At 36.8% G+C, this 72,089-nt stretch overlaps 3 protein-coding genes across 4 annotated transcripts; all 3 read left to right on the top strand.

Moving 5' to 3' along the window:
- The first annotated feature begins 17,022 nt into the window (after positions 1–17,022).
- LOC149945294 (solute carrier family 35 member G1-like) lies at positions 17,023–22,356 on the top strand. Its single transcript, XM_090176494.1, has 5 exons — positions 17,023–17,212; positions 17,365–17,610; positions 18,996–19,274; positions 19,341–19,511; positions 22,325–22,356. The coding sequence occupies exons 1-5, from the start codon at positions 17,023–17,025 to the stop codon at positions 22,354–22,356; spliced, it is 918 nt and encodes a 305-aa protein (XP_090032620.1).
- A 14,662-nt stretch (positions 22,357–37,018) lies between these two features.
- On the top strand, positions 37,019–37,378 carry LOC149945293 (uncharacterized). Its single transcript, XM_090176493.1, has one exon. The coding sequence runs from the start codon at positions 37,019–37,021 to the stop codon at positions 37,376–37,378; it is 360 nt and encodes a 119-aa protein (XP_090032619.1).
- An 11,281-nt stretch (positions 37,379–48,659) lies between these two features.
- On the top strand, positions 48,660–58,831 carry LOC149945292 (cuticlin-4-like). Of its 2 annotated transcripts, XM_090175698.1 has the most exons (5): positions 48,660–48,795; positions 51,034–51,093; positions 53,572–53,729; positions 55,771–56,026; positions 57,964–58,831. In XM_090175698.1, the coding sequence occupies exons 2-5, from the start codon at positions 51,049–51,051 to the stop codon at positions 58,780–58,782; spliced, it is 1,278 nt and encodes a 425-aa protein (XP_090031824.1). In that variant the 5' UTR covers positions 48,660–48,795; positions 51,034–51,048; the 3' UTR covers positions 58,783–58,831. The 2 variants fall into 2 exon arrangements, with proteins under 2 accessions (XP_090031824.1, XP_090031823.1); XM_090175697.1 differs by lacking the exon at positions 48,660–48,795 and having other exon boundaries at positions 51,019–51,093.
- The last annotated feature ends 13,258 nt before the right edge of the window (positions 58,832–72,089 follow it).

Here is a 72,089-nt window from a genome sequence, read left to right as displayed (position 1 = left end):
CGAAACGAAAAAACTACAGATTTAGGGTGGAAAATAGCCTCCATCAAACACCCCCGATTTTCGGTGGCAAATAAACTCGATCGCGCGGCGGGTGCTATATGTCACCGAAATTCCCGAGCCCCGATATTCGGTGGCAAATAGTCGTGGCCGCGCGATCGAGACTATTTACCCCCTTCTTTCGGTGGCAAATAGCAATGGCCGCGCGGTTGCGCTGTTAACCCCCGATTTTATCTATTTACCACCGAAAATCGGGGGTAAATAGCAAGGGCCATTTTTATAACATCTTTGTAACGCAAATGATCTGCCTTAAGTGCTTTTTAATTATCGCCGAATACACTTTAGAGGTTAACAAATTGCTTAAGCTTGAATTGTACACCACATTCAAGATTTGTCGAGCTAATATTTATTCATCGGTTTTTCAACATCTTAAAAAAAAACATTTGTTTAATAAAATTGAATATAATGTGGCAGGGTCTAGGTTAAAAGGTTATAGTCTAGGGTAGATTCTGGGTCTAAAGCTAGGCATCTTGAAAAAAAAAAGGTCCCAGGTTATTGTTGACACGCCACTGAGCGAGAGACGGACATATCATCGCAATACGAAAAACATCTTCTACCACGTCGCCACACAAGGGACACTCAGGATTTTCCCCGAATATATCTGGATGTTGAGAGTGCCCCTGTTCTCGCGAGGAAGAACAGGTGGCTTCGACGATCATTGCTGTAGAAGGGCTCGAGAGAAGGATGTGGTTTCATGGCGTACAACTCCAAGCTGTTGTGGCTGGCTTCATCCTTTTTCCAAAGTTCAGTGGACCTTTTGAGTATGGACGAATCAACCACTTTGATCCATCCCCGAAAATTCGTCACATCCGTTCTCGAGACCGCGAAGCCATAACGCGCGTCGAGGTTTGTGGTTCGAATCACCCATCTCGTTCGAAGTCCGGTTTTGCGAATATATTCGTAGACCATAAATGCAATCCGAGTTTTATCCATGTAACGAAGACGCCCCAGATACCGGAGTTTACTTTTTGCCTCTCGCTCTTGGAAGGTCAACCAAGCCATTTCGCCTTTTATTGCCGCATTGGCAGTTAGGAATTTTCCACCCAGAGCCAATTTGCCAACTGAATTTTGCGCCTGGTTACACGTTTTGAGGGTTTCTGGACTAAAGTTGAGAACCTCGTTACCATAAGTTAAGCTTGGTACAGCAATTGTCTTCCAAAGAGTACGCGTTACGGTGTAAGTGTTAAATGAGTGAGCGCGTTTGTGTTTTACGGCACCAACTAATTTCATGGCGTGCTTTCTCATGTTTTCTTCGTGGGCTTCTAGGTAGTCGGCTTGTCTTGAAATGGTGATTCCAAGGTAAGTAATTGCCTCCACTACCGGTACCCTACTACCATGGATGTTGAACGTGAGAGGATGGTTTCCTTCTAATTGGTTGAGAGCCATTATGCCACATTTCCCAGCATTGAATTCTAGTCCATTGTCCAGAGCGTATGAACCACAAATGTCCAATATTTTTTGTAGCTCCGTTTCAGAGTCCGCGGCGTTGAAGATATCATCCGCGAAGAAGAGACCTGGGATAGTGACATAAATCGCAGTGTAGGAAGGGTGACGAAGTCGAAAACCGAGACCAGAGTCACGAAGGTGGTTCTCGAGAGGCTGCAGGTTGATTGCGAACAAGATGGGAGAAAGCGGGCATCCTTGTTTTAGACCGACAGTGCTAGGAATGTAGTCGGTGGTGATATTCCCGAACCAGTAGCGATAGGATACGTTCTTATAGAGATCTTTAAGGCGGGAAACGAAAACTTCCGGAACGCCAAGCTCTAACATTGTTTGCCATAGCTTTTGACGGCACACCGAATCGTAAGCTTTACTTAAATCCAGGAAGGCCAAATAGAGTGTGCGCTTTTCCAGTTTCGCTATTTCAAGTAGCTGAGTAAGAACGTAGATATTATCGGCGCCTCTTCTGTCTTTACGGAAACCATTTTGAAGCTCACCTAGAATCGAATGTTCCGTAAGAAAGTTATCCAGTCTTGCCTTCAAGATTGACATGTATAATTTGCTTAAGCACTGCGAAAGTGCTATTTGTCGGTAAGCCACGATGTCTTCATCGTCCTTGATCCCGCCTTTAAAGATGAGTTTTATTTCACTCCAATTCCACGTCTCCGGAATATTATTTACTTTGAGGACTCGATTAAACAAGATACAAAGTGCTTCCAGGGCTGTCTCGCCGAGACTTTTGATCAACTCATTGGGGATCTCATCCTGTCCGGCTGCTTTTCCTTGTGGTAAGCGTTTTACCGCCGCGTGAAGTTCGATCAATGAAATATCGTCCATAAGAGCGTTCTGCGTTTCCTGTTCCAGTTGTATCGCTTCGGGGCGTTGAAAATCCAAAGTCATATGATGAGATTGAAAGTTAGCTTCATCTTGCGCGACATAGTCAGTGATCAAGTCACGGAAGGAAGTCGGATCGAAATTACTCTGACCTTCTGAATCTTTTAGCGCGCAAGTGGCTTAATCCGCTTGCGGTCGCGGAAAAGCGACCAAAACAACTTATTCGCACCGGAACCCGCGTCTCTTATTTTCGTTTCAATCTCCCGATTTATTTGCTTAATTTTGGAGGAAACCACACCACCTCGAGGGAAAGCGCTGGCGCTGGCGTCAACGTTTGTTCATTAAATACAGCCGACGACCTTTTTTTGGTTTCGACTTGGTAGACAGACGCTGAAAAAGCGAAACCCCATTACGGGCACGGTTAGCTCGCCCGCTGTTAATTTTCTCCGACTCGAAATCCAATCGTGTATTCGCCATCTTAGTCATACAAAATATTTTTCATTCATCTACCATTAATTATATCTGTGTGTTAATTCGTCGGAGCTGGATTTATCTGATTTCCACGCTATGGCAAAAGCCCAATGATCGCCCCACAACGTGCGGAACAAAAGGAAGGGGGTTGAAAATGAAAAAATATCATTTCAATTCGAAGTCATGGATTTGATACGGGAATAACCATATTTATTTTACGCCCCTTTACAGATGACGCCCGCGGGCAATTACCCCCATTGACCCCGTAATAATCAGGTTTGGGCTACAAGGGGCCCGATTCAACTGTAAGCGCACTCAGCGAAGGGAATTGAAGGGGTTTTGGAGCTCTGTTCTGAAGAAGCAGTTGAACTTTCAGGCAACGCGCTGGTCTTTAAATTGGACGTTATCCGAACCCCCTTTTTGGCATAAAACTGGTTTGTTACGTTAACTTAAGTTCGCTTAAGTGTATATGTGTTGTAACTGGTATTCAGTAAAATATTGCTGGTGAAAAAAGTGTCAAACTTATAATATATAATTAAGGTTAAACTTAATGTTTCTCTGACTCCAAAAACGCTTGGTCAACTTGGTGATCAACCGTTAAAAGTGCGCAAAATAAGGCTCTTTCGTCAGATAAAACTTAAACATCGGTAATGGACCACAGAATGAACCGTGGTTCACTGCTGCATGATGATTTTCGACACAAATGATTTAACAATCCTTTTATTTTTATATAACAACACTATTTTTTTAAACGTATAGAAAACGGTGAAAACTGATTCATGGAAGAGAAAGGGTGTGTGATAATTTTTTCACATTTTGCAAAATATATTTTTAGGCAGAAACAGGAACGGGTGCTTCTTTGCACCCTACGCTAACCAGGTAAGTCTTTGTTACTTTTTAACACAAATGCTCAATAAACTGTTTTCGGCTTACCCATTTTATTGTTGTTCCTTCACTCCTGTAGATACTCCACACGTCGGGCTTTCTGGGAGGAGTAATAATAATCAGCTAGGCTATTACACAAGGATCAACTTTAGGCCTAAGTCCTTAAGCGAATTTTAATGCCTTAAACAGGTGGCCAGGTAACAATGCGAACGAGGCAGGTGGCAAGCCCTTCATGCCTTGCGAGCCAACAGCTCCCTACACTAACTGTCACCGTTAACCTTAAAAAAGTTTTTATGGAAGGGGAATCCGAAGAATTCGGGAAAAACTCATTAAACCAGTGGAGAGAGAACTTGCGAACTCATCGCAATAGGAGTTGTTCCGAGTAATCACCACAGTGCTAAACACTTCACCACCCCATGAAGCTGAATCTGGTTAGGGCCGCAGTGGTTAGGTTAAGGTGTGTGCGGCTTATTAGGGTGCCATAATTATGAAGCACGTGCCCCAAAATTGCTTAAAGTTTAGATTATGTAATAGTTAATATTCAAGTTTTTTAAAAATTAACCAAGACTATTTTAAATAACAAAATTCTGTATTTGACCTTTGCCCGGAATAATATTTAAAACCTGCGATTTTTCCGGAAACAGAGAAAAGCCGGTTTAATGTGAGACGCAGGCGGTGATTGCCCTCTCGCTGTATGAGTCACCTTTGCTTGATCCTAATGGTTTCAAACTAAGCCTTACTTGTGCCTGCTTCTTAGACGCGTAAGAAAAACACCCATAAAAGTAGTAGGTTTTCTAAAAAATGTGGAAAAATATTGATTTTATATTTATGAAAAAAAAATATGTTCATATTTAGTTTTGAATATTTAAAAATGTGACTGATCCTACCTGTTCGGTAAAATATTTTTCCTTTAGATACGAAATCCAGGACTGAGAAAGGGAAAATGAGAACCGATTTTTAAGAGCACGTAAACTTCCAACCAAATACTTCGTTTTCCGTTTTCTCAAGTCACATTCGAGTTTGTTGCTAATAATTTGAATATATTGTTAATTATCTTTATTTATTTAATAAAAAAATAATGGAAATGGTTATTCTTAAACAGAATTTGTATCCTATTATAAATTATTCCCAAGAACGTTTAACTTATCAAAAAATAATTTAGTATCATAAAAAGATTATTAATAATAGCTTTTAATATTATTAAATCTTAATTAAAATATTTTATACCATGTTCATAATGTGTATATGCAATTCTGTGAACTTCTTATGATTTTAATTTTAATTGGTAACTCTTCGACTTTTCCCCTCGCTCCAAAACAAAAGGCGTATATCGTTTTTACCTCGCTCCGACGAAAAAATGCATTACTGCTTTTTATAATTAAATCTTTCACTGTGGTCCCCAAAAGCACAATTTCTAATACCGCAATTTGCTAATTACGGAATTACAGTTTTAGAGCTTATTATTTCCAACTTACAAATGTCTTGAATTAATAAAAGGTTTCTGGTATTGTAAAGGTAACATTTTAAATTGAATGTCATCTAAAATAGCACAAAAGGTTCTTCAAAGAAAAACAATATACTAGGCCTAACAATGAGGTTCTTGAAATGTTTTAAGATAGAAGTGGGCTCTGCACAACATTTTTGGACTTGGTTACCGAAGCTAAAATCCTAAGAAGTTAAATCATATATAACAAGTTGTCAAGCCAAAATATACCTCTCCTCGGAAGAGTTTCTAATTTTCAGTGAGGTGTACAATGTATCCGTGGTTCTGTGGTAGAATGCTCACCTGACGTGCAGGAGCGCTTGGGTTCGAATCCCGCCCGGTACTAACGCAACTTGAAAAATATTTATAATACACCCAATTACAACACAAAACGGGCCCTTTTGGAAAAAACTTTTCCCTAATTCTAAGAAACTGCGTACGCAGCGATTACCCTTTGCCCCAAAAATGCGAACGCGTTCGCAGGCCTGACAGACAGACCCACAGACAGACACGGTGGTTGTATAACCCCTCCTAGGGTACAAAGTCAATGTATATATCCACCCATAAATCTTTGGCAAAGGAGCCATATTTAAAACAATTTAGGACGTCAATATATTTTAAGCTTAAAAACTGGGGGATTTTGCAACATTTGACAGAAGTATCGGGTAAAGTTTGTTTCAACAATTTTCAGGCTTTTCAGCGCAAAGCGCTTGAACATTTTAGTTGGATCGCTGAATTGATCCGGAGCTGTTCAAATCGAAGTTTGCTTGCCACCCTTAAGCAGTTCTCCATAATTCCGGCGTAAAATAAAAATTAGTTTGAGTTTTCTTTTCGCACCGTCAACGGCTGCCAGTGAACGAAGTCCCTGTTCGTGGGCACGTTTCAATTTAACTTTTTAAGTTTATTATTCATTACTCTCACTGAACGGTTCACCTAAAGCTTTATTTTATACTGTGATATTTTATATAGTTAAATTGTAATTCCAAAAGTAAGATTTGTAGTGTATTCTCCGAAAGTTAAAGAAGGTTCGGTGTTTTTAAAGTTCATTTTGGACCTGTACATGTTTCAATTTAACTTTTTAAGTTTATTATTCATTACTCTCACTGAACGGTTCGCCTAAAGCTTTATTTTATACTGTGATATTTTATATAGTTAAATTGTAATTCCAAAAGTAAGATTTGGATAGATATTAAAATTAAGCTTCGAGAAACAGTAATTCCTAGAGTACATTTTTCATCCGATAGTCTTAATTTTTTTTAAGGAATAGTATTAAATGGCTTAGTTTTATTTTGCTTCTGATTTAAAAATTAATTTTATGTTTTTTTTTACATTTGTATAAGGAAGGTTATTAATTTTTTAATAGTTTAGTTCGAAATTTATTTTGTTATATAAAAATTAAAAAACTATATAAGTTTTGTAATTTATATGTTAACTGCTAATACTGTTCGTGTTATTACAATCAAATTGTACACTTGTTGCTGGATTTTTTCCATTATCTTGTATTTTAATATTTTGAATAAAAGTTTAATATCAAGTTTCGCTTTTTAAATTATTTGTTCAGAAAACGATATCCAATGAACGTCCTAGTTTCATCCCTATTGAGCCATGATTGAAACAAATTAAGGGCCTAAAGACATCTCTAGGTTTTATAGAAAGACATCCAGGGGACGACCGCCTTAATCGCCGTTGGACGTCCGAAAACTCGTCCCCGGGACGTACTACGGCTATAGACAAACCGGACATTTTGACGTCCTTTAACGTCTAACCGACGTCAACCCCGGATTTTAGGATGTCCTACGGACGAAGGCAAGATCCGAGTGTGACGTCTATCGGATGTCCAAAGGACGTTTTTGTGTTTGCTGGGTGCTGCCAGTAAACGAGATCATTTTTCATTCGCGCCGTCAACCGCTGCTTTTCGTTCGTTTTGCCAACCGCTGCCACTGAACGAGGGCCCTTTTCGTTCGCGCTGTCAACCGCTGCCACTGAACGAGGGCCCTTTTCGTTCGCGCTGTCAAACGCAGCCAGTGAAGGAGGACACTTATCGTTCGCGCCGTCAACCACTGCCAGTGAACGAGGGCCCTTTTCGTTCGCGCTGTCAACCGCTGCCACTGAACGAGGGCCCTTTTCGTTCGCGCTGTCAATCGCAGCCAGTGAAGGAGGACCCTTATCGTTGGCGCCGTCAACCGCTGCCAGTGAAAGAGGTCCCATTTCGTTGGCGCCGTAAACCACTGCCAGTGAACGAGGGTCCGTATCGTTCGCGCTGTAAACCGCTGCCAGTGAAGGAGGAACCTTATCGTTCGCGCCGTCAACCACTGTCAGTGAACGAGGTCCTTTTCGTTGGCGCTGTCAACCGCTGCCAGTGAACGAGGTACCTTTTCGTTGGCGGCGTTAACCGCTGCCAGTGACCGAGGTCCCTTTTCGTTCACATCGTCAACCGCTGCCAGTGAACGAGGTCCCTTTTCGATGGCGCTGTCAACCGCTGCCAGTGAACGAGGTACCTTTTCGTTGGCGGCGTTAACCGCTGCCAGTGAACGAGGACCCTTATCGTTCGTGCCGACAACCGCTGCCAGTGAAGGGGGTACCTTTTCGTTGGCGCCGTCAACCGCTGTTAGTGAACGAGGTCTTTTTCCTTAGCTTTACCAACCACTGCAAACGAATGAGGCCCCTTTTCGTTGGCACTATCAACTGCTGCCAGTGAACCCGGTCCCGTATCGTTGGCGCCGTCAACCGCAGCAAGTGAACCAGGTCCCTTATCGTTACTGCCGACAACCGCTGCCAGTGAAGGGGGTACCTTTTCGTTGGCGCCGTCAACCGCTTCTAGTGAACGTGTTCTTTTTCCCTCGATTTACCAACCACTGCAAATGAACGAGGTCCCTTTTCGTTCACACCGTCAACCGCTGCCATTGAACCTAGTCGCTTTTCGTTCGTTTAACCAACCGCTGACAGTGAACGAGGTCCCTTATGATACGCGCCGTCAACCGCTGCCAGTGAACGAGGTCCCTTATGATACGCGCCGTCAACCACTGCCAGTGAAGGAGGACCCTTATCGTTCGTACCGACAACCGCTGCCAGTGAAGGGGGTACATTTTCGTTGGCGCCGTCAACCGCTGCTAGTGAACGAGGTCTTTTTTCCTTAGCTTTACCAACCACTGCAAACGAATGAGGCCCCTTTTCGTTGGCACCATCAACTGCTGGCAGTGAACCCGGTCCCTAATCGTTTGTGCCGAAAACCCCTGTCAGTGAAGGGGGTACCTTTTCGTTCGTTTTACCAACCGCTGACAGTGAATGAGGTCCCTTATGATTCGCGCCGTCAACCACTGCCAGTGAACTAGGTCCCTTTTATTGGTGCTGTCAACAACTGCCATTGAACGAGGTCCCTTTACGTTGGTGCTTTCAACCGCTAGCAGTGAACCCGGTCCCTTATCGTTTGTGCCGACAACCCCTGCCAGTGAAGGAGGTACCTTTTCGTTCGTTTTACCAACCGCTGCCAGTGAACGAGGTCCCTTTTCCATGGCGCTGTCAACCGCTGCCAGTGAACGAGGTACTTTTTCGTTGGCGGCGTTAACTTCGAGCAGAAGTCTTCAAATCGTCTTCGAAAGCTTCTGGCGCAGCTCATGCGAACTACGAAGTCACCGGACGTCGACATGGCCACCCACATTGCCCAGATGTGTTCTCTCTGGACAGTTATCTTGTCAACGGCAAAGATAGAAAAGGACGTAACGTTCGACGATTGCATCCTTATTGCATGTATTTTCGAGTCCCTACCGCAGGACGAATACCGAGAATTTGGTATGCTTTGGGATACGATGCCTACAGAGAAACAGACTGTCGCAGAATTAGAACGTCTGTTAATCGGCCGTGCAACTCGAGAGGGCGACGTGTTTGGAGATTCTTCTGGTCTTATGGTAAAACGCAGTAACGGAAGTTACTCTGGCACCTCAAATGAGAAGAAAACCGTAAGACGTAAGCAAAAATGTACTAATTGCCGGAAGCTTGGTCACATTGCTGAAGACTGTCGGGGACAGCAACGAGCCTCTAGAAAGACGTGTAATGACGACAGCAACCACGCAAGCATTGGGGGTCTGATTGCAGCTGACGGTCTCGTGGCACGTTCTTCATCTGAAGAAGCCTGGTACTTTGATTCGGGTGCTACACAGCATATTACGAACGACGCCACGAAGTTCCTGAATTTCCGAAGGTTTGCTACACCAGCAACTCTCCAGATCGGAAACAAAATGCAGATGACAGCGGATGGTGAAGGAGACATCAAGTTTCAGTTCCGGATCGGAAAGAAACTATATCAAGATGTCGTCCACAATGTCTGGCACATTCCCGATTTCGTCTGCAACGTTTTCTCATTAAAAAGCGCCATGAAGAGAAACAAGAATCTGGATTTCAAAGTTACAGCAAATTCTTGTGGTCTCTATAAAGTCCTCGGGGGTAAGAGAAACATCTGTGTCCCTGGTAGGGTCGAGAACTTGTATCGTCTGGACGTCATGGTCAAGCAGCCATCCCAATCAGCTTACATCGCAGCAGATCCTCGAAATGACCGAAAAGCAGATTTACAAGTCTGGCACGAGCGGATGGGTCATCAGGATAAACGTCATGTAGCAGCAACCTTGAGAAGACTCGGATATGCAGTCCTCAACCAGAGCTCTGATAAGCTCTGTGAAGGGTGCATCTACGGCAAGATGACCAGGCACAGCTTCGGCACTCGGTTGGAAAAGGCAACGAAACCGGGTGAAAGGATTCACTCAGATCTCTGAGAACCATCACCGACCCCGTCCATGAAGGGGAAGAGATATTACGTCCTATCCAAAGACGAGTATTCCAGTATTCGAGCCGTATTCTTCATAACGAAGAAATCCGAAGTCATTGACTGTTTCAAAGAATTCCTGGCTTTCTGTCGAACCCGAAACCACACAGTACAAGAGCTGATCACTGACAATGGAACCGAATATGTCAATGAAGAGTTTCATCGTTGGACTTCCAAAGAAGGTCTGAACCATCGCAAGTCAATGCCATATACGCCAGAACAAAACGGGGTTGCTGAAAGAGAGAACAGGACAATTATGGAATCCGTACGAGCCATGTTGCACTCCAGATCAGACCTACCACCGAAACTCTGGGCTGAAGCGGTAAACACGACTGTCTATGTCCTGAATAGAACAGCTCCGACTTGCATTACTGGGAAGACCCCATACGAGTTATGGAAGGGGAAGTCAAATCCATCGATCCAGCATCTGCGTGTCTTTGGCACTGAGTGCTTTGTCCACATACCTAAAGAGAAGCGGAAGAAGCTGTCTCGGAAGGCGTATAAAGGTTTCCTTGTTGGCTATGAAGACAATGCAGACGGATATCGAGTTTATGTTATAGAGCTGGACAATGTACTAAGATCTCGAGATGTCAAATTCAATCCCGAGACGTGCGTTCCTGATTCCTGGATTCCTGTCTCTGGGGAGTCCTCCAGCCAGGGCGAGTAATTGACCGACGATTTCGTTTGCGAAAACCGGCCAACCAGAGCCACCAACTCATCAAAAGACAGACCAACCAGAGCCACTAATGCACCATCGGGCATGCCAACCAGAGCTGCCGACTACTCAAACGGCAAGACAACCAAATCCGTCGAAGCGTTGGAAGACGTGGCTACCGGACACAATGAGGCAACAGTCTCTGACGAAATGTCAGACAACCGCTCTGGGAAGAGTGGTCCGGTACTCAGAGATCGCTCAACTCTCAAGAAAGTTCAGTCGTGTCATACCTGTCATCCAACAAATAAAGCCTTCCTGATCTGCGACACATTACCACAGACTGCCAGCGAAGCACGTTCCAGTAACGAGTCCACAGAATGGCAGGAGGCAATGGCAGACGAGCTTACAGCGATGAAGAAACACGACGTCTACGAAACGGTCGATCCTTCACTTGGTCGAAAAATCATTGGAAACCGTTGGATTTTTCGTACGAAGCATGATGAAGATGGCACAGTTATCAAGTACAAAGCTAGACTAGTAGCTAAAGGCTTTACGCAACGAGAGGGTGTCGATTACGACGAGACTTTCGCTCCGGTCGCTCGATTCGAGACTCTACGAATATTCTTCAGCCTCGTCGCCCAGAAAAAAACTTCATCTACGGCAATTCGACGTGAAGACGGCTTTTCTGCATGGTAAGCTATCTGAAGAAATATACCTACTTCAACCCGAAGGTTTCAACGATGGCAGCGGACAAATGTGGAAGTTACGGATAAGTCTTTATGGTCTCAAGCAATCCCCACGGTGATGGAATGAACGAGTCGTAAAGTCCTTACGTGACCATGGTTTCAAAAACGCTGATGGAGACCGATGCCTGTACATGCTGTCCACCAACGCCATTTTCTTGGTTCTCGTCCTCTACGCCGATGATGGTCTTATAGCTAGAAATACTACAAAAGCTGTAGACGAGTTCCTTTCCAACTTCAGTGATGAATTTGAAATCATCACAGGAAGAGCGTCAACCTATCTTGGGCTGAAAATTGATACGTTGAAAGACGGGTCTATATTTCTACACCAGAGCGCCTATGTCGAAAAAATCCTGAAGAGGTTTAACATGTAGAACTGAAAACCAGTAAAAACTCCCACCAGCAGTCCAGACACTACCGATCAGAGCAGAGAGTTTTTCTAGTCAACGACCGTATATGCCTCAACCATCGGAAGTCTCAGATACGCAGCCACAGGAACACGACCTGATATAGAGTACGCTGTTAATCGAGCGTCACAAGCTATGGCCAACCCCACAGTCGCCGACTGGAACTGGGTGAAAAGGATCTTTCGATATCTTAGAGGGACCTCTACACTTGGTCCCCTATTCAAGGCAGGCGATTCTATGACAACAAATCCTTACAGCGACTCTGACTACGCCAGCTGTGAAAAAAAAGAGACGTTCAACATCTGGAATCGTATGCTTAATTGGTAACACTCCAGTCACATGGGCAAGTAGAAAGCAACAATCCACCGCCTTATCAACCCCAGAGGCTGAGCTGGTTGCTGCCACTGAAGCAGTCAAGGACGTCATCTGGATTGAACGAATCAAGTCATTCCTAGGTGTCAGAGACAATGTTGTACCGACACTTCGAGTTGACAACGTAGGAGCCATCAAACTCATTAGAAATCCTGAGTTCCATCGCCGAACGAAACATATCAGTATTCGTCAATACTACGTCCGTGAGCTAGTTGAAGAGGGCGTGATCAACGTTATGTATGTTCCAAGTGAAGAGCAACTGGCCGACATATTCACCAAGTCGCTGTCAGCAGAAATCTTCATTCGTCTGCGTCACAAACTCAACCTACGTCACCTTGAAAAAATCTACAACGAGGGCGAGTGTTGAAGATAAGGAACGTTATCGGTTTTTTTTTCGTTCCGTTTTTTTTCTAACAGGTTAAAATGTTCAAGTGTAAATAAGATATTTTTTAATCACGTTTACTACTTTTTAACCTTGTATATATATTCGCTCACGGCGCGTATAAGTGTGTCACTTTAATTATGCCTTCCATCTTGTACAGTATTCACTATTAATATGTTTTAATTAATAAACGTTCGTTATTTTAATTACTGCATTATGACTTCTTACTAGTTTCATTAGTTAGTTAGTGTAGGGTAGCTTTGCTGTTATTATTGGAGTTAAATCTCCAATAAGGTCCCTTATGATACGCGCCGTCAACCACTGCCAGTGAAGGGGTTACCTTTTCGTTGGCGCCATCAACCGCTGCTAGTGAACGAGGTCTTTTTTCCTTCGCTTTACCAACCGCTGCAAATGAACCAGGACCCTTATAGTTGGCGCCGTCAACCGCTGCCAGTGAACGTAGTCTTTTTCCCTCGCTTTACCAACCACTGCAAATGAATGAGGTCCCTTTTCGTTCACACCGTCAACCGCTGCCATTGAACCAAGTCGCTTTTCGTTCGTTTTACCAATCGCTGCCAGTGAAGGAGGTCTTTTTTCCTTAGCTTTACCAACCACTTCAAACGAATGAGGTCCCTTTTCGTTGGCACCATTAACTGCTGCCAGTGAACCCGGTCCCTTATCGTTCGGGCCGACAGCCTCTGCCAGTGAAGGAGTTACTTTTCTTTGGCGCCGTCAACCTCGGCCAGTGAACGAGGTCCCTTTTCGTTCACATCATCAGCCGCTGCCAGTGAACCAGGTCAATTTTCGATGGCGCTATCAACCGCTGCTAGTGAAGGAGGTCTTTTTTCCTTCGCTTTACCAACCACTGCCAACGAACGAGGCCCCTTTTCGTTGAAACTAGCAACTGCTGCCAGTGAACCAGGTCAATTATCGTTCGTGACGACAACCGCTGCCGGTGAACGTGTTACCTCCTCGTTGGCGCAGTCAACCGCTGCCAGAGAAAAAGGTCCCTTTTCATTGGCGCCTTAAACCGCTGCCATTGAACTAGGTCCCTTTTCGTAGGCATCATCAACCGCTACCAGTGAACCAGGTCCCTTATCTTTACTGCCGACAACCGCTGCCAGTGAAGGGGGTACCTTATCTTTTTCGCCGTCAACCGCTGCCAGTGAACGAGGTCTTTTTTCCTCCGTTTCACCAACCACTGCCAACGATCGAGGCCCCTTTTCATTGGCACCATCAACTGCTGCCAGTGAACCAGGTCCCTTATCGTTCGTGCCGACAACCGCTGCCAGTGAAGGGGGTACCTTTTCGTTGGCGCCGTCAACCGCTGCTAGTGAACGAGGTCTTTTTTCCTTCGCTTTACCAACCGCTGCAATTGAACCAGGTCCCTTATCGTTGACGCCGTCAACCGCTGCAAGTGAACCAGGTCCCTTATCGGTACTGCCGTCAACCGCTGAAAGTGAAGGATGTACCTTATCTTTGGCGCCGTCAACCACTGCTAGTGAAGGAGGTCTTTTTTCCTTAGCTTTACTAACCACTGCAAATGAACGTGGTCCCTTTTCGTTCGCACCGTAAACCGCTGCCAGTGAACGAGGTTGCTTTTGGTTCCTTTTGCCAACCGCTGCCAGTGAACGAGGGTTCTTATCGTTCGCGCTGTCAAGCGCTGCCAGTGAAGGAGGACCCTTATCGTTCGCGCCGCCAACCGCTGCCAGTGAACGAGGTCTCTTTTCGTTCGCGCCGTCAAAAGTTGACGGTGAGCGAGGTCCCTTTTCGTTGGAGCTGTCAACCGCTGCCAGTGAACGAGGTCCCTTTTCTTTGGAGCTGTCCACCGCTGCCAGTGAACGAGGTACCTTTTCGTTGGTGGCGTTTACCGCTGCCTGTGAACAAGGTCCCTTTTCGTTCACACCGTCAACCGCTGCCAGTGAACTAAGTCCCTTTTTCATTGGCATAATCAACCGCTGCCATTGAACCAGGTCCCTTATCTTTACTGCCAACAAACGATGCCAGTGAAGGGGGTACATTATCTTTTTCGCCGTCAACCGCTGCTAGTGAAAGAGGTCTTTTTTCCTCCGCTTAACCAACCACTGCCCATGAACGAGGTTCCTTTTCGTTGGCAATATCAACTGCTGCCAGTGAACCCGTTCCCTTATCGTTCGTGCCAACAACCGCTGCCAGTGAAGGGGGTACCTTTTCATTGGCGCCGTCAACCGCTGCTAGTAAACGAGGTCTTATTTCCTTCGCTTTACCAACCACTGCAAACGAACGAGGCCCTTTTCGTTGGCACCATCAACTTCTGCCAGTGAACCAGGTCCCTTATCGTTCGTGCCGAAAACCTCTGCCAGTGAAGGGGGTACCTTTTCGTTGGCGCCATCAACCACGGCCAGTGAACGAGGTCCTTTATCGTTTGCGCCGTCAACCGCTGCCAGTGAACCAGGTCCCTTATCTTTCGTGCCGACAACCGCTGCCAGAGAAGGCGGTACCTTTTTGTTCGCGCCGTCAACCACTACCAACGAACGAGGCCGCTTTTCGTTCGCACCATCAACCGCTGCCAGTTAACGAGATCCCTTTTCGTTTACGCGTTCAATCGCTTCCAGGGACTGCGGTCAATTTTAGTTCGCTCCACCAACCTTTTCCAGTGAACGAAGCCCCTTGTCGTTCACGCCTTCAACCGCTGCCACCGTACGAGCCCCCTCCCTCCCCCCTGCGGTTACCACATTGTCATGGGGGGGGGGGGTTTGCGAGTGCCCTCGATGTAGTGAGCGCTGTCGGCAGGGTTTCCCATACCGAAATTGTTTTTTCATTATCCACAAATTTTCCGATTTATTTAACAAAACTTAGGTTAAAAGAATACAATTTTTACTTATTGAATTATGTTTTTTACGCAACCACGCATTTATTTGAATAAGTAATAGGCTTATCCACCCTCGATTATTTAAACATTTTGCAATTTTTATTCAACTATTGGTTATTTAAATAAATATTATTTAAATATCGACGATCTTATTTTATTCATGGTTAAAAATTAATCGAATGCCGAGAACTACTCACACTTGGATTAAGCGAACTGAAATCCAAAGATTTTCTTTTCAAAATAAATAATCGAAATTTTATGATTTCGAACATTCTTAAATTATGATTATTCTTATTTTAAGTTTTGGGACCCAGTTTTTTTAAATCTTAAGTTTAAATTATTGCATCACGTAAACAATATTTGTGTTTGCTTTTGCCGGGTGTTCCAAATATTGATGGTGCTGCAGGGTACGCGATCACTCAAAAGACAAGGAATCAGACATTTATATGACACGGAATTTTTAAAAATGTCGGGTACTTAAATATGGCAATTCTCACACTTCATTTTGTGAAACCCAGCCACTCACGTATGATTGGGATTTTACTGGCTACCGTTGTTTTTGACTGCTTCAAAAATATTATCTCTTTCGAAAGCCGTCCATTTTTCGTCGTTGGAAATGGCTCTGTGCAAATACTATCTTATATTTTACAATCATTCCTACTACGGAATTTTAAAACTCAAAATAATATTTTTGGTTTTATCCTTCGAAACAGTACAAAGTTCTCTTCCGAACAAATAAGAAAATTTTTGTTTATTTTATTACATTTCAATCTCCGTGATTCCTTCTTTTCAAACTAATCTTATTTTTAAGCCACCATAGAAATGACTACAGCCTTTTTTGCATCTTCTTTGATCAAATATGTTGATATTATTATAATCTGTAGATTTTAAGGAATAAGAATTGTCTGCTGATCGTCTACATAATAACTGGTATGGGTTTTTTTATTAACAAACTATACTGAAATTACTGTCAAAGGCTGGGATTTAAAAATAAACTTTGCTTAATTAAGCGATTTGAGTTAGGTACATTGCCTGACACAAAAAAGACTACAATCTTCAAAGGCTGGAAAATAAATGTATTTTAATAACAATATTTTTAAATTTGAAATTTAAATTTAAAAAATAAAATTGTTACTTTATTTTGTTTGAAGTATTTCGCAACTATAAGTTATCGACTGAGCAGAAATAGCTTTTCTAATAAAAAAACGCTAACATTTTTTGTATTCAAAATTTTTAAAGCTGAACATTTCATGCCAATGTGTATTTTAAATAACAAACTAGTGAAAAAATTAGAATCCCGAAATGTCAGATACCCCGCATAACGAAGTCGGACTCTGACAAGACCAGAGCTCGTTAATGTATTGATAAAGCCAAGTGGTTTTGATACTATGTCAGATGACCTTGTCTAATGATTTAACTCAATACTATAAATCAATATAGGTTGCAAGAAAGCAGGGAATAAAATTTCAGAATAAATTTTCAAATATTCAAAGAAATTTAGTCGCAGGCTTCCTTAATAGCTTTCAACAATTTTATCATCCTATATATTATTTTGTATAAAGAAGCTTAACAACTTTCTGCTATTGTGGAAACCAAAAATTAAATCTTCAATAAATATTTGAAGATATGGCTCGGCTGTTCAATTCAAGACAAACAACGAAGTACAAGGCCCTTGCGAGCACTGCCCAAGGAAATGATGACCCAAATAATTTAAGCCAATTCAAGGAAGGGACCAGAGGCCTAGCAATGGCCATATTTGCAGGATTTCTTTACTCTGTAACATCGGCAATTGTTAAGAAAGTTGCAGTTTCTTCAGGTAAGAGAGGTTGTCCATCAGAGTGAAATAAGATCAATGAAATAATTTTTACTATACTTTCGTCTTCTAAGGAGCCCAAAATCGAGCAGTTTGAGCTGCTCCCGTTACTCTTTTAGTGGCACTATGTTAATTGAAAAACAATTATCTGGCAGGTGAACAGGCAACCATTCGCTACCTTATCACTGGCGTGTTCGCATTACCATTGGCCATTTTCAGTCAGTGCGACTTCTACCGTGGCAAAAAATATTTCATGCTATTTCTCTTACGAGGAATATTTGACTCGTTCAACATTGTTCTTCGCTATGAGGCATTGCAAAGACTGCCTTTGACTGACGCCAGCATCATCGTCTTCTCGAGTCCCGTCCTAACGGCCATTTTCGCAAGTGTTTTTCTCAAGGGTATGCGACACATTTCTGATTTTTATAACCGTTGATTTCAGACCTTTTTGTTTGATTAGATAGATTTTAAATATGAAGGGAGTTAGTGTTTGAGCTTGGTCTTAAAGGACATCTATCAGTTAAGTATTCTTGTGAAAAGACTAAATATGAACAGTGTTGAACACTGCCGTTTCCCTCATTTCCACTCACTATGTCCATTATTCTCTACCACAAACGAAAGATCCCCCAATGTTCTGACATTCATCCTTAACGCTACTGCTAGAGTACCTTTAGCCGAGGGGCAGGTCCCTTCCTAGATTAACGACGCACCCCTCAAAAGATTAAATCCGATTTAATCGTAATTATTTTGATTAAATTCAATTTAATCATGATTAAGTTGATTAAATCACGTTTAATCATGATTAAAATGTTTAAATCCTGATAAAATGATTAAATCCTGATTAAAAAATTATATCGTGATTAGTATGATTAAATCGTACTTTAGTTTTGATTTTAATGATAAATTCCCGATTAAAATGATTAAATTCCCGATTAAAATGATTAAATCTAATTAAAATGATTAAATCTAATTAAAATGATTAAATCTAATTAAAATGATTAAATCTAATTAAAATGATTAAATCTAATTAAAATGATTAAATCTAATTAAAATGATTAAATCTAATTAAAATGATTAAATCTAATTAAAATGATTAAATCTAATTAAAATGATTAAATCTAATTAAAATGATTAAATCTAATTAAAATGATTAAATCTAATTAAAATGATTAAATCTAATTAAAATGATTAAATCTAATTAAAATGATTAAATCTAATTAAAATGATTAAATCTAATTAAAATGATTAAATCTAATTAAAATGATTAAATCTAATTAAAATGATTAAATCTAATTAAAATGATTAAATCTAATTAAAATTATTAAATCTAATTAAAAAGATTAGATCATGATTAGAATGATTAAATCTCGTTTAAATGATTAAATCCTGATTAAAAAGATTAGATCATGATTAGAATGATTAAATCTCGTTTAAATCGTGATTAGATTTTTAATCTTGATTACCCTGATTTAATCACGATTTCCCTGATTTAATCACGATTACCCTGATTTAATCATTTTACTATGATTAAGACGCACCCAAAATGGAAGTGACCTGCCCCTCACCTTTAGCTACGAGTTTGAAAGGCGAAAGCTTGGCCACATATGAAATAAAAAATATGATGACTAATATGAGTGTTGCTACTAATAAAAAAACAAAACTAGTGAAATGCGGATGAATCATTAATTAGCTGAATGTTACCTGCATATTATTCACAATTTGTAAAAATAATCTTTCTTCTAGGTTTATGTTGTAGGCTAAATTTTGGCGTTTATTCCTCTTTCAGAAAAATTTAATATTCGATTGATAGTTTCATTGCTACTGAATATGGCTGGTCTGATTCTGGTCGTGAAGATTCCTTGGATTTATTCTTCTCAGAAATCAGTGAATTTCTCCGATCAGTATCATATTTTAGGAGTTGCGTTCGGACTACTGTCGGCCGTTTGTTCAGCCGCGAAATTCGTTCTCCTTCGAAAACTCAGCGTGAAACTTCATTGCGCGGTAATTGGGTTCCATTGCGGCTGGACATGCAGCCTGATTTGCTCAACCATCACCTTATTTCAAGGTGGGTTTACTTTGCCAAACACCGAACTATTCGAACAATGGTGGCTATTGGTCCTCGGTCTTTTAGCTACGGTATCTCAAATGGTGTTGGCAAATGCTCTAAAATACGTAGGTGCTGGACCGGCCTCGGTACTAAGAACGGGTGCGGAGATATGCGCAACTTTTATTGGGCAAGTAACGGTTTTCCATCAAAACCTAGATCCAATTAGTTTAATCGGTGCTTTGTTAGTTATCGCAGGTGGGTCTATTTTGGAAATTTAAAAATATTTTATTTATTAAATATGCAAATTATTTGAAACAAAACTAAGATTTTTTAAAATTAAAATCTATTTTGCCGAAAAGCTGTCATTTTTAAATTTAAGTCTACAAGTGTGAAAAACCTAGTTTTGGAAGAACAAACAAAATAACAAAATTTGCTTTGAGTTAATAAAAAGTCACTTGAGTATTTATGTATATCACTTACAGAAACTAAATGATTTTTCGCTGCAAATGTTATGTTAATAAAATAGATTTTAAAATTGTACTTTGTGTTATTATAATGTTGTAACAAAGAATTATCCGAGGAACACTATTGAAGATAAAAAAAAAATTGTTTTCTGATTTTTGTTGTAATATATTTCTTACCTCTTCATCCTATTATTTTAAGAGAAAATAATATTTCAAATATAGAAGCCCAGTCATTGTTTTATCAATCGTTAGTCATAGTAACTGTGTTGCTGTTTAATATGTAACCTTGTTCATCTAAACTTCAACCTAAACAAACCAGATTTTCAACTACACGAGAATTCCCCGAGGCATCACATCTCTTCTGAATTAAGATCATGAGTTTAAACCAAGTGTTTAATTTTAAATAAGATTGACATCTAAACAGATATGGGTGTTTAAACTTCAAATGTTTTTATCTTCTACGAGTCGTCTTTTGGTCGTGATCATCTAATCGACCTTTGACCACAATCTGATACATTTGCGAGTACAAGGCACTACAGGGAAAATAGAGTTTAATAATTGATCACCAGAAATGATCAAAACTAGATGTCCGGACACCATAAAATATAAAATTACCCCGATATGTTTTGTGCAATAATTACCCACGTAAGATTATTAGCACACTAACAAAAAAACTACAAAGCAACTATTTTGAATCAAATCGCCCCTTCTTATATATGAAAGAGAAAATATACAAAGAGCGGGATGTAGGCAGAACCCAAACACCCGTCGAATAGAGAGAAAGGGGAGATTTCCTCAAAAGTAAAACTAATCGTAGAAGTGTGACTAAAACGCAGTTGAGTCTGTACAGTCTGGACTGCAGTGAATCTACTATCCTACAATTCGTAAGATAACTATGACACGGGGACAAGTTCACATATCAAATTTTGATGTGGAACTAAAAATGGAAGATTGGGATTTTTCCATCGAAAGAGATCCCTATGGGCATGTTACCCTTCGACGTCAAATTCGATTTTGGATCGATAAAAAAATGGGACAAAAGGACTCGATTAATTGCTATCGAACCATTCGTTAATAATAAGGTGATCAACTAGTGAAACAAATAGATCGATTGCAAAATTATAATCGTAGATTATAGTTTGAAACGTTGATTAAACATAACCAATGAACCAAAACTCCCTTTGGTTTTTACATAAAATCCCTTGGGATTGGTATAAAATAGTTTAACGTAAGGTGTAGCAGCCGAAACCACGCCAATTTCTACTATGCAGTAGTCCTGGCATATATAATTTTTCAAGTCTAGACGAATTGACTAAAATGCAGTGAAGCATTTTAGTCACTTCGTCCAGACTAGATTTTAAAGAATATGTTTCTCGTCCGGACTACTGCATAACTGCATTTTAGTCACTTCGTCCAGAATATTGGACAACGTTTAACATATATGAACTTGTCCCCGTTATTTTACGAATAGTAGGAAAGTAGATTCCTACCATTTACTGCAGTCCAGACTTTCTAGATTCAACTGCGTTTTAGTCACACCCGTAAGCAGCCCACTAAACCCACAGATAGGACCTGAAATGAGGATTCCAAAGAAAGCAACCTTTAATAGCTAACACCCGTTGTAACAAACTCAACGGTTAAAATTAACGACGCATAAATGAACCAAATTAAGCATTATAGAATGTCCAACACAAACTCGAGCGATATTGAATATAGATAGTCACTATATCTTTTAATTTGTACCAAATTCAATATCTAAAAAGTACCTACGAAGGTTGTTGGTTTCCCGCAAATCGGTTAAAAATCTAACTTTGACCTGAAATTCTGTGATGTAACTACAATCGTAGCTCAGTGTCGACGTAGGATGACTTCAATATAATTTTTAACCACATGAGTTTTATTTAAGAAATGTATATAGACTTAAAGTCAAAAAGCAAATTGTAGGCCTCCGATTACCTTATTTACCATATTGATTGGCATATCATTGACCATTTTAGAAATAATTCTTAAATAATCATTTAGAAATTGGCGTGGTTTCGGCGGCTACACCTTACGTGCAACTATTTTATACCAATCCCAAGGGATTTCTGTTATGTTTAATCAACGTTTCAAACTTTAATCTACGATTATCATTTTGCAATCGATCTATTTGTTTCACTAGTTGATCACCTTATTATTAACGAATGGTTCGATAGCAATTAATCGAGTCTTTTTGTGCCATTTTTTTATCGATCCAAAATCGAATTTGACGTCGAAGGGTAAAATGCCCATAGGGATCTCTTTCGATGGAAAAATCCCAATCTTCCATTTTTAGTTCCACATCGAAATTTATTTCAAATTTAAGTATTGCTTACTTAAATGTTAAGTGTTGTTGGCATTTCGTCAGGACTAAATACCTTGTTTAGCTTTCATCTACCGGGAAAACCAAGTTCGGTAAGTAAAGCTTGGTAATGATAGGAATATTATTAATAATAATAATAATCAGCAGATATTTGGCGCCGAAAATTAAAAAAAGATTTACGCAAGTTTAATGCAATGTACTTAAGTTACCTTCGATATCAGCCTAAGTAGAAGTTTATTTAATTTAATTCTTTCTTGAAACAGTGGCCTCGGCGCATTCAATGGGAATGGCTTAATTTTAATTTATGATTTCCACTACGTACGTACTGTCATAGCCTTGACCGTGACAATTTATTAAATCTTTTCCATTTCGTTCAAAATATTTGAGACTACTCCACCTGCTGTACGGTCTTTAAGGCGAAGGGTAAGACACTCAAGAACTCAGGTGTATATTTGCTATTGGAACTCTTATGAACTCCCCTGAACTCTAGAGAACTCTCAAGAACTCCCGCTAACTCTCAAGAACTCTCCTCGAACTCCCTGAAACTTTCGAGAACTCTCCCGAACTCACCAATGAACTCTCTGGAACTCACCCTTGAACCCTCAAGAACTCTCACGAACTCTCGCGAACTCTCGTGAACTCTCACGATCTCTCGCGAACTCTCGTGAACTCTCACGATCTCTCGTGAACTCTCGTGAACTCTCACGATCTCTCGTGAACTCTCGTGAACTCTCACGATCTCTCGTGAACTCTCACGAACTCTCGTGAACTCTCGAGAACTCTGCAGAGTTCGAACTCCCGGTGTACACAAAAATCCTAAGTGTCTTACCCCTCGCTTTAATTTCACAAAATCCAAGGAATGTTTCTTTAATTCGAATATTTAAAGGTTTATTGTAATCATTGGCAATATTTAAGTTAGGAAACCAAATACTTAGTTTTTCAACCTTGGAAATATCTTGGGTACTGTCAACAATTTTTGAAAAAAAAGGAAGCGTTTTAAATCTCTTACACTGAAATGTTTCGTACGTTTTGCTCTTAACATTGAATTATTTCCTGTTGGATCTTAGGCCTGAGATTATTAATCTTATCTAAGACTTGCTTCACAATTGTGTCATATTCTGCAAGAGGTTGTACGTCAGACATAAATTTCCCACTGTAGGTATCTTGAACTTTTTATCTCTGACCACTGAACGCGATTCCACTTTTAGCTTAAGTCAAGCTTATTTTAAACGAACAATCCAAAATCTGACGCCAAAAGGCAGTTTTTTACTCCAAACCTTTTCAAGTTGCGCGTCAAATTCTAATGTTTTTTTTCCTTATCAGTGTTCTTTTAAAACGCAAGATTCGATGTAGCTAGAAGAATTTGCATTTCTTTTAAAGGCTTTGAAAGTCCCTGCTAATCACGCGCACCGCTACAGCACAAAATATCCTTGGTTTTAGTAAAGACCTAGCAAGGCTCACAATATGCAGCATCGAGTTTTGGAGAATAACATAAACATGTGGTTTGAAATTGTAAACCGGATTAAGTGGTTTGTCAGTAATATGACTATGAAAATAAATGATATGCCTTTACCATCTCTAGTGAATGGCTGTTCTGTACTGCAGGGTCCGTGATTAATAATGCAGATGTTATGTCCCAAATACGTTAGATATTTTTCGTTGATAGGAAAATTAATATCCTTTGATTAATTTCCCATACTTAAAGTATCAGCTAAGCCTGATAACTCTGACGATTCCAGCCTTTTTTATTACGTCAAGAAGTTTAATTCATTTACCAATTGAAATAAAATTCTGTGTTGCCGGGCCATTTTTAGATCTGTTTCGTGTCCCGATGATTTGTCATGGGAAATTCTGCATAAATGAAGTTCAGTAGTTGTAACACTGCCTTTGGTGGCGATATCACTAGGCTTCGGCACAACGAGCTTGGTGAAAAAATCAGTTAATATTTTTTTCGCTTTTCTGTCCCACTTTTATGTTTATTCTTTGATTTGGAGCTACCAGTACCTTCAAATTCTGTATTAATACTTTTATCCTCCATATTTTCTACTAATATGCCTTTTTATTGATTCTTAGTTGTCAATGAATAATGAAAACTGCAACGAGCAGAAGATGTCGTGTTAGGTCTCTACCTGACGCCCCGCCGGAACTCGAAACGTACTATATCTAAAAGATATATGTCTGCATCGCCTAAAACCGCGAAAACGTCAGTTAGCCGAAATAAAATTTGTTTGAACTTTAGCATAGAAGTCATAGACGAGACGAAAAAAGCCAAAGACAACACTAAAATGATATCTTACTTTGGATGTGTTTTTTAACCAGAAACTTTCTCAGTGGATTCAGTGTCCGAAAGTTATAATAACGTTTTTCACGAAGATATTAACCATTTCTTTTGTATATTTCAAAGGTGTCATCCTAATTTTGAATGGGTTTCCTATGCCCCATGGGCCCGCCCGGATTGTGGGCTCTGCGGGCTCTTCGCAACGCCAATGTAAGTTTCATTGTCTAATTGCTGTTGCTTCCCTCTATCTGGTCATGTGACAGTCACTCGACAGTTATAATATTAAGGAGTTATTCGGCTCGTATAGGTTAAATCAAAACGTTGAATTCCTTCAAAAGCCCTTTACTTAATTTTTAATTCTGCAATGTCTCATAGATAATGCCATTGCAGTCCCGCAATTTTTGTACAAAAATGATTTTGGGGTTTTTTGGCCCTGAAATTTAAATTTTCATTATTTGAAGGCCGTTTTACTCACAAATGAGTATGATACATCAATAGATTGGAAATTTGGTACTGTGTCGTAAAAATATATGTTTGCGAACGTGGGGTCCATTAAGCTAGTTATTCGATGCACCTGAAATTTATATTCTATATCTTTGTTTGCTGAACGCATTAGGTGTATTTTTTAATAAACTTCGAAAAAAATAATCCGTCCACCTGCATCATTGGACTTCAAAGTCGCTAGCCATTTCGGTCTAAAGTGATGCCTTGGGTATTAGCCTAGCTGATTATAAATATATTTATTTATTAAGTAAAAGCGTTAGGAAGCTGGGCATTTGGTTTTCCTTATGTTGTTAGGGGAAGAATAGCAATGATTAAAAATCATGATGATGGAACTAGAGCCAATAGAGTGCTAATTACCTGCTACCTTGATGTGGAACTAAATAAGACAGGTCCGGCTTGTTTTCGATTATTATAGAGCAGTTTGCATTTTTAGAGTTGGACTTACTTCCTTTTACAACTGCGTTGAATATTTATGCAAGCACAAAGTTCTTCTACAAGTTTTATTAAAAAACATGTGTAGTAAATTTAGATATTTCTTTTATGTAAGAATAAGCGATCATTAACTATAAAAAAATTTCAAGGTGAAAGAAAATGCTTTGAACTATTGCAACATTTATGACTATTACCCATTACAACATTATTTACTGAATAATAGACACACGATTTAAAACCACAAATTTTAGCTGGTTTTAATAGCAGCCATTTTTTTATAATTTGTGGTTCACAGTATTTTGTTAAATAACGATGGATCAGGATTTTCAAAACAGTGTAATTAAATTAAAACAAGTATGCATAGTTTTTTTATTGAATACAAATTTAAAATGACAGTATGATAATCATTTGAACACGGAAAATATATTTAAAGCATGCGGAGTAGGAGAAATGTCGGGTTGTACGCTTGTTGTTTTAATTTGAACAATTTGTTTCTTTGAAATTTTGTTTGCACAGCATGGTTTCGACGCAGGTTAATTTTTACGGCTTTTCGATGCTAACGGGTTAATTTCTTTTGCCGGGGTAATGATCTTCTTACAAAACCTATGAATGCAAAACCAGCCCTTTTCGAAAACATCAGTGCGAAATATAACACCTAAAATAACGGTCAATAGATTTAAGAACACACCTAGAATGGAGAAAGACTTCAACGGCAAACCAAGCTAAAGAAAAATAAATAAATAAATTATTTGGTTTTTCACTTAAAGATCTACCTGTCTTTTTGTTTGCTCGAAGACCGATTTGTACGAGCAATTTGTAAATTTTAAAATTTCTTCAAATTTGTTAAAGGCTTAGCTTTTTTATTCTTATTTATTATGGACTATTCTACTAATCCGCGTTTTTTATCAATCTATAATATAATAGGTTATAAAATTGATTCAAGATACTACAGATGACGAGCCAAACTGACTCTTTATCGCCAAAAGATGCTACTCTTACCTAAGCTACCATTGCTTACATACCGTAAGCCAGAGTAGGAGTGACGGGGGGAAAGAGCGTCATTGGGGATCTTTCCTTCAATATACCGTTTCAAAATAACCATTGGCGTGACCAAAAACGACAATAACCCGGACCAAAGTAATCCCCAGTAATGTTCGTTAATGGTGTGGTTGACAGTACGGAGAATGAAATTCGGTTGGAAGATGAGCAGGGCTCCGACAGCAGCTATCAACGGCGTGGAAAAGTTGCGCTTCTGAAAAGGGATCCCGTTGAAGAAATAGGCGACCAAGGACACGATAACTGGATAAGAGTGGGTGATGGCCGCGGCGTCCCATGCATGGCAGGTTCGTTGGACAAGGACAGAAAGTAAACCATTTGAAGAGCCTTTTGCAAGAGGAGAGCGACGGACAGAAGTTACAATTCCAACGATTTTTCAATGATTTACACGTTCATAAAGTCTATGAAGAGCATGCTGACGGAAACTTCAGTCAAGGGTTTAACGATTCCCAATACAAGCGCAAAGTCAGAAAATGGCCGTAGGGAAGGAACATACAACGACGTACAGCTACTTCTTTGATTGGACAATTTTAATAGAGTTCTAAAATTCCACGTATATAGTATTCAAATAATATTATTCCGAATACAATTAAAACGACTATAAATACATCGACATTTTTAGACCTTTAAAATTAGTTATGAGAAAAAGATAAATTACTACTTAACAACGATCCCACTGGGGCTAAATGAAATAAGCAAATATCACCTGGCTACTCAGAACAAACAGCAATATTCGGTCCACTTTTAAATTAAAAAGTAGGACATAAATTTGGAAATCGTTGTTTAAAAAATTCAAATTTAAGTAGTGAAAGATGTTTAATGTGTGACAATCTTCACGTAACAGGTTTTCTGTAATATGTTTCTACTGGCTTTAAAATGTCAATGATCTCATCAAAACGTTGACGTTTCACTAACATCGGAAGTGTGTCATCACGGCATCATCAATGTCAGTTCAAGTCGACGAAAAAAAAGTATTCACGCGATGGAAGGTACGAGTAAAACCGCTTTTATCACAAAAAATTGTATTTGATGAAATGTTTCCTGGTAAAAGAAGGTGTTTACTGGACATTTTACTATTGCAATTAAACTGGAATAGCGCATGTTGAAGAAGAATGCGAACTGACGCCCGTACACGAAGGACCCAAACAAAATTTTACGAAGCTGACAATCTTTCTACGACCTTGTTTGTTCTTCTAAAAACCTAGCTTAAAAAAACCTCTACAAAATAAATTTAAAGAGCTATTTATTAAATTAAAATAAAAGAATATAAAAATTAAGATTTAAAAAAAAATAATAATAAATAAAAGTATATAAAAATTAAGATTTAAATAAAAATAAAAATTAAGATTTAAATAATTCAAATCAGATTAAAATTGAAATAAAAGCATATAAAACTAATTTAAAATAAAAATTTCCATCAAATTATAATGAAAAAATATATATATAAAATTTAAGATTTAAATAAAAATTCAAATCAGTGTAAAATTAAAATAAAAGTAAAAGTATATAAATATTATTAATAATAAAAATAACAAAAATAAAATTAAAATAGAAGTATATAAAAATTATTGATAATAAAAATAACCAAAATTAAATTAAGATAAAAGTATATAAAAATTAAGATTTAAATAAAAATAAACTAGAAAATTTTAAAATTAGAATAAATTTAAAATTAAAATAAGAATAAAATTGAAATAAGAATAAAATTGAAATAAGAATAAAATTAAAATTAAAATGAGAATAAAAATAAAATCAGAACAAAATCAAAATAAGAACAAAATTAAATTAAAAAATATAAAGTCAGAATCAAATCCTTATTATAATAAAATAAAAATCAGAATAAATTTTAAATAAGAATAAAATAAAATAAAATAAAATTAACTAAGTTATTCGTAAAATATGGTTTTTTCAAAATTAATTATCTTATTCGTTTTACTTTCCCTACAACATTAGTAACAGAACAATAAGCTTTCTATTGGTTTCGACTCTCGCCCACCTTCGACTTGAACTTGCAATTGAACTAAGTTGCATTTTACGCATAAAACATATATATAAATCAGTCAGATCATGGACTAATTAATGTATACACATGTATAAATGCATTTTAAATTAGTTTAATTTAATTTTTTGCCAATCTCCGTATTGTCTATCTTCGCTAAGATATTTGATAAATGCTACATGCTACGTCTTACAAATTTCTGTGACAAATTTAAATTAATATCGGACAACCAATTTGGATTTAGGAAAGGAGGGGGGACAGATCAGGCTTTGGCATCAGTATATAAAAAAATATTAGACGCATTAGACGAATCAAAATATGTTTTGGGCATTTTCTTAGATCTTGAGAAGGCCTTTGATAGCGTTCCGTATGATCGCCTTATTAAAAAATTATATCGTCTGGGTGTAAGAGGTTTAGCATTAGATTGGATAAAGAGCTACCTTACGAATAGAGTTTGTGTAACCAAAGTAAATAAATATATATCTAGTCCAAAAAAATCTTAATAGGCGTTCCACAGGGCTCAATTTTATCACCTATTTTATTTAACTTGTATATCAACGATATAACAAAACTATTATCTTCGGAATATCTAAAACTTTATGCAGACGACACAGTACTAATGATTGTAGGGACGAATTTAAAAGCAGTAATAAACAAAGGGAATGAGCTATTAAATATTGTAAATAATTGGATAGAAAATAACGGTCTAAAATTAAATAAAATTAAAACAGGGTATATGATCTTTGCTAATGTTAATAAAAAAGTAAATGAGTCGGACTGCAAAATAATGGTTAAAGGAGTTGAAATAATAAGAGTTCACAAATTTAAATATCTGGGGGTATGGCTAGATGACAAATTAACATGGAGCAGTCATATCGATTATTTATGTACAAAATTGGCTGCCGCAACATATATAATTAGAAAATGTAGGGATTTTTTCCCAAGTACACTTTTTAATTTATATTACAGTTTCTTTTATTCCCATGTGAATTATGGTATTGTGTTGTGGGGTAATGTCGCGGATAATTATCTTGTCAGAATAGAAACCTTGCAAAAAAGGGCCTTACGAGGAATTTACAATTTAAATTGGCTGGCACCATCGGAACCTCTCTTTGTTAAAAATAAACTCTTAAATGTTGAACAAATGTATAAAATTTCTTGTTTAAAATTTATCTATAAAAATATTACTACCGTGTCAATCCCTTTATTTACTTTTAATATTAAAAATCGTCTAACTAAGTTAAAAATTTTGTTAAAACCGCCACTATGCCGCACTACAAAAAACCTAAACTCTATTTGTTATCAAGGCGTAATATTATATAATATGTATCACATCAGTATTGAGGGAATAAAAACAGTGGGTGCCGTCTTTAATGCGTTTAAAAATATAATAATGAATAACTTCTAACTTATGTATAAAACTGTGAGATAGTGTTTGAATATTATGTTTTTTTTAATGTTTTTTTTTCGGTTTAATATTAGATATGTAAAAAAAAAATTTTACTTAATTAAATTTGTTGTTTTAATAGCAAGTGGCAGGGCTATAAGTCGCTCGAAGACTTGGCCCTCCAACAACTTATGTATAACTAAAAAAATTAATAAATTTGAATTTGAATTTGAATTTTTCGGCCTGCACTTATGAAACTGTATTCTTAGTTTCTACACAGAATAAAATGAGTAAATATGTTATTTATTTTCACCAAGGCTTAGATTAATTGCCTTATTTTACCATGAACTGTGGTTTTACTATCAGAAACCTTAATTAGCATACATTATTATTTAAGGTGATGACTTTCAAAATTTGAACTGGGATGATTTGGTTAAAGGAATTGACAGTGAAACCTAAATGTTCTACATCATCTGTTCACGTATTTGAGGTAAATGTAACACGTAAAACAGAAATGAAATGCAATAACACTATCTCTGATTTAGATTCCATGATTCATTCAGAGTTCATTTCAAAGGCCGAGGTAATTAAGGTACTCAATGATGATATATCTATGAAGAAAGTGCAACGGAAGAAAAGGGAGCCTTTGAAAAAGCAACTAGTATCAGGTAAGGTTTACCAAAGAGCGATTGATTTAATAATAAATGACTTACTTTTCAATATTTATGGGGACGTTATATGACTCAATCTTCGCTCCTGCATGGAATGTTGCCATTTCATCATTTGAAAAATTGAAACAGCTCAACGATAATGAAAACGTAGCTTAAATTTTTTCTTGGGTTAATAATATCAAAGAAGAGTCATCTGTATTTTTGGGATTAAAATATATTTATCAAGATGTCTTTACAAACACACGAGAAGATGCCGTTTATGACAAACACAAGGCCATATTTTTGACCAATTTATTTGAAGTTGTTCAATGCGATACGACAAATGAGGTACTGTTTATTTAAACACATTAACATCTAATTATTGAAATAACAATTCTTTAATTTAGTTGTAGTTGGAATTGAATGATGCTGAAAAAGAAAAAGGAATTAAACATTTTATCTTGCCACTCTACAATAGTTTAGTACTACATGTGAAGAAAGATCTAACATCTGAAGTTCAAATGAAAAAAAAACAGTTGAAGAAAACTATGATATTTTATACTATGTGAGCGGGACTCTAAATAATAAGTTGCTAAAACCCTCAAAATCTATCAAAAGCCATAAAATTGGGAATATTTTAAGAGAGGTAGACCAGGAAAATGTGGATAAACAATTAAATGACTGGGTGGATAAGCAAAATAGTAATGGTCTTAAATACGCCACTAAACAAGCTTTGGTGTCTTCTCTAAATTTATATAGTTTCAACCTACATGAATCTTTCAATTGACTCACTGCCCACTCGGTTGGGAATGAGAAACCCTCAACTAGGTTATTTATATTTGAAGCAGCGACGTTACTCTCATCAATTTCAGAAAGTAAAATACTTGTACAAGTTATTGTGTTTAAAATACCACCATTAGTCACCGAAACTAAATTCCCAACTAGAGGCAGTGAATTATTCTCGTCTTGTACCATTTCCGAATAATTCTCTTCACTGACGACGTGAGTGCTATCACTGAAGCTTCAGGATTAATTGACGCAGTATGCTGTTCCATTGTAGCCTTACGTTTCAATATTGATACATACTCCTAAATCCGATATTTGTTAGATTTGAATTTGTTTTCACTATTTATTTTAATAAATTTTATACTCACTGAATGATTGTGTATTGGATCTGGAAATTGATCAGATGGCCCTTTAACACCCACAAAATGTTTCGAACATAAGTAAGAGTTGTCATTTACTCTACTTATCATTCCTATTTAACCAGGTAATCCATTTTTCACACTTGACGAAACTTTTTTTTATGCTTAGGGAAAGGTATAAAGAATACGTCTTTCATATGGTCATAACCGTAATATCGTTAATCACTTTCACAAGTAGGATAAACGCACAACTTTTTCCTCATAATTAACTTTTAAAAGAAAACTTTCAACTGGAATTATTAGTCTTTCAAAATATTACAAGCTACAAATAAACGAAGCCATTAAAAAACATTGAGATGCAGATAGAAGGCAGCAGCAGCAATCTATTTCCGTTCTGTGGCGTTTTGACTCGGCTTGCTTTGGTCGAGGGGGGGGGAGAGAAGAGGATCGACATTTGCGAACCGTCCCTTTGCATACATTAATCATTTCATGGTCAGACTCTGTGATTAACTAGCTGATAAATTTTCGTGAATGTCATGCTAATTGATGTTATGTGATTTCTGCCTCTTCTTAAATCTTATACGAAAGGAAATTTCTAGCACCTTCTCAATGCTGAGCCGCTTTTTAGAAAATCACAGTTTATAGAATCCCGTGACCTTTGCTAATTAGTAGTTCAGAAATAAATATTTGGGGAAAGTTTGCACCAGGTTGGAAGTTGTCACGGGAGAGTGGGTTCGAATTTTCTGCACGTTTGGCCAACTTGTAATTGAAATTTATTTATATTTACTTGTTTGAAAGTAAAAGCATATTGAAATAAACTAGGCGATTTAGTTTCTGAATGTACCACAGACGACTTATATCCAATGGAAATTGAAATCGTAGAAATTCGAATGGTTTTTAAGACATTTAGTCATGTAAAATCTGTTGTCATGTTCTATTAGCTTTGAAAATGTTTCGTTCATTAAGACTTAGTTAATAAAAAATTTATATAATGAAAAATCTCGGAAAAATTATTCTTAAAAACCACAGTATAATAACTCTATCTAAATATAATAAGTTCCGTAAGTTGATGGATATTTTTTACATTGGCTTTATCAGATCCGTAGATAGAAAAGGTCTGAGATTTTAAAAATCATGTGCTGAATATTATCACATCTTTACAAAATATTCGGGATATTAAATAAATGGTAGTATAACGTGATATGCCAAAATTATCTGTACGCCATTTTTAACCATATCTAAAATACCCGCTTAAAAAAATAGTTATATGCTTGACACTGTATAGAATAAAAAACCTAAAGAAAATGAAATACATATTGAAAGAGTTAATTTACCTGTGCAATTCTGATAGTCCGAAAGCAATTGATTGATTGACTGAAAGGTATTTATTTTTTTCGTGAGCCGTCGGGAGCGCCACCTCCGGACCTTAAAGTTGGCTACTTTTACGATATGAAAAAACAATAATGAGTACACAGTACTGAAAGTTATTTAAATATCGCAAAATTATAGTTATTTTATACTTAGGTTTTAACTTAAAAGTTCAATTTCCAAATATAACACCTCAAATACTTCATTAGTTAGGTAATTTTTAGGAAGTTTGTCTGAATAGTTAAGCCTTGTTGGATTTTAGATTTGTCGTCTTTTAAAACCATTTTCGTGGTGGGAAATTCGAAGATTTGATAATTACTTAATGCTGTGGTATTTCATTAATGTGAAAAGATATTTATTTCATTTTCAATTATTATTTAAAGTTGTTACATATCAATAATTTTTTTTAGAAATTACCCAAAAGTGCCTTCGTGTTGTGTTCCCTATTGCCCTTCTGTAAAAGGCAAAACCCCTGGGGTTTCCTTCTGATGGGGCGTTGAGAGGCATGTGACCAGGGCCGTGCTTAGGGGGGGGGGGGCGAGCCGGGTGGTTGCCCAGGACCTCTAAAATTTTACCAGAGGTATGTATATACCGGAGGGCCGCTACACTTAGTTTATCCAATGCATTCCGCCCGGGGCCGCGAGACCTCTAAGCACGGCCCTGCATGTGACTAGAAAAAAATATCTCGGGATAATTTTCAAACAAATGACAGATCAGAATCGAGCATTGTATGTAGTTTACACTTTTGTAAAACAGATAACCGTAAGGGTCTTAAATTACGAAAGCTTGAAAAAACGGCAATACCTATGGTATTCCCACAATATACAACATATATGATACCAAAACAAGCTACACAAGAGAGAACTTCCCAATAAAAATAAAATGGTCGAGATCCACCAACTAAAACACTACGCACTGATTCAGATAATTTCCCACTGGTTATTAGAATTGTATCTCCTGACAATCATGCCAAGCTGCGGTAGACTTTGCTAATTCTGCAATCGAAACACCCACTAGCAGCCAAACAGATCAAGAACCAGTAAATACAATTCCTATCAATTTGGAAATATTGAAAAGGAATTTGCGTAGCCTTCGCACAAAAATTTGGCATTTAAATAACAAATTGCAATTAGACCAACGAGATGAAATTGATTCTTTAGAAACTAATCTCCAACATTACGCTAAAAAACCTTTTCAAAGACTAACGACTAATATTAATGATGCTGAAGCAGAAGATGACGAAGCCTTATTTCTGCTTGACTTAGTCAGCAACTACAAGAAAAAGAGACCAGCTTGGAACACTGGCAGGCTGTGTATTATACAAAATAATACCCCCCGTCGTTGATAACATTACTTGGACTAATCAGTTGGTTTGAAACTACCCTAGTTTTGTATACATTAGGCAGTATCTAATTTTATTGTTAGTATATACCCCAGCAGCACAAAAACGTTGGTCCTACGTCGATGGCATCACAGGGGCCTGACTAGTGGGCAAAAAGCCGGCCCGCTGGGGTCGAATGTCACCTGAGCCCGACTCATCAGAAATACGTTGATCCGACTTAACTTACTGTGTCGTGGACCGACGTTCCGGCGACGGTTGCATTGGATATTGGGCCAACGTTACGGTTTACTTTCATATAATGGTCGGCCCGACAACAGCCAACGTCAGTACTTAACGAATCCCATCTATCAGCGAAATAACATATATAGATATAAATGTCGGCCCGCAGTGCCGTCTTTCCCATTGGGCCCGTTGGGCCAGGGCCCAGGGCCCCGAGTTCGAAAAGGGCCCCCTCGGGCTCAAAACAAAACCATTCAACATTAAAATTTCATATTTGCAATAATGGCTAAGCGAAGGAAAGGTTTATATTGTCCCCACTTTTTTTATTTCACTGAGACATTTTATTGCAATCGGCGGGCATTTTTAGTCGGAGCTGATTTCTACCTTCGATAAATTGTTTTCTCTTACCACGGACAGCGTTAGGGCGTGCGGGGCCCCTTTCCCCCCATAACAAATTTGCCGAGGAAATGTTCTAAACAAATAGGGTTCACTCGCTCGGTGTTCAAATTCATAAAATTGATATACACCTGAATCCAATATTCCAAATCACAAGAATCTGACCGATAATCCTAATTTTTTTCGGAATCAAAGAATCATCTTCGAATCTGGAATCAAGTTCGAATCGTAAAAGCTTACCCGGAATCAAATTCGAATCATTGAATCGTCTCAGGGCCCCTCATTATTTTTCCAAAGTAAGCGTTATTCATATTTGCAGAAGTTAATTTTCTTCTGATACTTGTGAAAGGGTTTTAATTTTCAAAGGGTCTGGGCTCGTTCATCAAAAGTTGAAAATGGCTATCAGCAACGATTTCCCGTGCGTTGTTACCTGGAACTTACAAAGACTAAGCAATTCAAGGACCGGTGTCAGTTTTTAGCAACATAATGATTTAGGTTGTCATTGGCGAAACAGAATATCAGTAAAAATGTTGCATTGGGTGATAGGAAATATAATATTTTGTTACTTATGCCTTTAGGTGTTTATTAACCCAGAGCATAAGCGAATGGAAAAGACGTAAGAAAATTTTATCAGCAATGCTGGTAGCACGTTTAGAAAGTTGGAGGGGAGAAAGTCACTGAGGAATTGTTTTAATATCATCCTACGATTGATGGGGCCGAGAAGTTAAAGCTATTCCATAACGTTATCTTTTCCCATTTTATGCTTTAGTGTTATTTCCTATTATTTAACAACTTTTCGCATTTTATGCTGTAGTGTTATTTACCATTATTTAACAACTTTTCCCATTTTATGCTGTAGTGTTATTTGTTAGAGACTAAAAGACGCGCGCTTTTTTAAATGTATATGTATGCCGGAATCGTGACATAGATACCGCCACGGTCTCGGTCAAAGGAACCTCTATGTTTATATAGATAGGCGGGGGCTCGATGAGTCAAAACTGAAAGTAAAACTTTGTCTCTCCTCTCTGTTAGAAAGTGTATCTCGTTTCAGTCTTTGTTGTAAATAAAAGCATTCTGTTATATCGTAACTCGCTCTTTCAAACTTTTATTTAACTCATGTAGTTTTCTAACAGGTTATGGGCTCGCGACGTTTTCACTAGCGCAAATTAAGTCGGAGATTAAGTAAGCGGCGACATTACTTAATAATTAGTGCTACAGAAGAAGGAAATCGTCACAAACGTGAGCGACATAAAGTTTGAATTTTTGGTAAAGAATAATGGCGGCTACTAATGACGAATACAGAATCACCAGACTATCGGCTGACAAAGGAAATTATCATTCCTGGTCAGTAAGGACTAAAGCGGCGTTGATCAGCAAAGGAATTTGGGAAGCCATAGACCCAGGATTTGGACCCGCAATGACAGACGCAGAAAGGAAAGTAAACGAAAAAGCTCTTTGCTTCTTATACCTTGTAGTCGAAGACAATTATTTAGACGATATTGGCAGTCACGTTAGGGCTAAAGAAGCATGGCTAACGCTCGAAGATATGCATACGAAGTATGGATTGCTGCACGTTTTGCAATTGTTGCGCGATATTTTCAATATCAATAAGGGAAATGAAGAAAGAATACAAGTTTATTTGGGAAGAATCATGGATCTACACAGAAAGTTAACAGCGTGTGGCTATGGGTTTTCGGACAAAGAAGTTGCTTTGATCATGCTTATGGGCTTACCACCGCCCTATGAAAGTCTTATTCTGACGTTGGAACATGATGTAAATAACATCACTACGCAAATTGTCAAGTCAAGTCTCACAGTCGAAGAAAAGAGGCAAGATAGAAAAGAAGAAAGTCACAACGACACTGGAGAGTCAGGCACTAATAAGGCCTTGATCACGCGCAACTACAATAAAGAAGGCGCAACGTTCAGAAGAAACCGCAGAAGCAAAACATTACGAAGAGGACTGGTCAAGCCGAGATCAGATATGTTAAATGCTACTGTTGCGGAGTATTCGGCCATATAGCGAGGGAGTGTCCCGACGTAGAGAAAGAGAAAGGTCAGAAAAACGTAGCTAAGAAGGCGACTATTCCAGAAAACCATAAAGCACTATGCTCGGGTAATCGTAAAGTAGACGACGCTAACGAAAACACGTGGTTTCTCGATAGTGGAGTTACAGACCACATGTCATCGCAGAAGGCGAAGATGACCAATTTTATCGAGTTCAAGTCTAGCGTAGAAGTTGCTAACAAAGACTCAATAAAGGTAGAAGGAAAAGGTGATATGGAGTTCACACCAAAATCTGCGATGGATAAATATATTATCAAGCTAGAAGGGGTTTTATACGTACCTGAATTAGACGGAAACTTAATGTCCGTTGGTCGCATAGAAGAGATGGGCTATTCCATCGAATTTAAAGACGGATTGGCCACCATAAAGGAGAAAGACGAAATTATTTTAACAGCGACAAGAATGGGCCGACTCTACAAAATAGAAGAAGATATTGTACCACCTCTTACAAAGAAAAGTGGCATAAGAGATTAGGCCACGTCAACGACGGCGCCTTAAAAATAATTTTGAAGGAAGAGGTTCAAGGCAAACCAGAAGAAACCACACCCTGCAAGACGTGCATGCTGGGGAAATTAAGGAGGAAACCATTTCCAAAGGGACAGGCAACCAGAGCAAGACGGCCCTTGGAACTGGTGCACTCCGATGTCGTTGGTAAAATAAATCCACAATCAAAGGGAGGCGCGAAGTACGTCGTAACTTTCGTTGATGATTTTACACGTCGTACTTCGATTTTCTTTATGAAAAGTAAAAATCAAGTCCTTGTTAAATTCCAAGAATACAAAGAGCGTTCGGAGAATTAGCTCGGATTGAAGATAGGAACCTTGAGAACTGACAACGGTGAATACGTCAGTAACCATTTCGACGAATATCAGGCGAAAAACGGGATCACACATCAACTAACGATACCTGGTACACCTCAACAGAACGGAGTTGCGGAGAGGATGAACCAAACCCTCATGGACATGACGCGTTGTCTGTTAATAGAATCCGGACTTCCGAAGTACTTTTGGGCAGACGCGATGAACACCGCGTGTTACCTCAGAAATCGGTGCCCTTCAAAATCAGTCGAAAACGGTATTCCTGAAGAACTATGGTTAGGTAAACCAGTGACACTCAAACACTTAAGAACCTTTGGATGCAGAGTCTGGGCAGTACGAAGCCAACTAGACAAACGAAGTAAACTAGATCCTAAAGGAGAAGAGACCGTTTTCATCGGGTATCCGAACGGGGTGAAAGGATATAAACTCTGGAATTTTCAAACTGATAAAGTATTCGTAAGCAGAGACGTCGTGTTTGACGAATATTTTTACCCTCTCAAACGAAAAGAAGCGACAAACGTCAATCAAGATGAACATTATGACGAAGAAATACTATTTGGAGAAGAAATACTGGATGACGAAAAGAGTGAATCCACATCAATGAATCAATACGACGAAACTGATGCGAAAGAAGAAACAACCGCTGAAAAGCAGGGGAAGCAATCGACGCCGACAGAAGACATTGTGATTCATTCGGTAGCGCGAAACACCATTACTGAACCAAATCCAAATAAAAAGAAGATAAAACAAAAAGAACAGATTATCAACGATGAACCACCAAGGAGATCAGAAAGGATAGCCGCGCGAGAGAAGAAATGCTATTCGGCAAACCATACTCAAAGCTTAGATCCAGATCCTATTACCATTACACAGGCGATGTCAGGGAAAGATGCTAAAAACTGGAAAGAAGCAGTTCAGGTAGAGCTTGGTCATCTGAAAAATAACAATACGTGGGAATTAGTACCACGACCAGCTAACAGGAAAGTCATTGGTTCTAAATGGCTTTTTACGAAGAAATACAACAACGACGGGACTCTGGAGCGGTACAAAGCGAGGCTTGTCGCAAAAGGGTTTTCGCAAATTCCCGGTATGGACTATATCGATACCTACTCACCCGTTATTAAGATGAAATCGTTAAGAATACTGTTGGCTCTCGCGGCAAAATGAAAATGGCAAGTTAGACAATTAGACGTAACGACGGCGTACCTGAATGGAACTCTCAAAGAAGAAATATATATGGAACAACCCGAAATGTATTCCGAAAAGGGAGAAGAAGACTGTGTTTGCAAGTTGTCCAAAGCTATATATGGATTAAAACAAGCTGGGCGAGAGTGGAATAGTTGTCTAGACAAGTTTCTCAAACAGTCAAATTTAACGAGATCGAAAGCTGATCCTTGTATTTACTACAATCTGGACGAAGGAATAATCATAGGCGTTTACGTCGATGATACACCCATGATCGTTTTATACGAAAAATGAAAGAGGTCTTCGAGATACGCGACTTAGGAGAAGCAGATCATCTGCTTTCCATTCGTATCCAAAGAGAAGAAGACGGATCAATATCAATAGATCAAACTAAATACGCCGAGGAAATTTTGTCCACTTTTGGAATGGTCGATTCACGAGGCTTAACAACGCCATTAGATCCAGGAGTTAAGTTAAGCAAAGTGTCAGACGAAAACTGGGCAGAAGAAGAACCCAAAAGTAAACATATTCCGTATCGCCAAGCTGTGGGAAGTATATTGTACCTAGCAGCACTTACGAGACCTGATCTAGCGTCCGCGGCTACGTACTTAAGCCAATTTAACGAAAGACCAACGGAAGAACATTGGAAAAGCGTTAAACACGTGCTGCGTTACATCAAAAAGACCAAATACTACAAGTTAACTTTCGAAGGTGGTGAAGGAGGATTATCAGCTTATTCAGACGCAGATTGGGCTATTGATAAAGTAGACGGAAAATCATTCAGTGGCTACATATTCACACTAGGCGGCACAGCCGTATCATGGCGAAGTAGGAAGCAGAAAACCACAGCCCTCTCAACGATAGAAGCCGAGTATCTGGCTATGTGTGAAGCGGCCAAGGAAGCGATTTGGTTGAAAACCCTACTCACAGAAATAACCGACGGAACGCTATTCGAAGAACCCTTGCTAATCAACGTTGACAATCAAGGCGCTATGTGTCTGGCCAAAAACCAGATAGCTTCCGACAGAAGCAAGCACATAGATTTAAGATATTTCTTCCTACGGGAAATGGTAGACGAGGGGAAGATCGCCTTCGAATATGTACCGACGGAAAGTAATTTAGCCGACATGTTGACGTTACCATTAGGAGCAGTTCACGTGAAAGAACACAGTGAACAACTGGGGTTACACGATCTAGACACGAAACCGTCAAGGGGAAGTGTTAGAGACTAAAAGACGCGCGCTTTTTTAAATGTATATGTATGCCGGAATCGTGACATAGATAACGCCACGGTGTCGGTCAAAGGAACCTCTATGTTTATATAGATAGGCGGGGGCTCGATGAGTCAAAACTGAAAGTAAAACTTTGTCTCTCCTCTCTGTTAGAAAGTGTATCTTGTTTCAGTCTTTGTTGTAAATAAAAGCATTCTGTTATATCGTAACTCGCTCTTTCAAACTTTTATTTAACTCATGTAGTTTTCTAACATTATTTACCATTATTTAACAACTTTTCCCATTTTATGCTGTAGTGTTATTTACCATTATTTAACAACTTTTCCCATTTTATGCTGTAGTGTTATTTACCATTATTTAACAACTTTTTTCATTTTATATCATGTTATTTACCATCTGTTAAATACCACGCTTTCATAGTCGATGGAAATTTACTCCTCAAGCTAAAATGTTGATATTTGGTAAATGATAAAAAGTTCCCTTTAGTTAAAATTTTCAAACCGGGCGGTATTTGTTCGAATACTTCCGGTCATTTTCGAAAATAAATTTGAAAAATGATTTCTAAAAACTGAAATATTTGGTTTTAGACCAATAGCCAACATGGCTTCACTCGCTCGGCGGTCACACAGAACGGTTTGATAAATGATAATGAATGAGCTTTCCGTAAGTGATATAAGACACATGTGAAGTAAATACTCTACTACAGTGTATTCCCCAAAACGAAGAACGGCAGTTCAAGTAATACGTTGGTGTGGACGGGCCGCGGTTCGTTTTTGGGTATTAGCCTAGTCTCCGACAATTAATCGAAAATAACTACGGGAAAAACTTGGACCCAAGAAGGGAAAGGGGGAATAGCTCATTGAAGGGGGGCGGCAATTTCTCCCACCCTGTGGCCGTACATGATACCAAAAATAAATGATAAATTTTTACTCGCCCTGCCCTACCTTGAAGAGTACTCGGCTACAGCCCATACTTGCTATCTCGTCGCATAGGGGGCCCCCAAAATAGTAAGTGCCAGGGCATCACAATATGTAAAGACGGCCCTTTCGGCCCGACAACAGCCAACGTTGGTACGTTACGAATTCCATCTATCAGCGAAATAACATATATACATATAAATGTCGGCCCGACAACTACCAACGTCGGTACGTCACGAACCCCACCTATCAGCCCAATAAAATTTATAGATATAAATGTGTCGGCCCGACATCAGCCAACGTCGGTACGTCTCGAACCCCAACTGTCAGCCCCCCCCCCCAACACATATATATAAAATGAGTCGGCCCGACGAATGCCCACGTTGGTACGTAACAAACTCCAACTGTCAGACCAATAACATATATAGATTTAAATGTCGGTCCAACGGTGTTAAAAGTCGAACCAACGCTACATTTCCTCCTGAAATATTAGTAGGTGTGTATGTTTTAAAGAAATGTTTAATTCACTTTAATATCATTTTCAAAAAGTGTTCACAAAAATAGCTTTATTTGTTTTGCACAAAACTATATAGGAACTCAATCATCACATTAAACGAGTGTTTCTAACAATTAATTAAGATACAGAATACTGACTAATCGTTTTTAGTGAAATTTTTCCGCCAATAACCAAATACGCTATATCTGTACATTTTGTATTCATCGCTATTATTTATTTGAAAAAGAACGGAAAACAAATCAATGCCGTTTAAATTCGTTACATTTTATGGTTCACAAACAGTTTAGTTATACCAAATATTTTAATTATGAATCCCCGTCTTGTTTTTAAGGTACAAAATAATTTTAGTTAAGAACAAATATAAACGAATGTTAATTATCATACAAGTTTGAAACTATACGTAATTGACATGAATGAAATGAAAGTCACTAACACACGACTTACACAATGTGTGCAATATAGAAGTAACCAAAAGGCAGCGCTGCTAGCACTACAATTGAGAAAAAACATAATTATCAAACATCACACGTGTTCCTTTACACTTGTAGATCTATGCTATGTACATTAACATTGAATTATTAAGTTTAGTTTTCTTCATTGTCTAGGATTGCATGAGTTTTAAGATGCGAATTTAGGTACCTTCAATGCGACCACCATCACGATCTTTCGCGTATTTAAACTACGACTTCATTACAGTTTCTACTTGAGCTTCTTTTACCAGCTGAATATTGGTTGAGAGCCTAACAGCTTCTGGAAATAAATCATTATTTAAGCGATTAGTTTAACCACAAACGAAACTTAATGGTTTCTGTATTTAATATTTTCTGATCGTTTTCGTACCATCATTATTTCTAAATCATACGTTTTTGGCAGTAATATTAAACTTAAACTCCCTTTTCTTTCTATGGTGAATTAGCCGTTTAGATTACCATAGAGCCTCTAGTGGCCAATGCGAGAAGCTCGCGTAGCTACTGGATTTACGTCATCTAACACACTAAGCCTCTGCTAGACTGGGAGTAGACGACCTTAGCAGACAGAAATCCAGTAGCTAAGCAAACTTCTCGCAGTGGCCGCTAGAAGGCTCTATCGTAACCTAGGTTTTCACTAGTTCTAGGTAAAGCGAAAGTGGGACTAACTTTATTATTTATAAAAAGCTGCTACTTTAGGGCCTTGAAGTAGCAGTTTTTTTTAAATAATAATTTATAATTAACAATGGCTCCAAGTTTTAATATTTATGGGACTAACTTTCTTGTTTTAGAAAAAGCGCCGAGAAAATGACTCCTCTCCAAACGCAACTAAAGGGCCACTTCCCCTATTTACTTCTGATAATACCCTATATTTAAAGTCCAAAGTCTGAAGAAATTAAAAAAATGATATTTTATTTTACCTTTGGAAACGTAACAGTTTTTAAATATGCTTATTTCCAACACTGTTTGGCGATAGTTTTCGACTATTTCTTTTGATACGCTTTTTTCATATTAACTACCCTATTCAATTACTTCCTGTGAGCATTGAGCGTCAGCTTTGTCGTCTGCTTATATATATAGGGCTTTAAATTAATTGTGTCCTATTGGTTTTATCCCCAAATTGACTTCTTATATTTTCCTATATTTCACTGAGATATGTTATATAATTCCTATTAAGGATTTTAAAACATTCTGTAGTCACCATCCTAATTTTGAAGTTAACAATTTCCTCAATTTCTATAAATACAGGTTTTATTAGGTGCAGGTGCTAGAATTTGTCTAAGAATTGCTTGATTATGGATAGTGGATATCATAAATATTTGTTATATTCAATATGGCAACGCTGCACTAATTTGAAGATTACGCCACCCAAAGTCATTGAAGATACCGAGGCCCAAAACCTAAAGTTTTAGCTAAGTCATATAAGCTCGCAAATCATACGATCTTACCTTTTATGTAGCTATTACATACATGTAGTAATTCTAAATATTAACAACTTAACATTTAATAATATTTTATATCATTAGAGTATTCAATTCAACGTTATTATCTGCTCATAAAGTTTACACATGCATCCAATTTGTCGTACCGACGTAGTCTAGATTATCTTTAGTTCATTTGCAGTGCTGCCGACTTATAAAGAGTTTACCCGCCAACTATTGTATAAGAATAGCCCAAAAAGACTGAAAAATTTAAATAAAAATAAATCGTGACATTTAAAAACATTTAAAAATTTGCATGATTATTATTTTTGATCAAATATGATATAGTACATTTTCGCACATTTATTGCTAATAAAATCGAAATGATTATTTCTTCAGCCCAGTTTAAAAAAAAATCCCGTCGCTGCCGCGACGACTTCCCAACGCAACTATTTTCCCTGATTAAGCCCCTCGTCATATCTTTCAGGTTTAAATATATTAATCTGACTTCTAAGGCAATTCAATGTATTTTACGTGTAATTTAAATGCATATTTGAGAAATATATGATTTATCAATGTGCGAGTTGGCCCAAAGTAGGTGTGACTCATTTTTGTTTTTAAATATGACCACGTACCAACTATCACAGATGCACACAAAAATGACCAATAACAGACCGGAAATGGCCATTTGTACAAATCTCCCGACACAGTAGATGTTCGGAAGTTTATAAACAATAAAATCCGAACGTATATTTTTCGCGCAATTGTAAAACATGAATACGACGTAGGCGCGACGACGTCCCAACGATACCATGTCAAAACCCAATAATTTTCACTGGTTTTGCCCCTCATCAAATCTTTAAGATTTATATATTTTAAATCTGACTTCTAAGGTAATTCAGTGTATTTTACGTGTTATTTAAATGCATATTTGAGAAATATATGATTTATCAATGTGCGAGTTGGCCAAAAGGAGTTGTGACTCATTTTTGTTTTTAAAAATGGCCACGTACCAACTATCACAGATTCACAAATAAATGACCAAAAGCCAACTAAAAATTTACCATTTGCAATGGTCGCATTTAGGTCGGCTGTCGACCGAGACCATTAACCGACTTTCCAACCCTTTCCCTACCAAACACCGACTAGACTGTGCTGCTGGGGTACCCTCATTTTCTCAAGTAGATTTTCATATATGCACAAGAAAATTCAGATGAAATTTTTAGAAGAGGCATTCATTTCTTAACTATGAAGACTGATTTACATCAACTATTAAATTTCAACTTGGAATTTTTAATGTTGATATTAACATCTCCAAAAGAAAAATATCTTTTGTCATTTAAATTGTTTTCGCGAAGACATTTTTCATTTAAAAAAAAAGATGTCTAGGAACTACCTAAACTTGATTTTAAGTTTGTATTTGCGACAGTCTAAATATTTATTAAAACCAAACTAAAAACCAACATGTAATTATCTGGAAAAACCAACTAATTACAAACTTAAAATTGAAAAGGATTTTCCTGCCAACTTAGTAACCACTTATTACCCCTTTAACTAGTTTTGAAATATGCTAACAACTTAAGCCTACTTAAAACCAAGTTAATATCAACTAAAATGTGTATATAAAGTTATAAACTAAAATCCAACTTATTTGTTTGTGATGGTTAGTACCGTCATTTTCTCAAAGTAGATTTTCATATATGCACTAGAAAATTCAGATGAAATTTTTAGAAGTGGAGTGGATTTTTAAACTATGAAGACTGATTTACATAAAATTTTTAAATTTCAACTTATAATACTTGTATTGCATATTTTGAAATTAAAAAGACATTTTATATTCAAATCATATTTGTTTGGAGTTTTGTTTACAATTATAATAGGCATTCATAGTGACATTAAACTATACTCAAATTATTTTCTATTTGAAATTTACTAACAGAATTAATGGCAACCATTTATAGCGAAGGTGACAGGACCACCATGATACATAACTACAGTATAGCTTCCATTATAGGCATCTTTATATCGCCACAGAAAAAAATATAACAGGACAGGTACATAGAATAAAATGGGAAGGATTACAATAATTTCATAAGAAATACCTTTATATAACCCAATTAATTGTTAATTTATAACTCAAAATCAAAATTTAGTCATATATTAATTATATTTTGGGCTAATGGTCAACCTATATTTGGGTAACTTAAAAATTTAACCCAAAATAGCGTTATGGAAATAACCCATTTTTGGTGAAAACTAAATCAACTCAATATTTTGTTTTGTTTAAATACTGACCCAACAATGGGACCATGGGTAAAAAGCAACCCAAACGTTTTACGAGTGTACAGCGCGAACTATCTTATAAACAAAATTTGAAAGGCAAATGGTTCCAACGACCAACTGATCAGGTAGTTCTTGTCATAATTTTCAGATATCAGAATGTAAGGCGTCAGATCAGGCTAGTTTTTTATATCCCCTTTACCCTAGAATATGATTTGAAAGTGTATCTGATTCATTATGTCAAGTATCCGATTTGATCTGCTCAGCCATAATTAATCTTTTCAGATTAATTTACTTTAGCATTTATCTAAATTCTACGTATAGTATGTATAAGTTTCTGGAAAGTACATCAAAATAAACCTATTAAAATTTCGAAATGAAATTATTTTATTGGTATGTCAATTCGATAACTGTGACGCATCTGAAATTTGCTCACCTTGATCCCATCGCTTTCAGATTTACAGGCATCACAGTAATACTTGGTTTAAGCGTGAGCTTCGTACAGAACGATTTTATGTTCTGACCCGTAAAAAATTGTAAACTTAAAAAAAATTAGGCTGTTTATAGATTCTATTGCGCAGTTTTACCGGGCGTGGTATTTTAAACAGGAAGTTTAAATTAAGGTTCGGATGCAAAGCCTTATTAGGAATAATATGGAGAAATATGTATTTTGACCGGGATAAGCATTCTAACAATTACGATATTTTGATTGTTAGTAGATTCGAAGGCGCTCCTTCGCGTGATGTCAGTGACCGGTCGGATGAATGTAGAAAATTAGCTTATTAGAATATTTAATCTTAAGAGTTGTATAATATACTGTAGCTGTATCCTGCACCTTTCTAACTTTCAAGAGTTATTGGCAGCCCGAAGCAAATTACATCGAATCGTTCGAAATTTACAGGGTTCGTTCTTTTTTATCGGTACCTCTCACAATCAGTACTTATCAAGTGGACCAATTAAAATTAATCAATGGAAATAATTGACCCTAACAAGAAGGAGAACCACTCGATAGTGACGATAATAGCCTGTGCCCTAGAACCTGTGAGGGGAACTTGGAGGAGTGTAAATGTATCTTATATAACAGACTTCCTATAATTTCCACCAACATTTGCGCTGGATTAACCTGTCGAATGAAAAATAGAAAATTAGTGTGACGGGGATTAAGTGCAGCTCCAGGTAAATGTGACTTCTGTAGTGATTATTATCAAGGACACACAAGCGCAGATGCAACCTAGCCGTAAGAAGTGCGGCCCTCATTCCTGTGCCGCATTATCCATAAGGCTGACTAGGCGGAAGCCGATAGAGCCCACCAAGAGGAAATGCCAATCAGGGGTCCATGCGTCATAAGGGGATGGGGAATGATGAAGGGTTGCGAGGTCAAAATAATCTCGAAGCATAGGGGCACTGCCTTGATCACGCATGTTTAAGCCCTCCTTAACTGGGGGGCGAAGGGCTATGTAACCCTTCTGTTTCACTTCCTCCCGCATTTTTCTGTGTTTTTATTTTACGCATTTGTTAAGACTCCTAATTTTCTGAACTCTTGGCCTAAGTCAAAGTTAAAATAATATTTTGTTTTTTCTTGTTTTATTTTTAATGAGATTTATGCCTTTATTATCCGTTAATTATTGTCTTAACAATTTAATCCCTTCATTGATAGAAACTATCCCTTATTTTAAATGATATTAATTTGAATAATATCCTAAGAGTAAAAACGTTATTGAACGCCATGCAAGAACTAAATTTAACTAATACAGATGCTCGGACATGTTCTACCCTCACTTCATAATACAAAATTAGGCTGATTAATTTAAGTTTTCCTGAAATTATTTATAAACCAATCCCTGTCTTCCGCAAAGCTGAAATTAGATACATAAAATTTTAGTACTAACGAACATGCTCCAATGCCTTCCTTCCAGCCCTGCTGAGAAAAATTTAGTTGTGGCTCCCAATCTCTCTTATTATTGAAGAGTATCCTCTTTCCCCTATAAGAACCCAAATCAACCCGGCATCAGATTGGTAACCTAAAGCTGGTGTCTTTCGACGTCATTGAAATCCACCGGGGTAAATTAGACCACGACGTCCGCGAATCATTTTAACAAAATTATTCTGCATAATTAAAATGAGAGTTTGGAAGCCTAAAGCGATTCGCGCAGTTAGACAAAACCATTCAACTCTCAGAAATTTAAATTTATCTCTTACCAAAGCTTATTGGTGAAAGACATTCTTAGAAATATTCAAATTGCCGTTTGCTAAATTAATCCCACGATGCTTGAAAAATTATTCGAGTCAATACTTAAGTTTTTAAAGGGGATTATATTTAATTAATCATAGCGGAGTTGGCATATGAGTGAAATGTTTTGAGGAAATTTTAATAGTAGTATAAAAAGTGTATATTTTTTCCAATTGTATCAAATTATCATTAAAATGCATAAGAATCAGAATGTGAACTTAGCGATGAGGGCAAAAGACCATGTAGGCATATCTGGTATATCCTTCAAACACGGAAGTAAAGGGTTATGGTGATAGATTAATTTCAATTCAATACATTAAGATAATGTATGAGGCGTGGTTTTCTTCCGAGATTTTTAAGTCGAGGAGGCTGGTGGCTGCGTATTCTCTGCTAAACGTTTTATTTTTGGTTACATTTTTATACATGCCTAGGCAGTGGGATTGAAATAAACATTAATAACAAAATATATTAAACGCGCGAAACTAAACTGGTACAACAAAGTGTTTTATTCATAGAGAATTATAAATAGATTCGATGAACTCGTCTTTTTGCCGAACCCTAACCCCAATAGTTTAACAACGGGGTTACGAAAATAAACCTTCAAAGACGAGTTCCGAAGATTTACCTAATGTATTTCATTTCAGCTAGACAAACCTCCTTATACGGAAAGAGATTATTGGGGAGGTAAAAGCAGAGGGTCACCATTTCGTTTCGCTCCTGGCGCGTCCACCTGTTATTGCTTATACGATTTTCTTGATGATCATAAATTTTCTTTAGTATCCCTGGAACGGTGCTGAAGAATAGTACACGGCTAGAAAATAAAGGTAGGTCCAATTTTTTCTATATCAGAATTTATAATACTAAATATTTAGGACTACTATTTACGCAGATTGTTTTCTTAATTGGTTTGTACTTAAAAACACTTTTAAAAATAAATAATTTTTAACGGTCAAATGATGTTTTAAAACCAATATCCTGAAAATCACTTCGTGTGATGTCATTCAATAAATGGTTAAGACTGCACATTTTAATCGAAAACTTAAATTTGCAATTCAATATGAAATTGTTTAGAATTTTGTATATTACACTGATTTTCGGTAAGAAGGGAACTTGTTTCCCTCCTGACCAAAATTATAAATATTTTAATATTATATTTAAGAGAATAGATTTTGAAAAAATTATTTATTTAAAAGTCAGGTTGTTTATGTTTTTGCTCTTTTAAAAAATCTTTATCAATTGAGTAATAATGCAAGTGCAGCAATAACGTAACCTTCATTTTTTTATTTAATTTTTTAATCAAATTAGATTTAAGCTAGTTTCCTCTGAATTGCCACTGCCAGCGAGCCCTTTTTTGTGAAACACATTTAAATATAATATTTAAATCAATGATTTTTTTATTAAAGCAATGAAGAAAGTCATTTAAAATCATATATTTTGTAAAAATAAATATTTAAACTGATATTACTACATTCCTTTAATGTCCAGACAATACCTATTTTTCCTAAATTATATTTTATTTAATATTACCATTTAAGAGAGTTGTGTTAATTAAGGGCAAATAATTAAATAATTTAATTTTTTCTAAATTGGCCATTACATTGTTTTGCAAAACATTTTTAAAAAAATTTAATTTTTTTAACAACAGATTTTAAAATAGGAGTATTTAAATTTAATATTTATAAAAATAAACTATATTAAATGCTTTACTTGTGCCGTTAACGCCTTGATTTTCATTTGTAGTATAACTGGTAATCATAACAATTTAACGTTTATCAATGAATAATGAATTCGCCTTTTTTTTTGGTGTAGAGATTAATTTAACTATGTTATCAATGAAAGTGATTTAATAATTTGTGAAACGGTTTTTTGTGAACGTTCGAAGGTGGATCAATGAATTTGAAATAATAGTGACTGAAATGGGTGAAAGCCTGGAATGTACGCATTTCATTTGTCCAAAATAGAAAATGTAATTACTTTTTTAGAACCTGTTACCGACTAAAAATAGCTCAGCCATTTACAAAATGTATTATTACAGAATAGGTCATTTTAAAGTGACCCATCGCGGGAAAGGTGATTGTTTGTATACGTGTTAGCTAAGGGTCATTTCTTTTTTTAAATACTGGAACCATAAACATGTTTTGTACATTATTATAACGCAATAAGCTTTCTTAAAATATGTAATATTTCATAAATTTTTTATTGATGATACTTTTTTAATTAATGGGTTAGTTAATTTTGCTTTATTAATTAAATCTAATCATTTATTTTGTTACCCTCTGAAATAGGGCTTCACATTTCTATCTGTTGAGGTATATTTGTAGTTTATTCCTATACACTGATAACGTCACTGAGAAAACCCGAATTAACTCCTTTCTCTTAACAGATCAGATTAAATCTGTTCGCCTTATTTGAATTTATTGACAGACCTGCTTTATAACTTAAACATCAGTTACAGATTGCAGAACAATATTGTTTTATCTAATTACTAAATGTCAACATTAAGTGAAAGTTTTTAATATTAATATTAAAACCATTACCTAAGTTAAAGCTTTCTAAATAGATTACTTTCTGATCTGATATCTCAGATAAGAAACAGATGAATAAGAAAACAAGGGAATTTTACGATTGCTCTCTGTTTGTTGAGATTTCTTAAAACCAGCTATTTGATATTTCCAGATGGGTTTAAATTGGGTTAATCTGATTTGGATTCTTTCTGAAATGCTTTTTACGTTTTTGGTTGCCAAATTTTAATAATATTATTTGTATATATTTAATTTACTTCCCTTTACAAAGTAATAAGGTTTGATTACTCTTTGTAAGAAATTCTTCGTAAAAATTAATTTTGGATAATAATACAAACATTTTAATGTGATTGCTTCCCTATTGACTAATTGAAAACACCGATAATTTTTGTATAATTTTTTAATGGCAGTTTCTATAAAAAAATTTATAATTGTATAATCCGCGTCAGACCACATTTAAAACCCTGGTTTTAGTTTACTATCCTCATTTGGATGTTTTGTATGGACACACAAAATTTGATACATTTTTTCTAATTGAAGGTTACTTTAGTCAAGATGAAAATTTCACCATCGTGGATGTTCGAAGCCTTGCTGATCCACGTATGTACTTGAACAATGTTTAAATTAAAAGGGGACACTGTTTAACCAGTCATTTGGCTTATGCCCGAAATCCAGAATGTATTAATTTAACAAGCGAGCACCATACTATAGTTTGAGAAATAAACTATTCACTAACTAAACGTTGGCCAACATCGAAATAAGCTAGCATCGCTTCGAAGTTTCATTTTATAAATAGATTTAAAGTAGTTGTAATTCTTTTTTTTTGTAAATCAGGGTGTAAAATATAATAATTTATGAAAAACATAAAAATCAGAACAATACATAAAAACCAAATTTGAAAAAATAATTTACGTATTTAAAGTTAAAATTTAAAATATTACATGTTTAACTGCTTCAAATTAATATAATTTCATTGAAAAGCTTTTCAACACAATATTTTGTGAATTAATTGAATGAAATAATACAATATTTAACGTAACTTGCTAATGTGTCGACGTCTTTGAAAAGTGAAAGTGCCGACCCAAAAGATCCCGAATGATTTATGAACGAACTTAATTTTTTTATCATTTGGATCTTGTGCCCCGCAGAGGGTGAGTTTCTTAATTTACCCGCGATAAGGAAAACCGGAATCTGCGTATAAAAAGCGCGCTGCTACAAAAGGGAGAGGCGACTGGTTTCGGGGAGATCCCAAATTATAGACAGCGGAGTGTCCTTCAGGTCATGAGGGATGCGAAAGGTGAAAATGTAAATTAAACGAATCGCAAATGAACTGTAAATTGAGGCTAATTGATCAGAATGATTAGTTCTATTTTGGGTTTTTAATTTATTTTGAAAACCTCATTTTGCATTGGCCTTTAGATGAAATGGGTCTCTTCCTCATTCGAAATATATTTTATTAGGATGAACTTTTTGTGTCTAGCAACTGGTTTTATAAAATTTTCAGTGGTTTCCAAAAAATTCTCGCTGCAGCTTTCTACCTGAAAAAGGGCTAGCTCTACCTTTTCCCAAAATAGCACTTTCCTTTGTGAATCTTCAAAATTTAATCTCTGGAGCTAAATCCAACGTAGAAGCGGTTTCCCAACGTGAAAATATCATTTGTAAATTCACAAAATTATTTATTAAACAGAATTTGAAAATTTATAATGTATTCTTAAATGTTAATTTATATAGATAGTGTCATTTAAAATGTGAATATTGAAATCGACGTCTGAAACGCTTTTGTTTTAAGCCATATTGTACGCGTGGGCTAAGAACTTATTAAATAACCAAACAATTTTAGGGATTTATCTCCAACAAACCATAAAGCAGCGCCGAAAACGTCAAAAGGCATATGAGGGAATTACTAATACTTAAGCGCTTTGGGCGGTGACAGCTTTACCAGAGGTCAATAAAAGATTACGTTTCTGTCGTGACCTGTCTAAAAGTGCAATTTATCATTTAAAATGGTAAAATTTACTTATAGCGTACACGCGTCTCAATTTAGAACAAGCGTCTCAACCTAGAACAAGCACCGCAACGCTTGTCTCATTAGAAATTTATTATTATTATGCTATTGGTGCTTGAGGTAACCGGTAAAGAGCACTATTATTTGATTTAGATTCGATGTTTCTCTTTATTCAACCTTTTCTGCCAAAGGAACGCGTTTTTAGAGGGACCGAAGTGTTTATCATGTTCTGAATGAAATAGTTTTAGAGGAACCAAAGTGTTTATCATGTCCTGAATGAAATAGTTTTAGAGGGACCAAAGTGTTTACCATGTTCTGAATTAAATAATTTTAGAGGAACCAAAGTGTTTATCATGTCCTGAATGAAATAGTTTTAGAGGGACCAAAGTGTTTACCATGTCTGGAATTAAATAGTTTTAGAGGGACCGAAGTGTTTATCATGTCCAGAATCAAATAGTTTAGAGGGACCAAAGTGTCTATCATGTCCAGAATGAAATAGTTTAGAGGGATCGAAGTGTTTATCATGTCCTGAATGAAATAGTTTTAGAGGGATCAAAGTGTTTATCATGTCCGGAATGAAATAGCTTAAGAGGGACCAAAGTGTTTATCATATCCTGAATGAAATAGTTTATTTGTTTAATTTAGCCGGTCTTTTATCCCAGTAACCTATGCTCTGATAGAATTTATTTTACTTTATTGAAAGTTGTGGCTCTTTTCAACTTTTTCATGTGGTTAAAAATTTATGAAACTTGGGCAGAATTTGTGCCAGCAGCCCTCACACATCGGGTTTGGGTTAAAGGGTTTTGCATTTCGGCGAACTATAATTAAATGTGCCCATTAACCTCGGGCTTTAGTCCAGGCTATATGTTTTTTTCTGGGCAACCTGCATTTCTGAAGCCATGACCGGCATGTTTTAAAATAACGTTAACTCTAAAAGTTTACTTGTTTATGGATTTGATATAAATTTGCTTAAATTTTGAATGATTCTAAGTTAAAAGGGCAATTTAATTTTTCTGCCTTAAAGTCAAAGTTTTTAGCTTTTAAACATTTTGTTTTATATTTTATCTTTTTAGGTGGTTGTAATTAGGACCGTGGTAGAATGCACAGCGCCAATCATAAAAAATTTAGACGCGCAGTGCATCGATTCAGGGATGGTCGTTCGAGTGGAATTCGACATTCCCTTTGATGGTATCATATTCGCCAAGGGATACTTTCAAGACCCTTCTTGCAGGTATCAAAGAAAATTTGTTTAGAGAGATAATTTAAAACGATATTGTATGAAAAAAAATATCGGTCTGACCAATGTTCATTTTTACGTGCGCACTCCTTATAACTAGTATAAAACTATCAAAAGTCAAAATTTCAGCCAGAGATTTGGACCGTAGACCGGTTTTGCCCTTTTGGTGCTCATATCAGTCAATCTAATATACTGCTTACACATAGGGTGAAATACTCAAATATAGGTACTTCTGTATATTTATCGTATAGATCGGTCAAATTTTAATGCTGTATTTGACCAGGTATATTTAACTGGTAATGCGAAATACTATACTTTGATCTTTGCAAAATTATGAAGTAGCTCATTATGAAATTTAAAAATATATAATGCCAACAATATATAATGCCAAGTAATTTTATAAAAACTTTATGGTTATAGTTAGTGTAGGGAGCTGATGCAGTTTAATCCGACCACCAATTTGAAGGCTTAAAAGTCGTAAGATGATTTAAGCCGAAGGTGGTGCCTCGGGTATAAGCCTAATTGATTAGTATTATTAGCTATATTGTACGGGTCTGGACAAACACGCAAACACAAAAAATAGATTTCGAGTAAATAATTTTTCTGGGCAACAATAAAGGATCAGCCATGGCAAATTTTTAAGAATCTTTTGACAATATCCCAATTTGGTATGGAGGATTCGAAAATGTTTGATAATGATATGCCCGAAACCATTCTTTTTTGTTGGTTAACCATTTTAAAACAAACGACCTATAAAACAATGGTGTGCAGTGGCATAACTAAGGTTACAGGGTCTCTTCTAATTCTACCAAGGGAACGTCACTGACGATATGTCAAGGTTAATTTATTATTGCATTATAATATTTCTATAGTTTGAAAATATTTAATTTACGTCTAAGGTCATATTAGTTATTTAGAAAATATTGACCTACTGGCTGCTCAGTTAGAAAAGACCAAAGAAATAATATTTTTCTTTTTGTACTATTTATACAGCCAAATTGTAATCAACCATGTTAAATGAGTTGACGGTCTTGGGGTGTACAGAATGGTGGCGCTTATATTTCACTCCGAAACAAAGTCTAATAGTAGTGATCGCTCCCATGGCTGTGGCAGACCGCACGATCTCTTGGAGCAAAAGGGCTCCATTTCATTTCTGGGTTAATTTGCCTTCTTATTTCATAGCCTGGGAATTATATTCAAAGTAGAAAATTTCGCTTCCAGTTTAGAAAGCTACCAAAAAGTATTGTGTTTTATTTTTAAGCAATTAAAGAGGCACACGGACATTTTACTTTTCAAAGTTTCCCGCCAGACTTCCGGAAATATGTCAGTAAAATTCCCACGATACGATTGACCTACTTGATTTAATCTATTTTTTCTAATAAAAAGGGGCCCTTACCGACATTCTGGGGGAGGCGCCATTACCACTTCGCTCGCACGGGGTCTTCTATAAAAGACTTTCACTGATGTTTAGGTATCGTGGGATTAAATAATACTGGGCTAGCTGCGACGCCACACGGTTTTTTAGTTATGACGTCACCAATCTTTGGAAAAAATAAACAAATGTGACCTTTCCAAATATCAAAACATTAAAACCAAAAGCGATTAAAAAGTAAAGGGACTGAAAAACGTTAATAAAGGATTACCCATAATTCATTCCGTGCTTTTGTTTAATGAAAACCTAAATGAAAAGAGGTCAACAATATTACTGTGTTTACTTTAGCCTTGGCCTTTAGTGCCGTTGTTTCTTAACTACGCTTGTTCTATTGTATTTTCAAATTATAGAGAGGTTATTTACCTGGGTGGGGTCCCGGACTCACCCAGTTTAGTTTGGCCCCACCTAAAAATTTCCCAAGAAAGCATATCCGAGCAATAGGTCGATTCTGAAAGTCAGTGGCTAAAAATTTAGTCCCCGCTTTCGCGTGCAGACTTATTTTTAATACGTCAAACCATACGCTCTTCTTCCCTCACGCTTGGGAAGTTTTGTTGTCCAATGCGAGGGTTAAATTTTAACAATATCTTGTCTTTAACAATTAAGGTTTGTCCGACGAAACTCAGGTTCGGCCAGCTATGAATTCTTAGTTCGTTACGACACGTGTGGCTCTCAGCCCAGTTACGGCAACTCCACCTCAGAACCGGGAGGGTACGAGAGCGTCTTGGTGTTTCAAAATGACCCCACTTATCAGGAAATTTGGGACTCTGCTCGAAAAATATCTTGCAGCGTTCAATCGAAGGGCTTAACGAAGACTGTGAAGTTTCCCCCTTTCATGGTGGACATGCTTGAAGTTGTCACGGTAAGTTGCACTTAAATTATGATATTGTCGATCAAAAGAAATTTGGAACATTTATTATTTATAAGGTTGTTAATTTTTTCCTAAAGAATTCCTATAACAAAGATTTCATTCCAACCAATGATATGAGAACGAACGGAATTTTATTTTTTACACCTACCGACATATCTACACTCTTAAAAAAGGGTTTTTAATGGTATATTAAGGGTGTAATGTCTGTAAAAAAACACTCTTTAATGTTAATTTAAACGACCTAAAGGGATTTTTATTGTCCCAAATTAAAAACTTGAAAAGGTGTATAAAGGGTGTTATATTACCCCGAAAATAAGGTGATTGAACACCTGGTAGGGAGTAGCTCCCTTAAGGCAGTAGTTTAATACCCTACATGGAGTATTTTAACACTTTAAAGGGAGTATTGTAGCACCCTTAAGGCAGTAGTTTAGAACCCTTAAGGGGGTAGTGTAACACCCTGAAGGGAGTCGTTTGGTACCCTAAAAGAAATAGTCTTGTACCCTCAAGGGAGTAGATGATAACCCTGAATGGAATAGGTTTATACCACAAACTATATAACAATGGAACCAAAACGGAAGACATAAGCATCCCAAACAGTTTAAATAAACACCCTAGCAGGAAAACTGCTTTTTAAGGTGTAGAATAACATCCTTTATAAACCTGTTAAGGTGTTAAATATGGGACAAGAAAAAACCCTTAAAAGTTTGAAAAAACACCCTTTTTTAAGAGTGTAAATTTGTTGGCGAATCATGTTTTGCAATCGTCAATTTATTGATTTCGCGACCACTGCTGATCGATAAGATATAAATAAATCTATGCATCTTGCCATGTTTTCTACCAGAACGTGCTATTATTAGCCATGCCAGGTGGGGATACGCTTATACGCTTTCTCTACTTGCAAAGTAAGAGGAAAACAAGATATAAAATAAGGGACATATCATTACAAGGACAATCATTTGATCGCATTTTTACAAGGTCTTTTATAATTAAATTTCAAAATTAATTCAGTAATCAGAAATTTAATGCAATAAGATTTTGCAATAAAAATATTAAAAGCAGCTCGTCTGAGCACGAAACGATTCAATGAGAAATAGAAATAGGGATCAACTCCAGGGTCGTGGAAAAATAATTTCCGGGAAAGGATGGCGTTTTGAAACAAAATAGTTTTCAATACTTTTAAAATAACACAAATTTCAGTGGTGGTTATTTAGGGTATATCCAGGCCTACCTTGAAATTGGAATGCCCCCCCCCTTAAACCAACAAAGGAGGCTCAAATATTTAAAATGAGCGAATTTCACTTCTAATATGTACCTAAATTTGGTATAGAGAGCCCCAAAATCCTTTTATCGTATAAAAATAGAAGTCCTTTAGATTTATTGGACCAAATATTCCAGACAACATATCTTACAAAGATAATGAAAAAATACTAGAATAAGTAATTGAACGTCGCTAACAATTTAATTAAATATTTTCTATATCATAAACGATTTTCTTAAGCTTAGTTCAAACATTGGCGAAAATAATAGATTAAATATGGCTTTTAGAGGCTGAAAATATTCTGGGTGTATTTCAGTCTTCATTCAGTCAAGGTTTAATTAGACTTTTCTGTGAATAAAAACTCACCTACTTGCCAAATAAAGAAGCCTCATAACTACTAAATATATTTCGGTAAACAGAAACCATCCGCTTATCAAACGACAATTGATCATCTAAGAGATCTTCTAGCTTTGACCCCTCGGTGGATCTATGTTAACTGAAAAATAATAATTTACCGAAACCTTTGGCTGTTGGCCTAGCTAGTTCATATAAGAAGGGAAAAAGTATTACCAATTTATTTCTGATGTAACCTGCTTTTTGGAGGTTGATGCTATGCCCCGTAGAAACAAAACAGCTGTATCGCTTAAAAGTATTTGATCTTTTTTTCTAGTTTTCTGTCGAGGCTGACAAAGTAGAATGTTGGATGGACATTCAAAGAGGGGTCTTTCCTGAGACGATACCTATCGAAGGAAATGTCAAAATCGGGGAGGACCTAACCATCTTTATTTATATACGAGATCAGGAAAATCTTTTCGACGTGAGAGTTCAAGATTGCTGGGCGTACGATTCGCCGAACTACGACAACCCCAGGAACGCTCCGTTGCAATTGACGGACGAAGAAGGCTGCCCTTTGAAGACCAAACTAATCGACTACTGGAGCCGAGCCGTCTCTTCCGGAACTCAGGAGGCCACGACCCTTCTCGCATACACCACCATCAAAGCCTTTAGATTTCCAGAAGCCTCGGATGTGTACCTAACTTGTAATATAGAGGTCTGCAAGAATAAATGTGAATATCGTTGCCAGGGAGAGTCAAATGAAGTACAATTGCTACCTTACGAACCAACTGTTCCTCTGGATGCTAGAAAACTAGTTAAGACCCCGCCAATTGTTTATTCTGGACCTGGAGATTCGACAGTGGCACACGGTGTTGGAAATAACATACCGGATCCGCAGGCAGGGGCATCCTCTCAACGAGATGAAAATGGCTTAAATGGAGCTAGGCCATCGTATTCACAAACGGAAACTTACTCCCCACGAGACGAAAGTGGTAGTTATGAAGATACAAAACCAGACGTAAGCTTTCCTGAACAAGAACCAGAAGGGGGTTACGGAGGCAAGCCACCTCCTTCACAACCAGAAACAACCTACCCACAAGGTCAAGGAGGTGGTTATGGAGGAAAACCACCACATACAAAACCAATGGGTTAAATCGGTATAGTGTTAAATTGGCTTTTCTATAGATGGTGAATGGGAGATGGGGAACTGTGCCAACCATAAGGGTGACAAAGATAAAAAATTATCAAACAATAAAAATGTTGAATTTCTTTTATTTCCTCTTATCCTGAAGAATAAAGTTATATTTCCAATTATGTTTTACCGTCAGACAATTGGTGTTATTATTTTGGTGTATTATATTTATCCAGTAAGGCAAATAACTAGCTATATTTTGTTAAGACCCCTAGCTTAATTACATTTAACATCTTAATAACACGTTTTATACACCAATATTTCGATATTTTTAAATATATCGCAACATATTTAATACAATTTTTATAAATTCCCAAATAATTTAAAAAGATGGTTTTAAATTAACTGTTGTTGATTAAATGGTCATCTTTATTGCCTAATTGTGTAGAGCTTTGATGGCCAACACGCGGACTGCCGTCATTTAAATTTCGACTTCCCTTCCATTAGGTCTGTAGAGGTTAAATGCGTGTAGTTGCATTTTATTACCAGAAGACTATAATAAGAAAGCCTCTATCTCCCTACGTAAAACTTTTGAAACGTCTTGTTTTCGACACTGAGCAAAGCAGTAATTAACTCGGCCTAGGACTAGTGAATATATTTAGTCTTTGTGGCGAAAAAGTAGTTTGCTCTCCAAACGCGTCGGTTGGAAAATCTGAAACGTAGGTATAGATGATCCTTGGTTTAAAACTTTAAACGCGAAATATTTAATGGATTAAACTTATTAAAACAACTAAATTTACGTGATTTCAAGTAATTTCACAGCTTAATTGTACACCTGAAGTCCCTCGGTATTAATATATGGAGAGGACTATATTTTCTAGACACATAATACCTCTATTTAGAAAACGAGACGTTTCACGATTTTGGGCGAGTTAGAGGCTTCTCTTATCATAGACTTCTAGTATTACGTGTTACTTTATATTTATATTATTATTAAAATAGAGATGATAATAGTCATAATAATAATATATCGTTATTTTATTAAAGACACATTGGTTTGTTTATATTATTGCACAATAATATTGATTTAAACCGATTTTAAGCAAATAAACTAATTATATTTAAATGGTTATATTTAGGTATATTTTATCTCAATTAAGGGGCTGTTCACAAATTACGTAACGCGGTAGGGGGGAGAGGGGGTTTGTGCAAGCGTTACTAATTGTTACGTGGGGGGGGGGGTTCACTAAAATGTTACGTAACACATATTATTTTTAATATCGTAGAATAAAATTTTAATAACTTTCAGAAACAGTCGTAATTACTAAAAACATAAGCATTTTCATTGGTTTACTCACGTTTAAAAGAATTTCATATGACCTTGATCTACAGTTTCGCCTATTTTCCCCCGCTCGGGATGGACAAAAGTGCGAGAACGATTAGTCTGGATCTACCACGTGAATTTTAAAGTTTTAAATTTTTTCCTCAGTTTAGAATGATTTTTCATTGTTAAAAATGGACAAAAGCGCTCTATTTACGTCCCTCATATCTGCTTATGGAAAAGCGTTCCCCGATAAGACACCACAATAAAACCCATGGGTGGGTATAAAGTGTTGCATTTCAAGTTTAAATTACAAACAATAAAATTTAGCACCTGATCTTATTGTACTTTATTACCAGCATATTAGTTGTTACGTACTAAAATAATATAAGGGGGGGGGGTCGATATTTGTTACGTAATTTGAGAAGAGGGGTCTTTCCATTTGTTACTTTTTGTTACGATAGTAATAACAAGTCGGCCCAGGCCGTAATATTAGTTCCACATCGGCGTATTCGGGTGGGCAAACCCATACACCCTTAGTAGACACAGGTGTGTCAGAATTTATAGCCTGGTGTACCTAGTAACAGAGACCATACCACCGGAGGCCTATCATCATAGTGCCCTACGCCAGCGTCCCCCTAGCCCGGACAGGTGACAAATCCAGCATGGGTAGCAGAACCCCACTACTGATGGTCGCACCTTTGACGCAAGCCACTCAACCCAGCAAAAGGTGCAGCAATGGGTGAACTAATCCCCACTTCGCACACAGCAGTGGGATTCAGAATAGATGCTATAGTAACTCCAGCCGACACCCTACCTATGAAGGTAAGGAGCCAAACCCTTTGGAAAGAGCTCCTAAAGGGGAACGACGAGCACACAGCAGCCCAAGTAACCCGGCACAGCTGGCATCGGAGATCCCGGTGGGCTCCAAAAGGCTGGGAAACAGGACCGCCGTGCCCGCATATGGAGGCTCGCAGCCCCACAGCAGGCTACCCAATCCGCCGAGGCGGCCAGTTTGCCTGGACCCTCTCCGTTAGCCTGAACCGAAGTTCAGTATCCAGCCCAAACCTGACCGAAGTCGGAGGTGGAGATAGGACCATTTGATCAGAGCTAACATCTCCCAGTGCGCCACCGCCCTTATGGGTTACAAGAGCCGAACCCCGACTCCCCGGTAAAGCCACCAGTTATTGCACACTCTAACCCATTTAGGGCCAGTAGACACAGGTAGGCAAACTATTACTAAAGCTGCTGAGGCCATGTGATTTCCAATCGTTTGATATATAATTTACCATCCTTTGTTAAAGAGTGGCCACCGCCCACCCTGTTGAGGCCATGTGATTTCCTATCGTTTTCGTTAGATAGACGGAAAGTATCAAAGGTGAAATAGGTAAGCAAAACACGACGAACATAATTCTTTTAAATTATTGAAATTTGTGGAAATATGATATAAAGAAATTCCTAAACTGGGATTAAAATGGGTTTATTTTAGGAAATTTATATCAAACAATTGGGTAGTTAAGGCACCAAAAGTCATGTAAATTCGCTAATTCATAAAAATTACCCATGAATTTATTAACTTTTCGATCACTTTCCCTTTAAGGGGGTTGGTCGGAGGGGGCAAAAATTAACGGAAATGCGTGCGCGTCAAAGAGTTCTATCGAATGAGACCGACTTTTTTTCGGTCACTCTCCCTTTAAGGGGGTTGGTCGGAGGGGGCAAAAATTAACGGCACTGCGTGCGCGTCAAAGAGTTCTATCGAATGAGACCAACTTTTTTTCGGTCACTCTCCCTTTAAGGGGGTTGTTCGAAGGGGGCGGAAATTAACGGCACTGCGTGCGCGTCAAAGAGTTCTATCGAATGAGACCAACTTTTTTTCAGTCACTCTCCCTTTAAGGGGGTTGTTCGAAGGGGGCGGAAATTAACGGCACTGCGTGCGCGTCAAAGAGTTCTATCAAATGAGACCAAATCTCTGGACCATCAATACAAACTATACAAGTTTGCCAAGAAGGCGATAAAGTTATTTCGTGCCACACATAAACGACTTCGATAAGAAAGTGCCACACTTATTACTTCTGACCATACACGGTTTCGATAGCCTAGGTCACGTGTGACGCATCACGCATCAAATAAAATATCACATCGGGTTTGATGATTTCGCCCGCGAGAGAGCGTTCGGGGCAGGTATTTTTAATGATTCTAGCTCTGCTGAACATCCTTAGTTTTTTAATCCATGTTTCACCTAAGAAGAATCTATTTCCGTTTGATTCATCCATGATAGATCCTTCTTAGGTGAAAGTTAAACATGGATCTATTACCTGCAGCTTTAGCCTGTGCAAGTTTTTATCATATAACGATTCTGGTTTTTTCGTGGAGTAAACAGAAAACACGATAAAGAAAATCTCTACGCCCAGGAACTAGGAAGGCGTGACCTGGTTGGTAGAGGCGTCGGTTTTTGGAGATTACGCGGCTCGCAGCTATCTACGTTCGAGTCGCGGTGAGGCCAATGAATTAAATTAAAAAATATTTTTTGCAGCTCCATCTACGGTGTCGTTGCTTTCCACGCCAAACAAACAAACAACACACAACACTTAACGACATTCCGTCCATAGCAATAGTCCCACTTTGATATATATATCTCGATGTGGAACTAAAAACGAAGGAATGCGGGCTTGTTTTGAAGCCCAGGACGTTCTCTTTCCAAAAATGTCATTGTCGAAACAAATTTCCAAGCCTAAGTGTATTAACTTTGAGTCCGAAACTGACCTTTTTCGCTCCCTAAAATCCTGAAATTTTCGGCGAATTTATCTACTCCGTAGCACGAGCAATTTGGGGCAAATCAAAGCTGTAGTTTTATTCCTAAAATAGAAGGAACTGAAGTGGAGGGATTCTGTTTACTTGTAGAAGTTTTCAAACCAGAGGTTTTTAATCATAATATTAGGCTTATTATCGAAATAAAAAAAATTACGCGCGCGCTACGCGGCGTGCGCGACCCGACGTTTTAAGGCGGATGCACACATAGCCTCCGCACGCGAAATTTCGCTAGCAAATCGCGTCGCGTCGCGTGACTTAAATAGAATGGAAGTCATGGCGCATGGGCGCGTGCGCGAAAATTCGCAGGCGAAATCGCTTGCGAACCATATGTGTGTTTGGGCCTTTAAGGTGAATTTACATGGAGCCTTCGGTTTCATATCGTTTTTCTACTACGTAGGCTTGTGTATGCCTATTTCAATTACTACTGCGTGGGACTTTTTCCTGGGTGTTATATCAACCTGCTTTTAATCCCAGATGTAAAGAAATGTATTACAGACAATTAGCCAATGATACGCTTCGCATTTTCTGACGTCATGGGTGCCGAGAAGAATTTTAGAAGTCTGGAAATTCGCCGAAAAACTCGATTTCCACCATTTCGACTTCTTTTTATAATAATTCAAAGACCACTTAACCGATTTTGATGAAATTTTCTGTACTTGCTTTAAAATGTTTGCTCTTTCTAATGAATCATTAATTAGCCATAGCTAAAATTTCGTGCAACCAACACTTTAACCTTTTCAGTTTACATAGAGCCAAACACGAAAACCTAATAAACTGCTGGATATTCGTCTGCTAAGCAGACGCTTTAATTTTTATAATGGGAAATCGTCTGCTACGTGGCTCTATGTAAACTGAAAAGGTTAATTATATACCTGTTAACACTTTCGAAACCTTTGACCAGCCGTTAGAGGCGCCACTAGTAGCTCTGCTGAAGCGCGGGGAAAATTATGACCAGCGTCTGCTATTGCATGCAATGTTGACCCTCCTTGGCATTTATCCCAAAATCTTGGGAATATTTTAACACCTGGGCATTTTACCTAGGTTTTTTTTTGTCATAGGAACTTTTATTCTCCCTGGGATTTCTTTGCGAAAAGGTTTTTTTTTTAAATTTTAATTAAAAAGACAAAAAAGGGGGTCTACGTATCTGAAGAATAGCGCACACAGTTACGTGGTTTTCGGTATTAGGCAGCGTGAAACCTTTATAAGGAATGTCATCGTTGTTGATAGGTGGCGCTGAACTCTGTCGACTGTAACTTCCAACCAATTTAAGTTAAGCTTCTACGTCGCACGAACAGCGTTGGCAATGTTTCGTCCAAAATAAACTAAGTTTAAAAGTAAAACTATCAATCGATCTCTGACCCTTGAACTCGCCAATCTAAGTACAGGGACGAGGTTAGATCATTTTTCTGACGCTAAGGTTTCCGTATTTTCGAAAGTGGACGCTTTCAATGCATAAAGGTCAGTGACAACAACTTTTGATTTTTTTTTATAATTAACGTTTTTAATTTAAATTTCTTTTTTAATGAACAAAGTATAAAATGACACAAAAAATAAGACGAATTTAAAAAAAATAAATGTGGATATTTTAAAGTGATTAACGTAAAAACCCTAATTTCATTTATATTATTACCGCAATGAGGCTCTAGAAATGTTTTTAGATAAAAGGGGGCGCTGCAAGGACTTAACAGCCTTGAATTTATTACGCCGCACGAGACAGCACCAACAAAATAAAACCGCGCGCCAAAAAAAGCGCTCGCGCTGTCTCGTGCGGCGTATTAAATCACGGCCAACTTAGATTCAGTGCTACTCGCAAGACCCCGCAGCTTTATTTTGCTCCCATATTAACGAGCGTATGTTGAGGAAAAGCCGATTTATGCAGGAAAACATTTTCGTAGAGTACCACTTTTAGGATAATGTTTCGTTATCTTCGTGATTTTTGTCAGCGTTGAGATTTTAATATGATTTGAAATAAGGTTTTAGCTTTATTTTAAGCCTATGAATGTCATTTTACGATATTTGCTTCGCTCAAAATCTTCTTTTAAAATCGACCAAAAGTTTAAGGCGAGACATTCAATTCAATTCAATTCAATTCAAATTATTTAATTATCTTTAGATAGTTTTGTACAAATTCGAGGGCCAAGTCATCTTGCGACTTATAGCCCTCTTTTTTAGATAGGAGTAAATAGTTTAACCATTTGTAAATAAACAAAACAACAAAAAAATTAAACAATAAAATTAAACAATTAAACTAGTCAAAATTTAAAACGTAGTTTTTTATGGTTTTTTCACTGATTGTATAGATATCAGATTTGTAAATGACTTAAAAATTTCATTGTATAATTTAACCCCGGAATAAAAAATCGAGGTAATTTTTTTAGTTGTACGACAATTAGGAATTCCTAAAATATGTTCAAATCTAGTTGTGGTTTTAAGATTACTGAGATTAAATATACTACTTGTGCCAAATTTTAAATTTTTATATATAAATATTAAACTTGAAGATTTGTAAATTTGGTTAATATTTAATAATTGGCTTTTTTGATAAAGCGGCTTGGATGAATACCTCCAATCAACATCATATATATTCCTAAGAGCTCGTTTCTGCAATGCATTTAATCTTTTAACATAATTATTACACGTGTTACCCCACGTTACAATTCCATATGTAACATAAGGATAAAAAAAACTGTAGTATAACTTGAATAAGATATTTCTTGGAAAAAATTCTTTACATTTGCGGATTAGATATGTTGCACAAGTTAATTTTTTGCAGATGTAATTTATATGTTCGTTCCAATTTAGTTGGTGATCGAATATTATACCTAGATATTTGTATTCATATACCCTATTAATTTTTCTACCTTCTATACAGATATTACATAAAGAATTATTTATTTTTTTACCACGATTTGCAAATATTATGTATTCTGTTTTTTTGAAATTTAATTTAAGGCCGTTGTTTTCTAGCCATTTATTTATTTTTTTAAGATATTGATTAGCTGTTTTTATAAGTGAATCTAAATTGATATTTTCAAGTAAGAGAATAGTGTCATCTGCATACAGAGTTAACGAGTCTGCAATAATAGTTGTGATATCATTCGAAGTTTCATTTAAATTCGAAGTTTCATTTAAATCAAGGAATACTAGTTGTGATATCGTTTATATATATGTTAAATAGTATAGGTGATAATATCGATCCCTGTGGGACACCAATTGATATATTATTTGCTTTTGATACTGTCTGATTTAGTTCAGTGATACATTTTCTATCGAAAATAATAAGCCTCGACGTCATTTGTTTGCATGTTTCAATAGGCCGATAAAAATATTATCCTACGAGGAGACTTCCCATCAGTACTTCCCCAGCGTTAACCTGCGAAAAAGAGGATTTCTCTGATTGGTCGGAATTTACGGCCAACTTCGACGATTCTTTTTGCAGTCTAACGAATTCGCAATTCGCGAATCGGCAAGTTTGAAGCGATGGATTCTCCAAAGAAAAGGTTTGTTAATGTTTTTGATAAATGTAAATTAAATAACATTTAAATAAAACAGCAAACAGATCCTCCAATTCCAATTAGACGATTCATTTTATATTTTTAACTTATAATTGACGTGTTCATCATAAGAAACGTTCGCGTAAGGCAACGATTCTTGCTAAGGCTTATGTTTCCCACAGACGAAATTTGTGTTTAACGTTTTTTATAGTTTTGATATCTGTACATAGATGGCGCTGCTGTTGAACATACGTCACAGACTGACTTCACCTACGTACCCCCTTTCCGAAATCCTCTAGTAGTTAGGGAAAGAGAACAACTTATGCGAAATATTTTTATCGGCCTATTAACAGGCGCGCAAGATGACGCCGAGGCTTATTTCTTCTGGCTTTTCTTTAGGACGTTCTCGTAAGGGGCTGTCCATAAAATTGCATTAACTTTTTAAACGGAATTGTTTAAGAGGATATAACCTGCAACGAAATCTTTATGAAAGACCCCTTCAATTTTTCAAATAACCATGTACAGTGGCGCCAAACGTTTCTTAAGCCAAAGGCAAGAGCGGCCAGAGCTGCAAACGTTGGTGTTCCACACCACTTCCATGAGGTTATATTCACCGGGACCCATTAAGATTGATGAACTATATAGAACTCAATATGTTGCTTTTAATTTCATGTTTGTAATAATATTTTAAGATATTTTCATTATACTTTGTTAATTAAGCTTGTTTAAAATTACAGGTATTAAATTACGTCTACTTAGAGAAAATACACCTTTTTAATATATCGGCTTTAAAATAATATACCAATAGGTCTGAATGTGTGTTTCAATAATATTTTAATTGGGTAGTTAAATGTATAGGTGGTTATAGACTTCTACAAGTTGGATTTCTTCACCCTTTTTCCATAAATCAGTCTATGACTATTTTTCGAGGGGTTAACCACTTTTGAAATCAGGTGTACAAATCAGCAGTGAAATCACTGCAATCACTTCAAATCAGTAGCTTTCATAACGTTAAATCAAAAGTGAAATCACGTGAAATCTGAAATCAGGTGTACAAAATTTTGCAACAGTGAATCTAGAGTTTTACTAAATACTTGAGAAATATAAATTTGATAGCCGGTATTCATATTTTTCAACTAGATCCTCGTCATAAATCTAAATTACACATCTTATTTCAGATCGATTAAGAATTTCGATTGTACATTAAATTTTTGTACTTTCCCTTGGAACAATTTTGGAAAATACTTCAAACACTGCGCCACTCATAAAAATCTTCGCTATCACAAATTTTCTCGCGGTTTGTCAACTTCTGGCAATGTTTTTTCAACATTTGGTTCGTACTAAACTATCTATAAAATTTTTCTTAGGTCAAAGCTTGGATTAACAATAGTAGTGCCTACCTGGATATATCACTCTATCGCTCCGCGTGCATTTGCTAAGTGTTTCCACACGGGCGACTTTATTTTTCCTTTTTTTTGGAGCGGATAAATTATTTTTCCCGTTTTCGAAAACCGTTTTTCCTGCAATTTTTCCCGCTAAATTCTAACCGATGGCACTTATGTTAAAATCGCGTGCGCCGCAGAATTTTTTTTTCTCCCAAATGACGATTTTCATTCCATATTTAAGTTTAAGGAAGCCACAAATGGTATAATTCTCTTATCGGTTCCTTTTTTTCAGTTTTAATAGATTTTAAACTACTAAACAGCCGCTCTGTTACTGCATTAGAATAAGGCAAGCACAAACATAATCTCACTAGATTTGGAAGCTGGGTGAACATTGGCTCATTGTATTTTTTCGAAAGTAGCCCAATTGGGCTGGAAAAGCGCCCAACTGGCAGCCCTGCTTCGAAATGAATAAATGATATGGCCCGTAAGTTCGTAATGGCAAGGATACGGGTACCCAAGGATAGGATCCTTGGGGTAACGACCCGGTAACGACCCAGCCGGGCCGTAGCAGACGATTCTAATTAGAACAAGAGCTGATTCAAGTACGCAGTGAACAACCTTTCACAGTGAATCTAGCGAGTTCAGAAAAGGTCTAGAAATAAGTACGATAAACAAAAAGGTCTAGAAATAAGCATGCACTATATAATTTTCTCTATCGTTAAAGGGGCTCCAAAGTTCGGTGGCAAAAAAAAAGAAAATTGAGCATGCTTTTCCTTCTCCCCAACCCCTCACTCCGCCTTGGCAGAGGCGGGCAGAGTCAATCGTAAATTTCGCACTTTACTGACTTTACACACATTTTGCCGCCGAACTTTGAAGCCCCTTAAACCATTCCCGCGAAATTTCCCGTTCTGAGTGATTTTCCCCGCTTTATTCCCCTTTTCCCGCTTTCGAATATTTTGTAGCGCTCTTAGTCAGTTTTCCCCGAAAACGGGATTTATTCCCGCAATGTAGAAACACTGAGTGTTTGTTACGGGTTCTGCCTTGTAGAAGGCTAAGTGTTACGAGAGTATCGGAAATTCTCCGTTAACTTCGCAGAAGTGGCGCTGCGGTCGCAAAAGTCATTTGCTGGACAGATTTTTCCAAGTGATATATCCAGGTAGAGGCACTACTTTTGTTAATCCAAGGTCAAAGCATCACCTACGCCAAGCAATAAATTTGTGTTGATGGTTTTATTTTAAACGATCACCTCCCAAGAAAAGACAGTCCCTGCGTAGGCTTTTTTATTTGGAATTTATTTTATGTTAAACATCAATTATCCTAAACGCATATGTGCGCGCACACTTGAAATTTTTCAAAGGTAAGGGTTTCTTAATTAACAAATGATAGAAATTTAAAGCTTATTTATGCCCTCATTTTTCATGTTTCAATAAATCCGCCAAAGTTTTAAAACGCAGAGTTAGGCTTATAGCTTTCTCTCAATTTAAAGTAATAATAATACTCACACTTTTATATAAGAGCATCGATATTTTAAAATAATTGATAATTTTATAATAGTTTTGAATCAATGAAAGATATCGTTAAAATTTGGTTTCAATAAATACTAAATATTTATTTTCTCGATAGAGCTTACGATGTTGTACAAAATAATTCGTTAAACTAGCTTATTACATAGCCTTTTGGTATTATACTTCAAATTTACTTATTTTTTTTACAGATGCGCTGCTGAGTTAATCCAAAAGGGATCGACAAAGTGTGCTCTAAAGTTTATGGACTTATAACAAAACTTTCGAAGTCTGACTGGACAAATTCGTTTAAAAACTTGAATAAATAAATTTTGCAAAAGATATGATTTCCTATATTATAAACAGTTTCGGAAATTCTTTTTTGACATAATTATATTCAATGACAAGAGTATTAAAATCAGTTGAGTAAATAATAAGTTTTGTTCTTTTTTATAAAACTTTCAGAAAACTTTATGATATAAAATTTCATCCAGCTGAATTTTTATCACAATTACCATAAATAATAAATTTTCTTTTATATTTAGGACAATTTTGTACGGTGAATATTCTATTAACGAATAATCAAATTTACTTGGCATGGAAATACTAATGTAAAGAGGTTTGCAAAAATTATATTAATTAAACAGTTTATCAGAACACAATTTATAAAGCCTAAATGTTATTAATATAATTTGTCAGTGTAAATTTAACCATAATACCGTAGCGTACATATTACGCGTGGAACTGTAACAATTATTTTCTTGAAACATTATTTTTTCTTGTCCTCTGGTAAAAATTACTTCAAGATAGTTTAAATTTTAATAAATGGTAATTGATAAATTTTACCATCGAATTTTATATTTTACATTATCTAGATTGCTATATTAACAGGATTTAAAATTAAAATTACAAGCTAGTTCTTGTTAAATCGACAAATATATTGTCAGTAAAATATACACTTACGAATTTTCAATTTCAGATACTATCATAACTTGTAAAATTTACGCGACCTTCTTGGCTTAACCTGTTTCCTGTAAATTTAACATGATATTTTTCCTCATTGTAGAATTAACAAGATAGCACAGCCACAATAGAAGCCTCTTCCTCGTAGCACTCTTGATTTTACTCCTTTGATTAAAAACCGCGGCTCAACACTGGCATAGGTAGATAGAGAGAACTTATACCAATCGAATGACGCCTCAATTAAATTTATATCGAGTGCGGTTGAAGATAATTCGTCAATTCCCGGGGACCTATACGGAGCTATAGATTCCACTTATTTAGAATTTTAGAATTTGACTCTTGATCTGAAAGGATTGGCCACCCCAGGTATAAAGAGTTGTAATTTAAGGGAATATATCCCCAACGTATTTATGGAAGACCCCTAACAATTTACTTCAGAATAAACTTTCTATAGCGACGGAAATATCTAAAGTCACATAATTCTAAACCACACCAAATACCCGCGCTTCTACTCCAGGGACGATATTTAAGATTTTTCAGGAGGGGATAGAACTAAAATGCCCGGGGGGCTGGCAAAACAGGTTTTTTTTTTAAAGAAAAACAAACTCGTCAAATTTAATATTTTTTTTGATTTTTAATCGATTTAGATATTGCATAATCACACTAATAACATTCAAGCCAAAACAATCAATAGAGTATTATCACCTCGTAGCTTTGGCCATGGCCGCCATTTTAGGCGCGTTTTTTTCTCTATAGGAAAAAGCATGGGTGACGTTGCGTGATGTAGCACTGACACTACTATATACAGGATATTAAACTTTTCGAGTATTGATCTATCGATTACGAATTATCTTAAATTTGCAACAAATTCATAATGCTAATAAAATACAGTTGACCGTCCACGACTTAGCAGAGAGTCGAATGGAATTTTCTTTAGTTTTATTCTCTATTTTGAACAGTTTCCAATTAAAATCTAATGCCTCTTGCGAATTAAACTAAAAGTGAACTTCATTTTTAATCTTATCTTAAAATATAATAGCACAAAGTCTGCTATAAAAAGGAATGTTTTACCGCTGTATCTACATTTCAATTTCTCAAATTCGAGCCCAGTTTAGTCTCGTGAACAATATCATTGTGATGTTTTGCGCCATCTATACGGTTACTTAAAGCAAATTATAAGATACTATATAAACATTATTATTTTAAAGCACAAATATTTTATGTTTGTTTAATTATTTCTTCAAAAATCCATTTATATAAAAAAATTAAATATGAAATCTAGTAAAATTAAGACACGCAATAGATGGCGCTTCGTAAAGAACAGATTTAGTTATTCTAAAGTTTGGCGCTAAAAATCACAGTTCACTAGCGGTCGATAGAAGGCGTGACTCTCTGTGTACTCCCATTCGCTGTCACTTTCACCTGGGAGGACGTCCTCCCAGCTTTCACGAGCTAAACGCTGAAACCCGTTTCAATTTAGAGCTGGCCGGTCTCATTATTTAACTGTTTAATTCAATAAAGAGGTTTTTGACTATATTTGCCTTTCTGTTTGGGCTTAGTCATTATTCATCCAAGCTTATAAACAAATATTATTACATATTTATTTATACCAACAATATATTTTTTATACTTAGGGTTCATAACTATGTTTGGACGATCTTTAGCTTTGCTCGTAATCCACCTCACGTTTCTATTATATGATTGAATATCCTGCGTATATTATCTCACTAAAAATATACGCCTCCATGAATAATATATAAGAGAGTAAAATTTTAAATCTTAGAAGAGGTACAGGAATAAAAATAACGATAAATAAACCTTTTATGGTTAAAAATATGGTCACAGAAATTGG

Source organism: Leiobunum rupestre, chromosome 5 (genome assembly GCF_980474605.1).
Source record: "Leiobunum rupestre chromosome 5, qqLeiRupe1.1.hap1, whole genome shotgun sequence".
In the NCBI taxonomy this organism is placed as follows: domain Eukaryota; kingdom Metazoa; phylum Arthropoda; class Arachnida; order Opiliones; family Sclerosomatidae; genus Leiobunum; species Leiobunum rupestre.
This window is presented reverse-complemented; position numbering and strand designations above follow the sequence as displayed.

Coding starts and splice junctions, on each gene's coding strand:
- LOC149945294 (XM_090176494.1), top strand. CDS start 17,023: ATGGCTCGGCTGTTCAATTCAAGACAAACAACGAAGTACAAGGCCCTT. Junction 19,275..19,340: donor AACCATCACCTTATTTCAAG/GTGGGTTTACTT, acceptor TCGGTCTTTTAG/CTACGGTATCTCAAATGGTG. Junction 19,512..22,324: donor TGCTTTGTTAGTTATCGCAG/GTGGGTCTATTT, acceptor TTCTTGAAACAG/TGGCCTCGGCGCATTCAATG.
- LOC149945293 (XM_090176493.1), top strand. CDS start 37,019: ATGTCATCGCAGAAGGCGAAGATGACCAATTTTATCGAGTTCAAGTCT.
- LOC149945292 (XM_090175698.1), top strand. CDS start 51,049: ATGAAAATTTCACCATCGTGGATGTTCGAAGCCTTGCTGATCCAC. Junction 51,094..53,571: donor TCGAAGCCTTGCTGATCCAC/GTATGTACTTGA, acceptor TTATCTTTTTAG/GTGGTTGTAATTAGGACCGT. Junction 53,730..55,770: donor TTTCAAGACCCTTCTTGCAG/GTATCAAAGAAA, acceptor TTAACAATTAAG/GTTTGTCCGACGAAACTCAG.